Below are 72,089 nucleotides of genomic sequence, written 5' to 3' on the forward strand. Positions count from 1 at the left end.
AATCCAAATACTTTAATCGTTATGTGCAATGTTTAGATATTTCAAAATATATACAAAATTAACAAAATTAAGATGATATTTTTTTCCATATCAAATTTGAATTATAACCACACTTATAACTTTAAGATAACATAATATAAAATCTATACATTTGATCAAAAAAGTTTTTTATTTCCCGTGCTTGGCACGGGTCACTATACTAGTTGATATATTTATTTAAAAAAATTAATCATTAAAAATATCATGAGTGTAATTGGAAAATTCTAATATGCAATTTTACCTTTCTAAAATATTTATGAATTCATTGTCGTGTCTTATATTAACATATATTAAGTGATAATGAACTTATATGATTTTATTAGTGGTTGATCATTATCTCTTGTTGACAAATTTTTTTTAGAAATTGTAGTTTTCAAAGTATTAGGAATTTTCTCCCTCTCCACTCGATCACCAGTTTTTCTTCTCTATCTTATTTTTTCCCTCATCAATATTTCTTTTTCATTATTTCAATGGAAGGTGAAGATCCATTTGATTTGTTTTCTTCTAGTGAAAATATGTTTGGATGCAATAAAAAAAGTGTTATTTAGAAGTCAAGTCTAATTCACGTGATATTTGGATTTTTATAAGACGCACACTAAATATAGCCTCATGTGCTATCACTTAATGAATAATATGGCATATTTAGAGGCACTTCCGGAAAGAAAAAAAAATGTATCGTATTCAGAAACATACACAACAACTAATAACAATCCTTTGCTATAAACATACACAACAACTAATAACAATCACTTGAAATATTTTATTTCTCCCAAGTCTTTGGAAACAAATGTCGTGAATGAAAGGAAAAAATTAGATATCTTATTTAGAAAGTTCGTACCAAATAAATTTCATTCAAAATATTACAATGTTTATTTCAAATATTACAACGTGATCATTTATTTAAAAAGTTTGTACCAAATTAATTTCATTCAAAATATTGTTGATCCTTTGAGATATATGTCTCAAATAAAAAATAATAATGTGCAGAATTTCCATGATTTATAAACATAAAAATATAAACTCTTTAATTATTTTATCAAAGTTTCAATCCATGACAATCTTAAATTTTTCTCGAAAAAAAAAAGTTTCCTCTCTACTCTTATGTGAAAATGAATGAATGCGTGTAACTATATTAGTCAATCATTTATTTTTTATTAATTATCATTTACATCACAACAAATATGATGATGTAACGGATGAATTAATTATCTCAATCAAGATTATTGCTATTGATTACTGTCGAGTAAATAATTTCCATAGTTTTCTCCTCAACTTTAGATTGAAAAATCATTTTTTAAACAAACTATTGAATATAAAATCATAACAAACACTAAAATTTGGAAGCAAGAAATGAATATAAAATTTACTGAAGAAAATAGGACGGGATTGCTCGTTTGGGATTGAAATTTAGGTGTTGTCATTTGATAGTGTTTGTGTGTGTTTGATGTTTATTTGTTATTTCGACTAAACTGACATAAAGAAATGGAGAAAATGATGAACTCAATTATGAAATAATTGTAGTAAAAAGCATGAAAATGAGAATTAAGTTGCATATTAACTAATATCATTATAATACTTCTTTGTTCCATTTTTTTAGTCCATTACATATAAATCGTAACAGAAAACTATACAATCATTCTTTATATAAAAGACATAAAAGAGGGACTCATCCTAGTAGAAAATTAGTCTAGATTCTCTACTAAAACCGACTAATTCTTTTCGGAATCTCAAAGTTTGTCATAATGTCATATTTTTTTTCTTTCCTTTTAAAAAAAAATTTATTTTGTTTTATCTATGCTCTCATGTGAAGAATGTGTGTGTCTTGAACTCGACCATCATTTAATCGGTTTCTATATAAAATATTTTTTTTCCATATTCTTATTTTTTGTGCTTGTTCCTGATATCTCAATTCAATGCACCTATATGCATAGAAACCACAAAAGTAAAAAAAAAAATAAACATATATAGTCTTCATCTTTGAATCATCCATAAATTTAAACAGAATAATAAAGAAAACAAAAGAGCATAAACAATGTCATCAAAGCATAAAGAAGAATAAAATAAGTCATAGGGAAATATTAAAAGAGAGATGAAGACAAAATTTATAGAAGAGTTGAAGAACCTGTTTATTTGTGTGAACATTTGATTCATCAAAATCACATACATAAAGGAAATATAACTACTGGAGCATTGATATCAATGAAAAAAATACGAAGAACAAATAATAAAAAACTGAACAATAACATTTGATTCATCAAAATCGCAACATAAAAGAAATATAACTCTTCGAGCATTGACAATAACGACAAAAAAATACAAAGACCAAAGAATAAAAATTGAAACAATAAAAAAGAAGGGTGATATGAGTTGTGATGTGAAATTATGTTAACCCATATGTCTAATTTATAGACTTGTTTCACACGGTAATTTAGTAAAATAACCATTATTTTTTTAACATTCTGAAAAAATCATTGTTCTATTAAGGGCAATGTGGTTATGAAATTATTTGGTCATGAAGAAATATTAATTGCCATAAATTATTTTAATAACCATTAAAAGCATATCATAAAAAAAGTCTCCTATTCTAAGTTTTATTTTTTGAGAAAATATTGTATGCTAAGTTAGTGGTAGTGTAATTTTAACACAAATATGTAACAGAATCGCTAAGAAGTATCATAAAAAATAGAGCTTTTTTTTTTTTTCTGATTATATAATATGTAATGATTCAAACATAAACAATAAAAAAAAAACTCTTTGGCAAAAAAACATTACAATACTCATTTGTGTAAAAGTAATTTTTTGTTGTTGTTAATATATTGTAATAGAAAATAGATTATTCTTATTAACAATAAAAAAATTAGTATTGTAACCGTACTCATTTTTGGGTATTGATTACATCTTATTAACAAAAAAAATATATTTTTATCACTATTGATATCATTATTATTTATAATAAAATTATTATTATTACTACTACTACTACTACGAAACCAAACATGAAAATCAGTCTTGGTCTCATCCTCGTTGAGGAAACAAAAAAAAATATTTCGAAACTTAGTTACCTAAAAAATATTATTTGAAAAATTAGTCACTAAATCACAAATATTCAATTCCATTTTTTTATCGTCATTGGCAAACAAAATATATTTCTACCATTATCGATATCATTAACCTTTGTAACAAAACTATTTTTTTAGCAAACAAAACTATTATTATTATTATTATTACCTAAAATAAAATCTCAAAATGAATTAAGATATTTTTTGTATCCATATTTGCTTGGTAAGCATTAAAAGCAAAAATATTACAATTGCATCACATTATTGTTATGAAATTAAAAAACAAAACAAATGACATCTCATTAATTACCAAACTCACCAAATTGCTTGGTTTGGTTTAAGGTGCCACATGTCAATTGAGTAAAAGACTTTCATATATATTGTTGAGAGTGCCACATGTCATAAGAATAGATTGAGAAAAACACTTCCATATATAGACTTGAAATGGGTCTTAAATTTATATAATATAGATTGCCACTAAAAGCATGTCCTTTATGCTAATTTTATTGTTCCATCATTTTCTCACACACCCAGAATTTCTTTCTCTCTTTGTTCCATCATTATTCACGCGGCTGGGTGCCTGGCTTGTTTGTGTTGAAATGGAAGGTGAACAGAATACCATGGAAGCCAATGCTACATGGTTGTTTGTAATACATGGCTGGCTAGTTTGTGTTAAATCGGAAGGTGATAAACCATGGAAACCGATAGAGATGATGATCCATCCTAAAAACTAAAAAACATATCTTTATACTCTTTAGTCAAAGCAACTTGGTCAGTTGACGGCATCGTTCTGTACTATCTTTCCACAACGTAATTCAGTCCAGGAATTTGAAGTCGTCCCTGCACCGTTGGTGTCACAAACAGAGGCGCGTGGGGAGGATTTTCTTTTTTGAGAAAGAGAGAGAAACTGAAGATGGAATGGCAGGAATGAGATGGGGTGAGTGATAAAATTACCATAAAGGAGTGATAAAATTACCATAAAGGACATGCTTTTAGTGGCAATTAAAAAAAGAGAGAAGGGGTATTTTTGTATAAAGCATGTAGGTGTAGAATGCTAATGCACACCTTCTAAAAATTAAAGTAGGTGTGTATTAGCATTACCCATATAAAATAATATAACCATATATAAATGGAAAATGCTAATAAGTATTTCTTCATTGTGACATATTCGGTTCCTTATGGCAGAATGTTAGGTCGTGGATTGGTGTCTCAGGTGTCGAGCCTTATGAAATTTGCGATCACTTCTTTCAATTTATTCATTATACAGGTTATGGTAAGAAGCGTACATCTTTTCTTGAGCTCATTTGGTTACTTTGTGTTTGGATTGTTTGGGTTGAACGTAACAACATAATATTTAATAATATCCAAACCACCATAAATCAACTTTTAGAGAAAGTTAAATTTCATTCGTTTTGGTGGCTTAAAACTAATAATGCCACATTTGTGTACGGATCTCAGAGATGGTGGTCGGACCCTTTGTTATGTCTGGGCATCGACTGACCTTTGGTTTGTAAATATTGTATGACTGTGATTTTCTAGGGGTGGCTCTTTGGTACACCTTGTGCTGAAGTGGCTCAATGCCGGTGTTAATATATTCCATTTTTATGTCTTCAGAAAAAAGATACCTTTCAAAAAAAATGAAAATTTTATGTTGAGAATTTTGTATTCAACACATTGAAACATTAAAAAATTAATTTTTTTACATAAAATTTATCATTCATTTTTTTTTTTTAATCCTTACGAATGTCATGTAAGTGCTCGACCTTAAATAAAAAGAGATATTTTTTTTACTTAGCACGAGATCTCAATTCTCAAGAATACAATGACAATGAAAAGACTAAAGAAAACAATTGTACAATGTTCATTTGATTAGATTGCCAGTTCAATTTACGTTATATGTTATTAACTTGGATGTTATGAATTTATTTGCAAATATCCCGTTGAATTTGTGTTTGTTTCTATATTCTCTAAAAAATTGAACGAATTGATAACATGATCAAAGAGATTAAGGAAAGTTTGCCCGCCTATTTGGGTCTCACAAGACTCAAGGAACTAGTCTCTGCAGTTGTACACGCAGAGGACAACCGATTTACACCCAAAAAGAGATGAAAATCCATATGAGAAATTAGAAATAAGCTTGAGACTTTAGAGCTTGATACAAAGGAAAAATCTTTAAATTATTTGATCAAAAATGGTAAATGAATACATGAAATGCTCTATATAGGGCCTGTGAGAGACCAGCCAACTAATTTTACGTTGAAGAACTCTAACTATTTTCTTTATTAACAAACTCTTAACTAACTATCTTATTTTCGAAAATATATTTTCTTTTGGTAAAAAAAAAATTGTATCAATTACTTTTTTTAGGAAATTTATCAGTTACTTATTTACGTTAAAGAACTCTAACTATTTTCTTTATTAACAAACTCTTAACTAACTATCTTATTTTCGAAAATATATTTTCTTTTGGTAAAAAAAAAATTGTATCAATTACTTTTTTTAGGAAATTTATCAGTTACTTATTGAGTCAAGATGTGTCTTTTTGATTCAAAGATGTGACTTTTTGATTCAAAGTAACAATTGGGGAAGAATTGATCTTCAATATTGAGTCAAGATATGACTTTTGATTCGAAGTAACAGTTGGGGAAGAATTGATCTTCAATACTTATTTATATTTTGGACGCCCAAACGGGATTTCTAAACAGTGAGACAACCAAACATGCGTTTCTAACCAAATCTGCCGTGGAAATAGGAAGCTGGAAAACCAAGCTTCCACGTTATCAGGATCTCTAGACGCAATTTTGAAAAAGGCAACGCCACCCCAATTCCAAACACATACTAAGGCTTTCTCTTTCTCACCCTTTTGAAATTTAGGAAAAAAAAACCCAATATAAAAAACATTGATGTAAACTCGATGGATGTCAGGGATCAATACACCAATATAGATGTAATATTCTTACTTTTTCTGTTTTCATGTAGAGATGTTTGTAGTTTTTCTTCTATTTAGGCTTTAGCATCCCCTTAAAAAAACTGGGCAAAAACTAACATAAAATACATTGATGTAAACTCCATCATGCATGGCACGATTCAATACACTATTTTATTGCAAAGATGAAGCTTATGAAATGACACAACAAACTAATTTCACACTCAGTCAGCATTAGCAACAACTCCAATCCCAATCCCAGAACCCTTTAGAAGCCATTTGAGTATTATTCTAAAATTTGTGAGCAAGTAGTGATAGCCATTTAGAAAAAGCAAAGTTTATTTAACCTTTATTTGTCACATCTCCACCAAGGAAACCCCACCTTTGTAATACTGTAAGAGCAGGCGTGGATGTCACTTCTCAACCAACCAAACCATCACAGCATTTATCACATTTCAAAAGTGCATAGCATATAATAATTGACTCATCAATAAATCAAAGATATTTCATGGGTTAGACGACTAATCTATGAAGATCACTCAAACTATAATGACATGTCGACATTGATAATAGTTGGAAAAAAACGAGTCAACTGAATAGAATCATGTGTCAACATCAGACACCAACATGTGCTAGAACTTATAGACATTGGACACACTTTTGATCAGAAGTGTCGATACTACATAGACGTTTATGATATAAGTGCTTGTGTTTAACCTATTTCATAACAAAAGATGACATAAAAATAAAATTATTTTCATTAGCTATCTTAAAGATCTTATGGAAATAAACGGAAAATAGGTTTATATATATGTCATACATTGTTTCCGTAAGCTCTATCAAACAAGCTTGCTAGTACTACCACTAAATAAACTCAAATAAGTTAATCCAAACACACCTGGAAATGGGTGCGGAAACTAATGGAGACTGGTGAATCAGATAATGATGCATACCTTCATCATTCTCTCAATCTAATACATGTTTTTAAAGCATTAGGAAATTGGTTTACTAGTCTCAAATAATCTTCTTTAAACCAGACTATAGACATGCCATTTTTAGATAAACGAATCAAATAAATTTAAATGCACAATACCATCTAATTTTCAGGAAAAACAATGAGAAACTGCCACAGCGAAATTTTCTGCTTTGATTAATGAGATCGAGTCAAACACAGACAGATAAGTAGATATATAGTACATCTCATTGTAACCATATAGAATGAGCAACTGTAAAAAATTAATTATATAGCTCTGTAGTATTTTTCAAATGTTTTAATAAATTTTAGTATCCATGAATCACCATCTTTAATCAGCAAGTTGAAACACAGAAATCTAAAAACAATGGAGAAAATTGCCAGAAACTTGACACAATTGTCAATAGTAGCTGTTTGATTCCATAGAAAACAGTAAACTATGGAGCAATTTCAAGTCTCGGCTCAAAGCAAAAACCAGTGAAAAGCTGTAGAGGAAACCTCTTTGTTACCGGACATTTATGTGACCATTTCCATTGTTTAATGTTCATGTCAAATGTGAGAAGTGCAGGAGAACCATAACTTTGAATATATATTAAATCATCAATGCCACTGCTAGCAAAAACATCATCAAACTCTCCAAAGCCTTGGAAGTATTTGTTAGGCATTCGGACGATCTCTTCCCACCTCTTATCATGAAGAACCCAGATACCGATTCCTTTGATTATGCCCGGTCGATCAGGTTTGCCGATTCCTCCAACCATTACAAGCTTCTCCTTCATATTCATTAGGCGGGCGCATGTCAGAGAACATGGTATATGAATAAAGCTCAAGCTAGCTTGAGAAAATCGGTTGGAGATATTATATGCGATTAACGCGTGACGGTTTTCTGGTGGAACACCCCCGGTATAGTAAACTACAAAGTACAGCACACCATTGCATATCACACTCTCATCACCACCTCTCCACCCCGTCAAAACCTCGGTTAGCGGCGTCACCCATGCCTCCTCCTTCGAATTGTATACATGAATTGAGATATCCCACTGAAAAAAGTTTCCCGGGACTTGCTTTGATTTCACAATTGCCACGGTATAACCATGTGATTCCTTGTCAACTGAAATTGCTAATGCACCGTAATCAGAATTCATCCCGGGAGGCTTTTGAAGCATCCAGCAACTTTTAGTAATAGGGTTGCACATGCATAGTTCAGTTCTGCTTTCATTGTCCATGAAGCTGCTGCCATTGTCCATGAAGCAAACTAAGCCATATGATGAAGAAATGAACCAATTAGAAGTTCCGATGAAGGGGAGATCAATGCAATACCATTTCCGAAGGTTAGGATCATAAGCATGACCAGATGGTTCATCAGAGCTGGTGAACATAAAATACCAAGGTTTCTGAGGTAGCAAATGTGAAGGGTTCGATAAAAACCTTTCAAAAATCGTGTGCCATCTTTTACACACGCAGCTTGCTCGGAAAATGCTTACAATGGGAAGATAGGACAGGATACGCTCCAATAAATCATCAGGCAAAATTATGTCCACAGAAACAGCACTCACATCTTTATCAATTTCCTCACCAAGTTCCAAATCAAAGTCCTCAGTCTCCTTTTGCATGACGTCATCATCATAGTGGCTGATCCATGCTATTTCTCCAGCCATAATAGAGTCGAAAGTAGAGGCCTAAGGAATATATTTAAGAACAATCAGCTAATTGTTAAAACAAAATAATAAAGAAAACCAAAGATTTTAGCACCCGGATATATACTAGACCATGGAATTTCACCTATACGGAGTGAAGAACCACTCGACACAATAAAAAGAACAATTTCAACCGCGCAACAAATAATACCATCAAAAGAACTTAAATAATACCAAATGCACACACAACAGAAAACTCTTCTGATCATGGTAAATGTACAAAGGGTGAATTGGACAAAATAAAGCAAGTGCCAAGGGCACACCCATCAGATTTTATCGTGATAAGTAGACTCATACAAAAAAAAAGTAATCTCCTCTTAAAATGAAAACTATACAAAATTTCAAAATCTGAACCTGACAAGGGGGCCACATAAAGGGATAATGGGAACTTATAGCGATCACATATCTTCCAGTGTTGTCAATCGTGGAATGACAAAATAGCAATTAGTTTAAATTCCACTATGCTACAAAAGCACTATAGCAACCATTTGACAACACTTTGAACTAAATAGTGACACAATCGTGATTTGTATAAAATTCTACTATGCTATGGCGCAATAGCGCCTATTTGACAACACTACTTTTATGTATCTTACAAGTCTAAATGTTAAGGAAAATAATACTATAGCTCTTACTAAATCAGGAAATTTGGTCTAGTCCTTGAGTTCCTACGTCAGATCACAAACTGATTTCGTATTAGCAATCAAAGACAAGTCCTACACGCGAAAGAACCTTAAAATGGTTTTGATGTTTTGAAACAAACATCGGTAGGTACTAGTAGTAGCTAGCACTAACAAAAAGCCAGGTAAAACAATACAGTGCGCATATACGAATTTCCAGTGAGTTTAGCAAAATCGCTGTAAACCACGACTCAAATACCCACCATACATAAACATACAATATTGAAAAACATAAAAACACAAATTTCACATTCATCATATGAAAGTATTTAACAAACAAAAGTTATTCTTACAGATTCACATGTGTATCACATTATTAAAAACCAGCACAACTCATAACACTACAATTGTCTGATTCATTTCAAGCAATTGGTATTAAAATCCCAATTTTAGAGTGAAAAAAAAAAACATTTTTCTCACAACAAATTGTAAAAATTTCCTCTTAAATTGATGAAATACCTACAAATCAAATATCAAATCTTGAGATTATTAATAATCAGCAGAAAAAACAATCTCTTACAGAAATCAAATTCCAAAAAAAAAAAAAATACAGATCAATGAACACAGAGGAACATCAACAAATCTTAAAAAAAAACATTTTTAGGATTGAAAGATGAAACCCATGATTAAAAAACAAGAACCTTAAAGAAAGTAGATACCTTTGTTTGAAAGAGTGAGAACAGTAGTGTCAGTGTGGAAAAGGATGTGAATTCATTGAAGAAGAATGAAACCCTAAAAGCTTAAACAATGAAATGGGTTGTTCTAGATTTAGTTGAGAAACGAGGAAAAGCAAACACACTAAATAGAGAGAGAAACAAAGACAGACTTGTTTTTTTATGCGACAAAAACGAGATGAAGTGAAGTGAAGTGCGGTTTTAGTTTAAGGGAATGTTTGGTTGTCCTTAATAAAAATTCATTTTGCATTAATTGATTTTGTAAAAAAGATTCCAATAAAAATGGGTTGAATATAAAGTGATTTGTATTTCAATATATTTATGTTATAGTGGGTGAAATAATAAATTTGAGTCTTAAAAATCAATTTTAGAATAAAAACTTTAATTTTTAACTTTAAGTAGAATCAATTTTGAAGAAAAAATCAATTATACTATAGCGCAATCAAACATGTCAAAATCAACTATACCTATTAAAAAAGCCATGTTTGTAGTTGGCGTAATCAAGTTTAACCCCCTCTAGAAATGAAACCAAACATACACCGTTTATTATGTGTATCTTTTGTTTTAATCGATAAAAATTGATTTTGAATGCATTGATTCTATAAAATTGGTTTTGAATAAATTGATTCTCAAAAATTGATTTTGGTTAAAAGTGAGTTGAATGTATATTGGTTTATGTTTAAGAGTAGTGACATTTGAACAATTATTTGAGACAACTTTGGTGACAATTTCCTTTCTCTCTTTTAATTGGTCAAAATATATATATATATATATATATATATATATATATATATATATATATATATATATAGAGAGAGAGAGAGAGAGAGAGAGAGAAACGATGAGAGAGAATAAGAACATAACGGAGTATGAGAAATAGTTGTCAACAAGTTGTTAGAAAGTGGTTGTACAAATTATATGTTTAAATACATTTATGTTGAACAACAAATTTGAGTGTTAAAATCAATTCAAGACCCATAAGTTACAATTTCAAGTTTCAAGTAGAATCAATTTTTTAGGCAAAATCTATTATACTCAAGAACAACTGACAAATTATAGAATCGGTTTTTGGTCTCTAAAGTGAAACCATATACACGTATGGAAAAAGAATAATGATATCTACACAACCATTTTACGACAACTTTTGGAACAATCTTCTTATTTTCTCTTCTTATTGGTCAAAAACAATAGAAACAGAGAAAATAAGAATATAACGAAAGTATGAGAAAGAGTTGTCTAAAAGTTATCACAAGATGATTGTACAAATATTATTTCTCATAAAAAAAACAAACATTTTTCAAAAAATTTGTGAACTTTATTGTTGACATTTTTGTTACGAACCAGAGGCCAAACCTAGTAAGTAGTCAATCAACCCTAGACCCCTAGTGTATAGTATTTCAAAGGTAAAGTGAATGAATCATGGTTAGCTAGAGATTTCTACACATAGGAGATGATTTAGGTTTTCTTCTTCATAATCTTCGACTGGGGATACTCCTCTGTCGCTACTATTGATGTGCTTTGATGTCTTTATAAATATTCTTACTTTCTAAGTTTTAATCTACCCCATTTGGTTGGTTTACCTTTATCTTTTATTTCATATCGTATGCTTATCTTCATTGGTAAGGACGAAAATTATTCTTTCTTGGCTAACCATATTGTCCTTACCACCGCTTCATGATCGTTTGGAGGACAGTATGTTGGGCAACAAAGGACCTTCATGATTATAATTTTGAGGACGTGTTATTGGAAAATATGCGACGTTATCGTGACGTGATCCTTATTAGTCTACAAGGATGTTGGGTGCAGTCTCTGACCATGACACTAGGAGTGTGAATGTAGAGCTGGACACCCATCATCTTGTATCCCTAAGGAGGAAACATCGGTTTGGATATATGGTTTCCATAACTGAGATACTAAAAAAAATTAACAAGTTAAGTTGCAATCCTTGAAGCACACCAATGGAAACTCTTAACAAGTAAATGGTAGGAAGCATCAAATATGCTTGCAATTCAATGTCATATATATGTCACAATGTATGTATGGTGAACATATTCATACAAAAACCAAAATTGCCAACATGTAAGCACTGAATAGAATCATGAGATACCTTAAAGGTGCAAGTTATAATAAGCTAATGATGTATATGCGGAGGTTGTTGTTTATGTTGTGAAAGTTAGTTGAATTACTTGTTGAGCAAGTACCCAACTAACTAAGTCACTTAGATGACTAACCACTACGGTTAGGTTTAGTTGAGTCAAATTAATGACTCTTGACATGTATAAGTACATGCACTTATAAGTTGTATATTCAAAAACCATAAATGTTTCCTCATACTCTCTTTCACTCCTTTACTCTACAATATGTGCAGTCCAACACTTCGTCCATCAACCTTTCTTCTTCCTACCTTCATTGAAAAACCTTAGAGAGTGTTGTATCATCCACATGTATACCGATTAACATATAGTGTCACATGCATCTATGTATGTCTTTGTGTCTTATCTATCATTTAGATTGGCCTCCTTTATCCATCATTCATATTTTAGATTTGTTTCACTTATTCGACGGAAAATTCCATGAGAATGAAAAAGGAGCGGATTCATGATTTACGATTAGAGAGAGCAATATTTTATACTATAAACATTATCTAAGAAATTATCAATGCGTAAATGATAATCTAATGATATAATAATTATCACTAATTAAAAAATTAAAGACTACAAAAACCATGTCATTTTATATCCCAAATATTGAAGACATGCAAATATTTGCTAATTATATTTTTTTTTTGAAGGAATTATATTTTTATATTTTGAAATTGTTGTATACTCCATTTTTATTTTTATTTTCAATACTATCAACTACATTTTTTTTTGAGGGAATACTATCAAATACATATTTTTCTAGGTATGTAGCCAAAAAATCATTCATCAATTTATCCATTATTTTACCATTGCGTATTTGATTTATCACAAAAAAATTGAATAATTTTTTTACCGGGCAACACTTGATTTTTATTGCGCCAAAGAAGTTATTTAATACTAACTTGTAGGAAAATGAATAAAAATTAGTGGCGAAGATGCTCTCAATCATATAAAAAAAGATTGCGTGTTTGCGCTCAGTTATTATTGATGCTCTCAATTATTCTTGATTCAATGTATTGTGCACTTCATAGTCTCCACGCCTCAAAAGAGAGTTGAGTTTTAGTTGTAGGATGCATATTAAAATATCATGTTTGATAACATTTTGTTTTTATTTGACCTAAGACGGTTGTCCATGTACTACAAGATTCTATGCAATATTTGTATAAACACACGATTGATATTTGAAAGTTCTTTAATAGAGGGAGGAAGACAGAAGAAGGAAAAAATAAATAAATATGAATTTTCAATTAGGACTAAAATGTCTCTTGTAATTAACCAAACAATTAGATTCAAGTGATTCATGAGCTTCACCAAAAGACTAATCGTTCAAAAGCACATACGTTGATTTTTGAATGGAACAAATTCTAGACCAAATTTTACTTATTTGTCGATCGAACTCCGAATTACAAATGCGTTTTTCCCTCAAAACTAAAGGGTTAAAAGCAAATGAATATCTCAATTTATTAGATGATAACGGAATCCTAAATGGTACTTGTAAATACACAAAAAACTAGTTTTTGTGTAAAGATTGAGGTATGGACTAAAGTATATCGATTTATTTTCTTGGAAACTAAAAATTGAATTTAGTTTTCATGATAAAATTGAGTCTCAATTTTTGTATGAAGGGGCCTGCATGGATGTACACTCTCATAAAGAAAAGATGTAGTGATGCACTCTCAAATGCAAGTAGTTCCAAATGCAGCCCATACACAACTTTATCGTATTTGTAACTGACCACACATTCCAAGGAGGGCACAAAATTTAATAGCGCCTCCTCTTATCTTTCATGTTGTTGTCTTTTTCTTGTCTGATTTCATCCCATTTTGCTCATAAACTCATCCATCCTTTTCAAATGTCCCATACCAATTCAGCTATATCTAATTTGCCAGAAGAAAACAAAAATGGGATGCTTAATTCTTTTTTAGATATATTTCTGTTGATAATTGTTTTATGGGTTAGGTTAACATATGTCACCGATGAATTACCATACTATTATTAAATGTAGTCTTATGATTCCACTATTTTTTATTGGTGAGGTGTGCATTGTCTACTGTAAGACGTGTCCGAATACTTTTGAGGAACATGCAATTAAGGGGTAGGGGCTTTTACGGTAGGACAAACAACCCCAAAAACCGCGTCAAAGAAAGTGGTCAAACACGAGAAAACGTGTTATATCAACATGTTTTTATACAATTTGTATTTGACACTTATGACTTTTTAGCACCAGTTGACATTCTACATAGAGTTCAAAGGATCATGCAAATCAATGTCATGCCTCCTAGTTCATAAATGTTGTGTTTACGATGATTATTTTGCTATCCAAAAAACTCTAGCAAAATAGATTGTTATCCACTTCTCTTTCATTCATGTGTAATTAATCCTTTATATATATAAAGAAAAGAAAAGTGAAATCAAATTGATCATTAACACAGATGATGTTTGGACATAAAAAAAATTGATATCAAATAAGGTGTCAAGTGTTTTTTGTTTGTATATTTCAAATGTGTAAAATATAGAAGATAAAAAGTAGAAGAGAGATCAAAATAAACAAATATGATGTCACTAAATGTGTTTGTATTTTGATATTCAAATAACACTATAGATCGGTTAATTAAATAGTCACTCAAAATAAACATTAATATAAGAAAGCATGTTATGACAATCAACATGTTTCCTAGCACCAGAGACTGTTGACCTTCTGGTGGCATTTAGGGTGGGAAGGAGAAAGAGTTTCCCACTATGGAAAAGTTTTCTTTTACCATCAGATTAAAGAGAAACACAGATTTTATGATGGTCAGTCTACACTATATTATACATCAACATTCTCTCTCCTCTCTTCCACCACCACCAAACTGTATTTTTCCTGATACAGCTCAATCTTCCCTCCTCTGTCAATCTTCTTATTGTAAAGACACAAAAATTCCAAACCCCCTCCAATTCTTTTGTTCAATTTGTTTTTGGCATAAGAACCCAACAACATATCTACTCCAGTCACATGAGCCACTTCAGATCTAGATTTGTCCATGCCATGTTCACAATGATTCAAAAGTCAAAATCTTTGAACAAAACTCTGAATTAACCTTAAACAAAACGGAGATTCGATTGGTAGTTTAGCAATACTCCTTAAATTCAATTACCTTCAACATTTTTTTTTATGGAAGCTTCAACTTTTTTCTCAAATAATTTCCCAAGTGTTAAAATGAAAGTGAGGGTGAAGTCAACGGCGTTTGCTGCTGGAACCTTTGCAACCAGCGAGAATCCCACAAATATTTTCATCACATAAGCCAATAATATTATCTTTGATCTTGATTTGAAGATTTGGAAAATGATAAATAACATCTCAGTTGAAGTAGAAAATAAAATTAAAGGACAAAAAATGTTAAAATATTGGTTTTAAATGGTTTCAATTATTGGTGGTGTTTTTGTGAAGGAGGTCATGGAGATTGATGATGGTTGCGGGGTGGGGAGCCAGAGGGAGATGGGCCGTAGAGTTAGGTGGGAGGAAGAGAAGAAAAGTTTGGAATGACAAACCATTAAAATCAGGTATGGAAGAACATTCTAAGATTTAATAGAAGGGCACAATCTAACCGTTGATCTTGTGTTTCCCATGGTGGGAAAATCTTTCTCATTCCCACCCTAAATGCCACCTGATCTTCTACATAGAGTTCAAAAGGTCATGCATAGCAATGTGTCTCCTAGGTCCATGAATGTTGTGTTTACGAGGATTGGTTTTGTCTTTCAAAAAGGTCTAGCAGCGCAGCTTGTTGCCCGCTTGTTTTCTATTCAAGTGTAAACAATGGTTATATAAAGGATAAATTAATATAAAATAAACGTTCATTGATATTCAAAAAAAGTTATCATCATAATTTTGTATTGTAGTATCCCCCATTTGTTCTATATAAATGTCTACCAAGTCCTAGTCTCAACTCATTCCATTTTCACTAACAATAGAGTAGTGCTATTGCAAAAATGGACCTCGGAACCTATGGTTTTCCCACACCAACAGCCAAGAAGATCATCTCTAACTACGATGCACCAGAAGGAGTTGAAGTTAGGGGAAGATATGATGCAGAGTTTGCAAAAATTCTAACTAAAGATGCTTTGAAATTTGTTGCTGATTTGCAACGTGAGTTCAGAAACCATATAAAGTATGCACTAGAGTGTAGAAAAGAAGCAAAGAGAAGGTACAATGAAGGAGCTCTACCAGGTTTTGATCCTGCAACTAGATACATAAGAGAAGGAGATTGGATGTGTGCACCTGTTCCACCAGCTGTTTCTGATAGGAAGGTTGAGATTACTGGCCCTGTTGAGAGAAAGATGATCATCAATGCTCTTAACTCTGGAGCTAAAGTCTTTATGGTTAGTATTAGTACTATAACATTTACACTCCTATGCAAGTGTTTACTTTTCTTTGTGATCAAGTAGCATAGTGGCTGGAAATTCACCTTTTTAAGATGGATAAGTGGGGTGTCCGAGGTTCAAACCTCGGCCCCTGCATATATTATGCAATATCGCTGCCAATTGAGCTAAGCTCACGAGACTCTTTTCTTTTTCTTTTATAAATACTAATAGTTTGAAATTTGAAGGCTGATTTTGAGGATGCACTTTCTCCAAGCTGGGAGAATCTTATGAAAGGTCAAGTGAACTTGAAGGATGCTGTGGCTGGGACCATAACATTCCATGATAAAGGTAGAAACAAAGTTTACAAGCTGAATGATGAGACAGCAAAGCTTTTTGTGCGACCAAGAGGTTGGCATTTACCTGAAGCTCATATTCTGATTGATGGCGAACCAGCAACCGGTTGTCTTGTTGATTTTGGTCTCTACTTCTACCACAATCACTCAACTTTCCGGCGTTCTCAAGGTGGTGGTTTCGGCCCTTTCTTCTACCTTCCCAAAATGGAGCATTCAAGGTAAAAAACAGAAATTCCTCTACAAAGTTCAATAGATGGCAGGCATAGAACAAAGCTATATTGGTTGACTATAGTTGAGATTCATGCTTTTAGCCAAGGAAAAAAAATCAGAAATTGGTCTAATAGCTATATTAGTTTAATGTTTCATTTTTTTTGGACAAATAGTTTAATTTTTCATTGTTAATACAAGAACCGTGTGATTTGATTAACAGGGAAGCAAAGATATGGAACAAAGTATTTGAGAAGGCAGAGAAGATGGCAGGCATTGAAAGAGGAAGCATAAGAGCCACAGTTCTGATTGAAACACTTCCTGCAGTGTTTCAAATGGACGAAATTCTGTATGAGCTCAGAGATCACTCTGTTGGTCTCAACTGTGGCCGTTGGGATTACATTTTCAGTTATGTTAAGACCTTCCATGCTCATCCAGATCGGTTGCTACCGGATCGTGTCCAAGTTGGCATGAGTCAACACTTCATGAAGAGCTACTCAGATCTTCTCATTAGGACTTGTCATAGGCGCGGCGTACATGCCATGGGAGGAATGGTATGTAATTTAAGTTATTTAACTAGCTTGTTTATCCAATGTATGTTTTTATCGAATTCAGTAAGTATGCATCGTTTTACATAGACACTCAACGACTATGATTCTACATGAGATAGTGGTGAATGTATGTATAAAACTCTTTTACTTTCGGTGCATACCAGAAGTTCTCTAACTTCTTAGAAAGGGGTATGTGTGTGTATCAAAGAATTAGAAGTTTTCAATAATTTAAAATGCTTAGCTTAAGGAGTAAATGGAACGGTTTGGGTTGTGCAGTCACAACTGCACGCAGCCTGCCACATATTTACCGTCTAATAAAAACCAGGTGGTCTAGATTTCAAGCTCGGTATTTTAGATTTTTTTTTTAAAAATTGCTTTGAAATTTGGACCCTCCGACCGGATGTGGTTGCTTGTGTGTAGTCATAGTGCAGATATCCAAATCCTAAATGAAAATATTATCAAATTAAGACATATATGTGTGTAGATTTTGTATAAAAGGCATCTTAATTCAAGGTATTTAACAGGCAGCTCAAATTCCAATAAGAGATGATCCGGTGGCAAATGAAGCCGCGCTAGAATTGGTTAGAAAAGACAAACTAAGAGAAGTGAAGGCAGGGCATGATGGAACATGGGCAGCACACCCTGGTCTAATTCCATCCTGTATGGAAATTTTCAACAACAACATGGGAAATGCTCCTAATCAAATAACCACAATGAAACGCGACGATGCTGCAAAATTAACCGAAGAAGACCTTCTGCAGATACCTAGAGGAGTCCGAACGATGGAAGGTTTAAGGTTAAATACAAGGGTTGGAATTCAGTATGTGGCAGCATGGCTCACTGGATCAGGTTCTGTGCCACTTTACAATCTCATGGAAGATGCTGCGACTGCCGAGATTAGTAGGGTTCAGAATTGGCAGTGGCTTAAGTATGGAGTTGAACTTGATGGTGATGGACTTGGAGTAAAAGTGACTAGAGAACTTTTTGGTAGAGTTGTTGAAGAAGAGATGGATAGAATTGAAAAAGAGGTTGGAAAAGATAAGTTCAAGAAGGGAATGTATAAGGATGCTTGCAAGATTTTCACTAGGCAATGCACTTCACCAACACTTCATGATTTTCTCACTCTTGATGCCTATAATTATATTGTCATAGTTCACCCTGTGGAACTGTCAAAGCTTTGAGTTTTAATTTGGTTCATACTTCATTGTGTGGTTGATGATAGTTTATTGTTTTAAATTATGTCATGTGTTACCTAAATTGTTGCTTAAATTTTATAGTTTATTTGGAAAGGCTTGGCTTCATATGTAATGCATAATTCAAGAGAATAAAGTATGTGCTTGTAGCTATTTTGAATGATACCACCTACACTTTATTATGTCTATTAGCAATGAATATAAAACTATAGAGTAATTTCAAGTTATCCTGCTACATACAGTAGAATGTCATGAATCATGATGCAACAATTTCTCAATAATGTAGTGTGTCATAATTTAGATCTTTCCATTAGAAACTCTTTTCTAATTTATCAAGAATTGCTTTTGGTTGTTTTAGAAATAGTTTTCTTTCTCTATAGTCTTGCTTCAAGTAGTTACTCAGACACTGTTGTTGACCATACAATTAACATTTCTTTCCTGTCATACTATACAAAGTATTACTATGTGTAGAGGATTGATCTTTTTCTTTCCTTTGTCTTATTAAAAACCTGCACAGTTAGTTAGTAGATAAATTGTTCCTTTATTATTATTAGTAGGGGCAAGGATGGTTCGATTTTTGAAGAAAACCGAACCGAACCGAACCAAACTGTTAAAATGGTTCGGGAAAACCAAACCAAACCATTTAAGGCTAAGAACTAACCGAACTGAACCGAACCGTTTAGGTTCGAGAATCATGTTCATCAATTTGGGAATAATGTTCATCGATTTAGGGTTCAGCTCTGGAATTTTCATTCGGTTCTCAAAACATGAGAGAGAAATATGAGGTGTTGTGTTATCAAAATTGCAAGAGATATGGTTAATGGTTCGGTTCGGATAAGTATAATTAAGTTTATTAACGGTTCAATTCGGTTAGTGAACTGTTATCAAAATAATGGTTCGGTTCGAGAATTAGTGAAATAGTACAATTAATTTTGGTCTGGTTCGGTTCAACGGTTCAATTCGGTTTTTGGTTATTTTTGGCCACCCATAATTATTAGTCTTGTTATCATAAAAACATTATCTAGAGACATTGTTTATTGAAAATGTTTAGGTATTGCAAAACGAATTTCTAGCTCAATAGAAGTGTTTGATCTTTCAATGTAAAGTATATGATAATGTATATCACTTGAGAATTTTTCTTTCTTTCTCTAACTTAGCAAATCTGTTGTTCTCTAAAACTGATGTGATTTTTTCTTCGTATGTATGTTTTCTAGCCAAGAATGATTTGAACATTGCAAAGTATTTTCCTTCACATAAGAGACATTGCATTGAATGAGTGGCGCATAATTTTTTACCACTTTACCTTGTGTACTACTACTATTTGCCGGTTGTCTTTATATTTGAAATTTTAACTTGGGAAAATTTTTGGAGGTTAGCACCGTTGATCTTTGTAACACTCCGACTTTTAACAACGGAAGTGAATTTTATTTGTAAAAACAACTCAAAACCTTGCACAAAAGGATTCGCGGTCGTTTTTATTCTAAAACCAGATAAACTATTTTATTTTTAAGGAGTTTTCCAAAATTAATGTTTTCAATTAAAGGTCACATTTTATTAATCATTTTCCTATAGTGAGTTATCTAATCAAATCATACTCTTTGTCAAGCATGAATACTGAATGAGCATTCACTCTCACATTTTATTAATCATTTTCCTATAGTGAGTTATCTTCCAAAATACTTTTAGTCCTCTAATGATTTTAAAGTCGACAAAAGTAACTATGAAGAAACCCATTTTCATCATAGCGACTTTTATTTCAAAAAGTTTGTTTGTACAAAATACTTTCTAACACTTGACCAAATATTTTAAACTTCACTAGTTCAAATATTTCCGAATAACTTAGACGACACTGAGTAAAACAAAAAAAAAAGGATCATTCAAAAAAACAAAAAAGGAGGGTGTCAAACCAAAATCTCCTTAGTAAGAAACAAATCTATAATTAGGCATTCCTAATTAGTTTTTTACATAATGTGCTCTATTACAATCAGGGTTCTCCATTCAGATGGCCAAGTGATTGGAAACCAAACTCATCCTAACCAATGCATCAACACACTGGTTCAATTCCCATCTCTATAAACACGTGAACCAAAGAAATTTATATTTCTTGCAACATTCAAACAATTCCTCCATCTGTTTCTTATCTTCCAAGGTACTAAGGAAGAATTCTTAAAAGCTTTTAAGACTAATTCTGAGCCAGTTTCAAGCCAAAGATGATAAAAAATATGGTGCATCTTGGCCAGCACAATTGCTCTCATAAATCAGCATGAAAGGTGGTACCATTTCCAGTGTTCTCAACAAAACAAAGGAGATATTCAGAATCTTTGTATCTAAAAATACCACCACAAGCAGACAAGTTATTAATGGAGGAGCCATCTGTGTTGCATTTTACCCAATGCATGATGAATAACACTACTAAAGAAGTAACTTATATAGCCTAAAACTGGTTTTGATACTTAAAATTCATATTGATTTAAGTATAAAGAAACTTGTTTTCTTTAATTCTTTATTAATAATTCTACTTGGAATGTACAATAGTTTTTTATAACTAATTCTATGAAAGTTTGTTGTTACATAACACATAAACAAGTACAAAACTGTAGAGCTATGTATTGAGAAAAGGCAAATGGAACATTATTTGAAATAAAATGTTTGTGTCTCTTATTTCAAAGAATATTTGAAAGGCGAATGAAACATTGTTTATGTCTCTTAAATATAATATTCGTAATGATTCAACAACATACTCTTCATATATAATGTTTGTGTTTTTTCATATGATGTTACAGAAATCACCTAAAAAAATAGAGAAACGATTGAAATAAACTTTGCTAGGAACAAAAACTATTTCGTTTTGCATTTCCTAGAGATTGTGATTTAATAGATTTCATAAGCATAGACAATGTATTGTCTAAGCTTTAAGGTGGAATCTTTAATTCAATCAAAATAATGGATTCATAAGGAATACACGACATGGTAAAAAATTCTTTTATGCTTCAAGATTATTCTCGTTTTCCTATGTCACCTTATGAAGGCATGAAGCATAGCTGAACAAAGTATTTTTCTTCATTTTGTTTAAATCATCTTCTTTAACCTAGAAATAAAAACAGTGATAAAATATTAAAGATAATAATTAATAACAACATCATCATTAAATACGAGTGGGACAAATCACCTGATTTTTTTCTTTTTGTTCTTTTTCTTTTTCATGCATGTATACTTCCTGATAGTGTTTCCAAAACATCAAAAAGAAAAAGAACAAAAAAAATAAGGTGAATTGTCTAACTTATATTTAATGATGATGTTGCTACTAATCATTATCTTGACTTAATATTTTATCACTATTTTTTATTTCTAGGTTAAAGAAAAAATTCAAACAAAATGAAGAAAAATACTCTTTTTTGTTCTTCTTCGTGTCTTGATAAGAATACTAAGGACAACGAGAACAATATTGAAACACCATTTTTTTATACCATATCACATTCCTGACGAGTCCCATTTTTTGCATTTAAGATTTCATCCTTCAAGATCAGACAATACATTTTCAATGCCTATAAAATTGTAAAATCATAATATTTAGGAAATGCAGAAGAAATTATGTTCCTAGATAAATTTATTTCAATTGTTTTTCTTTTTAAAGTGACTCATGTAACATCATATGAAACAATATAAATGAAGAGTATGTTGTTGAATTACTCTATTGTATTCATAATCCATTATGAATATTAAAAATTTAAACTTATGAATAAATGTATTTTCAACTCATTATGAATATTAAAAATGTTTTCAACCCATTATGAATACTAAATGTAATTAAAAATGTGCCATAAATTGAATAATAAAATTCTTACCAACTAAAAAGAAACAAATCACCCAAAAAAAAAACGTAATAAAATCATTTTATCAAAATAAAAATTTATGCTTGATATACATGATATGAAAGACTCAACAATGATGAATAATATGCATGACTCAATAATGATCTGGATAATCAACTTATACCAATGCGGAAACTTGCCACATAGTCCCGAAAAATGTCACACTTGTCACAATGACCTGAAAAGCACCAACTTGCAAGAAGACCATACAAACATGAGAACCATTTTTCTCAAAAATCAATCGTAGAAAATAGAAATCACTTTCTTTAAAATAGGACCATGATACAAATATATTAAACATTTATTTTCTTTCAAAACCATGCACTTATGTCATCTTAAACATTTATTTTCTTTCAAAACGTAATAAAACCATGCACTTATGCATTTATTTTCTTTCAAAACCATAACCACCCATCGCCACTACACACCCCGAAAAAAAACCCCTCTAAATCAAACCACCTGTTCGCATCATCAAAGCTGAGTCACACCTGAAAAGGTCCTATTCTAATACTCATTCAGCTTCCACTACTTCTCAACCTCCGGTCCACCGAAAGAACACCAAATTAACCCAAATCAAAACATGAATTGAAGAACTGACTCTCGATCTCGAATCAAAAGTGACCGGCCCACTAGATTTCAGATCCAAATCAGAAGGGTACCCCTAACCCCCGATCCACTAGAGAAACACCAAAACCAACCAAACAGGATTGCGACTAGATACCAATTCCCGATCTCGAAGTAAAAGTAACCGTCCCATCAGAATCCAGGACACAAAAATGGTAAGGCATTCGACATGATGTGGGGAGGTGCAAACATAATTCATATTAGAAAGGAAAAAGGCTCAGGTCAAAGGACCCACACACTCAAATCACCAAAACCACCCAAACACAATAAGAGCTAGCGACAGTAGATAAGGACCCAAAAACAGAGGCAACCTACAACTGAAACACCAAGAACTCACCACCCACAAAAAACACCACTAAGAATACCACCTCCTATACTAAACAACGTCTACCACCCCCTCTTAATCTGCTTCTATCCTCTAAGCGTTCCGACACCAAATCTGATTTTACTTTATCCACGACCACCCCATCCAACCACGCCATTAAACCCCACATAACGCCCAAATCCAAACTCAAAACCACCCATAACCACCACGAGCACCATCACCAAAATCCCTAACTTCAGCACCACCATTGTAACCACCACGAAACACCACTCCACAACCCAAGGCCCTCCCCCAAAGAGAACAAAACAACACCACAATCTCCTATGTATCACCACCGCTGTAAACCACCACCATCACCTCCTCTCACCGCCATCCTCGTGACCACGACCACAACATCAACACCATCACCTCTTCACACCACCAACATCGAGACCTACATCGCCACCAACACCGCCGTCACCTCCAAACACCACCAACATCGTGGCCTACATCACCGCTGTCACCTCCTCACACTACCAAAATCGTGGTCTACATCACCACCATCACCTCCTTTGGGACAAATCGGAACAAAAACAAAATGGATCCGGACTGAACACCGCGGACACGAACAAAGAACCACCAAGAGGATAACGCTACAAAGAACAGACACGTTTAGAATCAACATACCATGCCGCCGGCGCTACAGTGGCCATCGAAATCGAGTATCAACAACCGGACGCAAGAAACCGCCGTCAAGAGAACCGACACAGAAGGTGATGTGGATGGTTGGGCCATCTTCGCACCACCAAACTACCCTTTCTACATCTTGAAAGCTTGAGTTTGGATAAATGGGTTGAGCGGCGATGCAAATACAGAGAGAGGTCAGAGAGAGTAAGGTTACTATATATATATATCACACACACATTGTCTCTTCAATGAAATTTCACGAGTCTCTGGTACTCTCTCTGGACACATTTATAAGCAAAAAATTACTTTTTAGGTACAATAAATAATTAATGTATCTGACCTATAAATGTGACGAGATACATTAATCGGAGGGAGTATGTATTAACTATTCCTTGATCTACATTCGAGTTTTACCATAACTTTATGATTCCTACTTGCTTTTCTTCAATCTAAAACTTAGGAATTTGATATTGTAGTTTTCCAATTCTATATTAATCTTTCCGTCAATCAACTGGTTCCATTTATCTCAATCCTTCAATCAATTTCAATGGATTTGATCTATTAGAGATTTAATAGTTTCAATCTACAAATCTTGATTTTGAGAATGAAAGCACGGGAGAACAAAAGCTTGGGATACAAAAGGTTGTCGATGCAATACATTTGACAATATGTGCATGAAGAGTGAAGACTAACAAAGTGTATTTCCATGTTTTATTTCCTTAAATTGCATTAATTTGACAATTTCCATTGACAATAGATCTCTGTTGATGCACTACAAAATATTTGTATCTGTGTTTGTGTTGAGTTTGGTTAATTGACAATATAACAATGATTAAGTGGTTTTAAGAATACAAGTTAAGGGACTTTTTTTTCTTCATTGGGTTTCCACTTCCAAACATGAGAAATCAATGACTTTGATCAGCTTTTTTTTTTTTCTACTTGTGTTTAGCTAAAACAAATGTGTATGATTGATTAAGCCCTATTATATACACGATTTATTTACCAATTATAGTTTAACAAGTAAGAATTGGAAGTAAATAAAGACAATGTTCTAAAGATGGAAGTAAATAACTAAAGCAATGAAGAAGACATATGATGGATTAACTTTGGTAGAATGAATTTTCAAAGCGATACCACTAACACAATCAACATGTGATATATTACAAAGGTCATTTTCCATTCCATTGTTTGATATTATAAAGATTATTTTGAACCGACCAAAACTACATTGTGCATCGCGCCTAAATTTTTTGATTCAGGGTTCAAATTTTGACTACTAACATAAGATAATATGAGTTGCTTTCTACTAGTATTTTAGGAAGATTGCAATGGACTCTTTGAATATGATGTGTGCGGCTAAAATCTTGGATTAACGTTTGTGGAACACCAAAGCTTTACAATAAATTGAAAAAGATTACAATTCAGAAATCAAATTCTATCTAACGAAACTTCTAAATACTTCATAGTTTGAAGCTAAGGTTCTTACATGTACAGATTAGACTAATAGGCAGATTATAAAGGCCTCAGCCATTAACAATGTTCCACAATCCGTAAAGCACACACATTCACATCAATGATTGAGCTCCGCTTACTGGAAAGCAACTCACTCCATTTGATTGGCAGCAGCTTGCAATACTGTCTCGAGATCCATTCGGTACAGAGTTTTCTTCTAATTTTCTTATGTAACTCAGCAGAAGCCTTTGTTCTTGCTTTGTTATGTGTTCAAGCAATGCATGGTTATATCTTACATTAAATGCGATACATGGCTATATCCTACAATACACGCTAGTAGCATCACAATTCGAGACAAAACTGAACCCAGTTGATATGAATCTCTAGTATGTATCTATTTTAGACATGAATCTCATCAAGATAAAACTTTGCGGCACACTCAAGGTGCTGGCTTGGGTCCTTTCTTCTATATTCCCAAACTAGAGCATTCAAATTAATATACTAACTAGAAAGAGATTAATTTTGATATATTGTCGGTATAATAAGTTTTATACTGCCAACACATTACAACTAAGATTGTTCATGGTTAGATGGTAGAAAAACTGAACCATTATAAAATTTCTGTAAAACTGAATCAAACTGTTAAAGGTTCACCCCAAACGGAACTGAACTGGTGTGAAGGTTTGATGAACAGGTTCTGTGTTTCCAAACCAAACCAGAACTACTTTTACAGGAAAACGGAACTGTACATTTTCAAACTAAATTTTACCAAATTGCTATTATTAACTGATATTAGGGCTATTAAAAGAAAAAGAAAAAACTGAACCGAATATATGACTGTTGAAAAACCCAAAACCGAACTGAACCGTATCTAAAAAGAATCGAACTCTAAAGTTCCTGTCACAGTTTAGTTTTTTTCGGTGCGGTTTGGTTCCCTTTTTTTAAACACCACTCATTACAACCAATCATTTGTGTTACTTTAAAAGTAATTATGATTATGATTAAAGTTGAACTTTTTGATGATATGATGGTTATGATTGATTGAAAATGTAAACAAACTTTACACTACAAGCACTATGCAGTCATATGAGCCAAAGAACAAAGCTAAAATGTTTGACTATAGTTTAATAAGTTTCATGCTTTTTGCAATGTGATTTGATTGACAGGGATGCTAAGATATGGAATAAAATGTTTGATTGACTTATTTGAACTTATCTATTGACATAAACACTTGTTAAACGCCCATAGAAACAGCTTATGAGCCATAAGCTGCTTTCGTAAGCTACATTTGTGAGCTTACGGAAATGCAAACAACTTATCGATATGCCACTAGCTGTTTTTATAAGCTCTCCCAAACAATCTCACAAATGTTTATGTCAGTAGATAAGAGCAACTAAGTCAATCCAAACAGACCTTATAGGTTTCATGATTTTAATTGTTAATACAAGGACCAAGTAAAGCACTAAAAGAAGAAGCATAGAGCTACTGTTCTGATTGAAACACTTCTTGCAGTGTTTCAAATGGATGAAATTTTGTATGAGCTCACTTTATAACTATGTCGGCCTGAACTGGTTGCTACTAGGCAAAACACTTCGCTGACACTTGATGATTTTCTCACTCTTGATGCCTATATTATAATATTGTCATACTTCTCCCTGTGGAACTGTCAAAGCTTTGAATTTTGAATTGGTTCATACTTCATTATGGTTGATGATATAGTTTATTGTTTTGAATTCTGCCTTGTGTCACCTAACTTGTCTCTTATCTTTTCTTGATTTCATAGTTTAAATGTTATGCCTAATTGTTAAGATTAAGAATAAAGTCTGTGATTGTAGCTATTTTGAATGAACACTTATACTTTATGTCAACTAGTTACTTTAGGGTTTGTGTATTATATCTCACGAGTAGCAACAACACCGAGGCATATATCTTGTTGGTGTGTCAAGTGTGAATTAGAAATTGGATGGAAACGTAGATGTTGAACAACATATAAGTGAGGGAACCCATTTACCTAATGCCTTAACATTTTGGGTGAAGATATGGTGTCTAAGTCACTTGTATAGTTGTTTTTACCCCAACTGATCTTTGAAGGAAAGTGAGATCAAACATTTATTACAAATAATGGATACAACTCTGATCTTATTCAATACTAATAGAAAAAAGATTATTGTGTACAAGATGGTTTTACTAGAATTTGATGAAAGATCCTAGTGTAATAATTACCCATTGCAACTATTTCAAATTGCAAATTTTCCATTAGAAACGTATTTTCTAATTAATCAATAACTGCTCTTTCCACCTTTGGACCTACTTCTCTGTCTCTCTAGTCTTGCTTCAAGTAGTTTTGCCATCAATGTGTTTTCCTTTACTCCCTTTGGCAATTTGGTAGAAGACTCAGTTTTGTCAAAATCTGAAGCAATCAATGTTGATTTCCACAGTTTTATGTTGTCTTCTCCCATTTCACTTAATTTCTTCTTGACAAAGCAACTCTCATTATTATCATTACATGACATGTTCCTCTTCATGTTTTCTTGCAAGTGAAAGTCCTCAGTGATTTCCTTTGACAGAACCTCTTTCCTAATTGAACTTTTACTTCCTTTTTCTTGATGAAGCTCGGTAGCATTGTTTCTTTCCGTTTTGGAGCCAAGTTTCCGAAGTCCTTCAGTAGTAATCTCTTTAGGTTCAAAACCCTCATTATCAATGGAATCTTCTTGAGTCATATCTTGCAGTGGAAAGGAATCTATTGAATGCTGACAAGGATAAATTTGCCTGAGCTCTTTCGGCGAGGAGTAACCATATTTTTTAATATCAATGGAACGTTTTGCATGAAGAAATGTTTCTATATCAAAACCTAACTTGTCAACAATTGAGGTTCTATCTATGAAATCACTGCCAGATTGTGCTCTCTTCATTTGTGTGCGCTCATCAAGCCAACCTTCTGAAATATGAAGTATTAGCCGATCAACATTCTTCCCTTCAAGATAACCATTCTCAGAATTCTGCCTAAGACAATGAACTTTTTGTTCATAATTTTTTATTCCTTTGGCAAACTCGTCACACAAATTCTCCAAAAGTATTCGTGCTTTTCTCTCTTGTTCAAAGTTTCTCAAACAACTAGAGAATGAAGATTTTACTTCAGAAAGCTCACAAGCAAGCCTCTGTTGCAAGCTTTCAGAGTGCTTTCGTAGCCTTCTCTCGTCTTCTAGCTCTTCTTTAAGTGATTTTACAGCAGTTTGAATTCTATCATGTTCTTTAATCTTCCTAACAAGATTTTCCACTGTCATTTGCTTCATTAATTTCTCCATTTCCTGTCTGTTCATTTGTTTCTCTCGTATTAACTCCTTCATCCGTGTTTGAGAGCGATTTAGTTCCGTTTTTAAGGCTTTCACTGCTGATATATTTGATGCATGCTGTTCTTCTTGAGTCCATATTCGGTTAATTACATTAAGTAACTCCTTTGATGTCGTAAGGCTGTACCTTGACTCTTCAATTACACCTTTGAAATCTGTGGAGCTTGTAGAGGTTACTTCATGTTTATATGGTGCAACCTGTTTAAAGCAAATAACGTCTGCATCATTGTGTAACAGCTCCAAAGGATTACAAAACACTTTGAACATAAAAATTGTCTAGAAGGATCAGTGAACAAAAGAAATCCATGATGACTAAGGTTTTGTTTGACAATGCCAAACACTAGCTTATAGCGCATCACCTCGAATGAAATAAGGTACGAGCATGACTTTATAAGTGGGGGCAGTCATCACCTTAGAAGCCGGTTTTGTATGCGTTGAGTTAGGCTCAACCCAAATTCTAATAGTTTTGAACAAGGAGAATGTGATATAGAACATGTAAAAGTTTCACTGTACAAAAATATGCTTACTTCAACTGAGCTATTGTAACAAGGATATGCAGGTGGTAGAGCATAGGCTTTTCTACCAACTGATTTATAGCGCTGAACAAGTGATGCGACGACATGCCTTCTTATGGTACTAGCAGATGGTGACTGAAGTAATAAACAGTCAACATTTCAGAAGAAAAACATTAAAGCTTCAATACAATGAATCAGAGACATTATACAAATGTTTCTCCATTCAACAGTAGTATCCAAAAACGCAGACAACAAAATTAACTTTAGGAAATGAGCCATTCTAATGACAACATATAGGTCAGAATTGTTGGGATTTCCATTTGTAAGGCAATAGAAAAAGAAACAATAAATTAAATGGGAATAAATTTATCAAAGGAATAATTAAAAGTAAAAGTTTAAGGATATGCATGTGTGATGGAACTAAGTGGAACAGATGGGACACCCCTGACCACCAAATCATATCCCAAGTGAACAAGCTCTTGTTAGACCACAAAATGAGGTAAATGAAAAATCAACAAGTAAGGTAAGTCAAAAGGAGGAAATTCCTAGACACTTCTTTTGAACTAGCCCATAAACTATGAAGCACGGATATGGACACTAGACATGACACGGACACTGACACGTCGACACCCCTAATAATTTAAGAAAACCATATAATTCAATGTAATCATATGTGTCGGTGTCGGACCTGATGCATGTTCGACATCGGGACACATCTAATCCGATGAGTCTCCATGCTTCATAGCCCATGAATCACTATGAAATATGGACACAAGCACATGGAGGGACACCAGACAAAATGCTGACAATGATATACCTAGACACAAGTAATTGAATGTAACTACTCGAGACAAGTAATTGAGTGTAACTACGTGTAGGTGTTGTGTTAATGTTGAAACCCGACATGCCTTAAATATGAAGCGTCGGTGCTACATAACATAGAAGCTAATCACATATGAGTAGAGACAAGACAATATAGGTATGTCTCAAAGACAATATAGGTAACTAAGAAAAGAAGGAAAAAAAACAAGCAGTTAGTGTTTAATAGTGCAAAACAAACAATTAACACAGAGAAACATAAAAAAAACATAAAAAACAGCACGTAAACTAAGACTAAACCTGGTCAGAAGGGGTGCTTTGGTGGTGGAGACGGCGGCGGCGGCGGAGAGTGGTCCCACCATGTTTGTTCATTTTAGCAAATGGTGTATGTTGAATTTGCCAAAGGTTGGCACAAAGTTTTCTAGCAGAAATGGTTGAAGTTGAAACAATACTATTTTGTTGAGATGGAGGGTCAAATCTCCATGTGGTTGATGGAGTACTACAAATTCCTCCCTTTTTCCCTACCAAAACACCTTTCTTCCACTTTTCAACCATTACTATTCTCTTTTTGTCCCCTCTCTCACACACAAAACTCATTGTTTAAGTTTGAAAATCACAGACTTTACAATGTTTCTTGTCTTCTATGTTCTGCAGGTTCCATGAACAAGTTATGTGTTACCAAACTTATTTATAGCCACATCAGCAGTGCCAGTTACTTCTTCATATATAGATGGGTCCACTATCATTATTTCCTCCCCCAAAATCCCCTAATTTTAGATATCTTTGTCACCCACCAATGAAATTAGTTAATCATTCCTTTTCTTTTTTTTAATAAATTAGTTAGTTAATCATTATCTTCCTTAACATAAAACTCATTTATCCCATGCATAGGGTTAATTTAGCCGATAAAAGTAAGTTTATTAAGAGTTTAGCTAACACTACAACATATATTAGATCTAGTAATATTTGAAAAATGTTACTGAATCAAAAACAAATGTTACTATTTTGATTTAGTAACATTTGATAAATGTTACCTAAAGCCTAATACGCAACTTTCAATGAGAAGTACTTATTGAATACTTCTTATGTTCCAAATTATATGTCGCTTTGGAGAAAAAATTTGTCCCAAATTATGTGTCGCTTCACAATACAATGAAACATTAATGTTATTTTTCCTATTATATCTTTAACTATTTATTATTCTCTCTTCTTTCAATTTTTTCATTTATATTTATTAAGGATAATTTTGTAAAACAACTTATAATATCTTTCTCACACAAAATTAATTACATATCCTAATACATGTGAAATGTCTAAAACGTCATATAATTTAAAAGAGATGGAGTAATATCTTTATCGTACTCATTAATCAACATTTGTCGTGTTTTAAGGTTATATCTTACTCCCTCCGTCCCTATATATAAGCACACTTTGCCTCTAATAAAATGGTGCTTATATATATGGACGGAGGGAGTATTAGTTTTCTAAAATTGTCATTATGATTATTGACATTATTATTCTACCATCTTAGTTTACTATTAAGAACTTTTATATTTTCATCGTTGCGACTGCTTGTATGTGTGTAAACAGATTCTTGATAAAGTGAAGGGGAATCACATTTTAGTCTCATTATTACAATGATTGAAAAATTCATTTATTTGTTTGTGATTTTATATGACTACAAACTCTTTGTAAGTGCTGTCCTTTCTTGATTCTTACGGTTGCAAACAAACAGATAAATGTCATGATGCCAACAAGGACCTGAAAGAGAAAGGGGAAAAGAAAAGCCAAAAGTTACGATATGCAAATTTGAATTTGTCATTTTGCTTTCTTTCATGATTAAATAATCTAAGCTACTCTATAAAGGTCACAAGGGTCTTGAATTGGAGTTTTTCTATTTTTTGTATACAATTATGAAAAAAAATATCTTACAAGACAGTGCCATATGTCAGTTTCTGACAGTACCACCATCTGGAATGGCGGTATTAACCATTACAAGACAAAAAAAAATCTAAAAGTGTGTCATTTGTGTAAATAAATCTTAAAGGGGTTGGACATAGAATTTTTTTAGGGTTAGAAAAAAATCGTAATTTTAAGCAGATTTTTATCACTAAGAATGTGTATAATCAAGAATAAACTCTTCTTTTTTAAAGTATACTTTCAAATTGACTTTAAGGGAGAAAAAAGAAAATCTCTCATTTTGTGTTGTCTTGGTCAATACACCAATGTAGGGCTTAAGTTAGGGACTCATGAATCCATGGTCCACACATTAGACACACAACTTTGCAAATGGTCCAATGAGACCCTCATGATCATGAAGACATGGACAAAAAGGAACTTATGGTCAGCCTTCCCTATAATGTCATGCATTGGAGAATTTACTCCCTTGACAAGTATTTCTTTAACTTCTCAAGTTATTATTTTTATCATCATGAAAAGCCAATGCAATAGAGTACTATTCAAGGGTTTTGTGCCCTTGTGGGTAGATATTGTACAAACTTAACTCTCCCTTTTTTGTCTTTCGATCAACATCAATGGCTATATATATGACATTGAAAGAAGATTAATTGGACAATAAAATTGCCACCAAACCTACAGTTTGCCCAATAGGGAAAGTGCATAACAAGAGTGAGAGGACCACAATTATCCTTATTGGACCACTTCTTTTAGTAGAATAATCTTATCCTTTTTGAATTAATTGTGGTCCAAGACCTTGTTTTTAACTGACATCAACAAGTTTTTTTATATCCAACATAGGTAATGATTGTATGATGGTGTAAATATATTTACCATTTTCTATATCATGCAACTTCCCCTTTCACATAAATAACTGTATTGAAACTTTATTAGCTAGGAAGAGTCATCAACATTAATCATAATGAATCACTTTAGCAAAGTACACAACAACCAATTTCATACCCTAAAAATAGAAAGTACACCACGACCCATGTGAATTTACAAATGTAGAAGCCTATTTATCTCTTCCAAAAGATTAGCGGAACTCGAACCAAAACCTCTTGATTAAAACTTGTCTATTTTCCACATTTCTCTATTACACCACACCTAACTAGTTCACATCCTTTTTAACAACATATAAACAATGATTACTATGAAAAAAATATTAAAAAAATCAATTATTAACTTTATTATATTTCATAATATGTGTTTAAAAACTTTAAACAATACTTACTTTTAAACGGATGGAGTAACAATAATTCATAACTTTTGCGTGAAATAAAGTCAATTGTGCGTAAGACCCATAAAATACAGCATAATAACACATTAAGAGTGATTCTAGTTTCATCCTCAACACGAAACCACTTTTTCTAAAAGGCACTCTTAAAATATCAATACCAAGAAAAAAATTTGAGAGGAAAATATCATTACCAAGTTATTAGTATTTTGAAACCTCAAGATCACTCTATACGGGAAATGCAAGATGAATGTAGGTTCCTCTAAAGCAGGTGCACCATGAGCAAGATGAGCAAATTCACGGAGACAAATACATTCTATCATCGAGTCATTATCATCAATTCAATGTCCATTGGCGTAGTTAGCCATCTTTCTATGAGGGGGTCAAATATAAAGAAATAAGAGAAAAAAATATATTGAATGTTGTCTTGTTAACTTTTATTGTTTAAGATGTCAAAAATATCAAAATAAGACGAAATACGTTTAAGAAACAAGTGAGTATCTATTAACATTTTTTTTTTTGGTACAAATCTATTAACATTTTTATTTCTACAAGTTTTTGACAAATAAATTCATTTATAGTAGTTAAATATATATATTATCAGTGTGACTAATTATTAAATTTTCTAACCTATTCAGATAAGAAAATATTTTTTGGATAGCTATAGCTTCGTCCTGTCAATGTTGATCAAGTGATCATCATTGGCAAACAGCCTTCCATGCTTTGTCTTGACCTTGAGCACATTATCCTCAAATTTCAAGAATTCGATCACTGCAACATACTCCACCAATTCTATGAACATCTTCCTTGTAACAATTTTATCTACACAAGCATGGAGAACAATAATTATACAACTTGCAAAATATTTCATTTTATCAAAACAATATACTAATATAGTAAAAGGGACCACACGTTATTTATATATTCAAAGAAGATCATACGTCTTTATTATGGTTTTTTTTTTTAGGAAATCATACGTCTTTATTCTGTTGTTTTCCAGCAGAGCTTATTCAATATAGCACATTCCACTAAGAGTGTTTGGATGAGGCAATAAGAAATTATAGAGAAACTATAATATTCTAGGAGATAATCAATTCTTCAATTGAAATATCTTTCTTTAAAAAAAATATCTTCGGGATAGAGTATTAATGTTATTCATCCTTAAACTTTGTTGGACTACTTTTTTTATAAATATATAATGAAAAGTGATTTAAAATGAATATTCAAAAACTTTTGCCCAAGGGCTAATTCGCATAGTATGAAAAGATAGGGTTCAGTCTACAACTTTTTATAAAACTAGGGACAAATTTGCAAATTTTGGAAAAAAATTATAGGGACCAATCTGCAACTATTTTATGAATTATATGGACCAATTTGAAATATATAGGGATCAATCGGCGGAAACCAAAACGTTAATTTTTTAAAACTCGTTATCCAACACAAAGACCGACTAATCCGAAAGTTTTTTTTTTAAGAAACTAAATTAGCCCACCCAAAAAGTTAATATTTGAAATTTTCTAAATTTAACTTTCATAAAATACTTCATGAAATTCCTTCATTTTAAAAATTATACAAATTAATTAATGGTCCAAATATTGAAATTTATATTGGAAAATTTAAATTACCTTCTAAAATTGCAATACCCTAAAAATTTCTCTAGTCCCAAAGCTATAAAAGTGTATACATTCGTTTCTTGTAAGTTCAATTCAGTTTGTAGCTGTATAGACATTTGATGTGTTGGAGCGTAGGTTCGAACTCACGATTTTCACTTTTTTTACACTTAAAATGTGAGATTCTCGCCACATGAAGAAAATTATACATACATCCCTTTCACAAGGAAGATTTATTAATTTCTCTCATTTAATTTCCCTTCCCGAGTTGGAGTATATAAACCCACCTAAGGCAGGTTGTGATTTAGATCAAGTCATAACAAAATTATTCAAGGAAAAAAAATGTAAAACTCTTTCACAAGGAAAATTTATTCAAGGACTTTTGGGGTCTCTTCAAATGGGCATTTAATCTTCTTTTTTTCTCTCCTTATTAACGAATGTTTAATAGAATAACAAGAGAGAGGAGAATATGTGAGGACTATAAACATAGAAAGTTGAAGAGTTACTTGAAGCTTAAAAAACTAGACACAACAAGTCCAGCAATAATACCGTAAATGTCTCAACTATACATTGATCCATTTTTCAAAGTGATTGGGAGCATGAAAGGAGCAAATCACAAGTTCAAATGCATTTTGTCATACAAGACACAGTGTCTATTAAAGAAATTTTCTGCTGGAATAAGACATGTTCCAAGTTTTAAACCTATATTTAGTCACTATCAATCTCATTCACCATTTACCATTCAATTTTCACAATCCATATAAAACAAATTTTCAAAAGGGAATATAAATGTTCAAATCACAGCAAACATGGAAAACATATTTATTGATCCCCGACAAGGACACCAAAATTACTCAACAAAACAAAAGCTCGTTCTTTTTGTCACATACAACATTAGATTTTTGGCCTAGCTACAAGTAACATGTGCAGTGTTTGGAAAAACAGTACAAACTAAGAAAACACAAGGCAGAATAGTAAATAGAATCGTGAAACAGAAAAATGAAAGTAACCTCTAACTTTTCAGAATCTTAAAAAGGCAATTAGTACACTGGCTTCTCAAAAGAAAGCACTACCTAAGCCATAAGTGATACTCAACCAACATATATATAAGAATTGAATTGAAAATAGACCTATAGTTAAATTAATAACCTATTAGCCTATGAAAATTCACGAGATTCCCTTCTTAGCATATTAATATTATCAAGAGGAAAGAAATAAATACATCAATCACCCCAAAAGAATGGCATAGGGATCCAATGTATTCAATAATTAATATTCATCGAACCAGATCCAGAAGTTCCGTTCTTGACTCCTTCAAAATCCACTTTCTAGCATATCATGTTGGAAATTTAAATGTAAGTATTATGATAACACAAGAACGCTTAAATGAAGTGACACTAGCTGCAACAACATTAGGCATGCAACAACGTTAAACTTTTTAAGAAGAGTTTGTCGTCTTGAGTCTATCAAAATTTGAGGGATTAGTTTCCGCAGTTGTACGCGGATGATACTTAGTTTACAATAAAAAAAATAGTTATAATATAAGAGTTTAATTGTGTGTACGAAACTGTTTTGATTGGTTCTGTGTGCAAAACTGTTTTGGACCGTCAACCACTCAACCTACTACAATTAAACTCAATATAAATGTAAAATGTTTGTATACATTGACGGTTTACAATAAACCTACTACAATAGAAGTTTGTTGACATATTAATTTCGGAAGTAATATAATAAAATGACACAATAATGTGTAATATAATAATTAAATAAAAGTGCAAATGTCTCGTGTGCCTAACTCATTGCAAGAGTCGGTGTTTTTGTTTTTTAATAATTAAATAAAAGAGCTGATGTTTGAATTTGAGATTCCTTGCTTACTCATTTTAACAAGTAAATTATTTGACAAAAAAACAAAAAGATAAAAGGAAAAATGAGTTTGTTTGTGAACTATTTGGACTCTATACATTGCAAGCTCATACAAATTTATTTGATTAATTAAATTAAAAAAAATCAAGATTAAGATCAAACTCGATTATCATTATTAAATTAGCAAAGTTCAAAATTAACAAATTTAAGATTAAGATCAAACTCGACTTGTGAATAGTCCGTTTTTATATAATTCTATCATTTCATAGTGAGTGACATATTTGATATTAAAATGTTTATTTAATATTAAACAAATTAACTTATAGGAATTATTTGGATATATATATTCATGGTTATATCACTTTTTTTTTAGCAAGGTTTATATCACATATGCTCATGCATGTTTGTTTGAAGAATAAATAATATGAAATATAATAACTAAGATGAAGAGAAAAATGTAATCATGAAAAACAACATTTGTCTTAAAACACGTATTTGCACTTAAAAACATAGAAACTATTGTACTAAAAAGATATACTTTGTAAAAATACATAAAAACTAACAACATAAATATTTGTAGAAATGTTTTAAGAATTAATATAGCAACATAACATCATGGTGCTTTGTCAAAACAAAAACATAACATGTCCACGTGAGCTTAGCTCAGTTGGTATGGACAATGCATACTATATGCCAGATCCGGGGTTCGAACCCCGACCACCACAAAAAAACAAAAACATAACATCATGCATATGGTGAGATATAATTTGGTGCATGTTTAAAAAAAATTATACCTGGAATTGTTATGAAATTCAAATTTATTTTCAGAATAAGTTTAGATAATTTATTCATCATATGGAGTTATAGTTAAAAATTAAAATTAAGTTGTTTTTGGTTCAATCTTTGTCGACAAAATCCTATCAAAGTAGTCCCATGGCTATCCTGAATGGGCTTCTCTTGGGCTTTATGGTAGACCTGATTATCTTTTGGAAATCACTGTTTAGGCCTTCCCCCCCCCCCCCCCCCCCCAAACTCCAAAAATACCCATGTATAATCATTGAAAGTTGTGTTCCAATGCTCTCAGAAGTTACGTTCTCATACTATTGGAAGTTATCTTCCGTTCAAATATGGTAATAAAATCACAAAAAAATAAATAAATATCACTCTAACTTTCGAAGTGAAAAATTAACCGAACGAACTTTTTCGAGGGGTTGAAAAGAAAGGAAGAAGTGAGAGTGCAATGAGAAAATGAGGGAGAAGGGAGAAAACTCAAAAATTCTTTGAGTTTTGGTGTGAGTTCGAATGAGACCCTTGCACCCTTTATATATTGTGAAGACTAAAAGGGAAATAAATAGGGACGACTTAGATTGCATGATCGTTGGGAAACGAACGGTCCAATGAAAGCGACAATTAAAGTCGGCGCTAAAGTGTTAGATAGTAGAGGGCGTGTGCGGGAGTGTTTGACACGGGTTGGTGCATGTAAAATGGTGACGTGTATCAAAACCAAAAGGGTAAAATATGCTTTTCGTCCCTGCAATTATAGGCCATTTGAATTTTCGTCCTTGAGCTTACTAATCCTCCCATTTCGTCCCTGTAAAAGTTAATCACTTGAAATTTCGTCCCTCTCCCCTTTTAATCACTGCCACGTCAGCAAATTACCAAAATGGCATGGGAATTGACGAAAATACCCCTGTCTTATTTATTTTTTTTTTTCCTTCAAAAAATTTTTTCCCAAATTTTTTTTTACGATTTTTTCTCCGAAAAATTTCAGTTTTTTCAGTTTTAATTTTAACGTTTTTTTTTTCCAAAATTTTTTATGATTTTTAATTATTTTTTCAGATTTTTTTAATTTAAAAAAAGAATTTTCAAAATTTTGAAATTTTTTTTAAGGAAAAAAAATAAGCCAGGGGTATTTTCGTCAATTCCCCATGCCATTTTGGTAATTTGCTGACGTGGCAGTGATTAAAAGGGGAGAGGGACGAAATTTCAAGTGATTAACTTTTACAGGGACGAAATGGGAGGATTAGTAAGCTCAGGGACGAAAATTCAAATGGCCTATAATTGCAGGGACGAAAAACATATTTTACCCAAACCAAAAATTCCAAAAAAATAATTATTAATCTAAGGTTTTTTGTTCTTAAAAAAATACACCACATATACCAAACTAGATCATATGAAAAGTGTCTCAATGACCGATTGAAGAATACGATCTAGGCATCGAGGAATGATGATTGATTCTACATAAAGGTGATCAACCGGTTACAACTAAATAGAAGCTTTCCAATAAATGGAAACACATTTGGAAAATAATCCCTTTGAAGATAGAGACCCGTTTTCTTACATTATAAACGTTACAGCATACAAAAATAAATAATTGTAAGTTGCAACTGTTAATGTTGAGAATCACATAATAGGAAGACAGTTTTGAAATGTTGCCTCAGTCCAAAAAATTATGAGTATAAAAATTATAAAGTATATTTGATGCCGCATATTTGATTTTTATCCCATCATCTATGTCAATGTCGCTAGAATCAATGTCGAAGAATAGTGTTCCAATTACATGGTCACTAATCACTATCACGAAGTATCAGGGAAAGAATTACTTAAATAATAATAGATTATTGTTAAATAGTTGGCCATAGCCACTAATTTGATACTACAACTAGTCGTTTACTACTATCAAATATAAAATATTAGGTGTTATGTTAGAGGGTTCAACTAATTAGAGTTAAAATTTGAAGAAGTTTAAAAACAATGTCACGATTCAAACCTAGTGAATGAGAAAATACTAACACACATAATTATCAATATTTACCTAGAAAGAAATTAATTACAAAATATTATTGATTAAATTAAAATTTTATAGAATTGATATTAGTATTAAATTTATTAATAATGAAGATTATTGTTTAAAGTTTAACTTTCATATTATTTACCACTTACTTTTATATGAATAAAATGTTGCTTATTTGATTTTTATCAAAGAAGCTGAAATGAAATTATATATACCAAACAACTTTACTCTCCCTACATAAGGAGTGCTAGAGATAAATAAAAATGGAGTAACAATTACATCGAAATAGGTTTAAAACAAAACAAAACACGTCAAATACATAAAAGAGGATTAAACCATCACATGTGGTAATTAAAAGCAAAATTGACGCGATTTGCCTTCAACCACCAATAAAATTGAAGTTTGATGATGTTGATAAGGTGGTGAATAGCATCCTCCCTTTGCTGAAAAAATTGATTGTTCTGCTCTCTTCAAATAACTCAAACTGTAGAAAACCAAATAAATTGAAAGATATGACAAGTATTTTTAGAATAGACTCCAAAAACAGCAAACTGAATTAGATGATCCAAAATCTGATACAGGTTGACCACGATGAAGTTTGGCCAATTATAAACAGCGCATGGGTTGCTTACTTATTTGTTATAAATTATTAATTTAAAAAATTAAAACATTTAAATGAAAGAAAATTATCGATACAGTTCGAATTTGAAAGAATAAAATAAAAATGTGTATTTAGGAATAGAGGTAATACACCACTATTTTGAGCTAAAATGTGTAAGAAAATGTTGCATGATATTGTACGCAAAGTATGAGTTTGTGCATCAGTAAATCAGTTTGATGCAAGGGTGGATGAGCAACAAATGTGTCTAGATTGTCAACCTTAAGATGAGGCAGCCGACGGGGTGACACAAGGGTGGTCAAGATAGATTCAGGTTAGGGTAGGGAGAGAGAAGGATGCAAAAGGGGGAGATGATGTCGTGGAAAGGCTGCATAGACGATGTCTTTGTTTGAAAGTTTATAGCAAGAGAAAAAAGATCAAGGATAAATGGATGAGGAAAGGGAAATGACGGGGCAATCCCGTTTTTGAGTGAATGTGCACTTTTCTTAATTCGGTTAAAACCGTGTAATATGGTGAAACTCAAAATGCATTCAAGAATGACTTCAACGAATTTCGAATAGATTGTCGAATTCATCCCATCCCTTTATATGATACTCACAAACCAAATAAAATATTGATCATAAAATTTCAATCTCATCATTAAAAAAAAAAAAACACTCTTATATGAATAATAATTTATCACCTTTGCTTCCCTCCTCTCCAAAATTCTTCCCTTCTTTTTCCTCTAACTCTCAAACAAAACCTAAAGCTGCCACAACAACAAAAATGAGGTGTTTGATTGCATTGTGTACCCTTAATTACTTTACATAAAGTATTAATGAACATAGTTTTTTCAAATACAGTGAAATCCACATAATTAAGGTATTATTACTTAATTATAATTGGTTGTGACTCATTTGTCTTAGAGTGAAGTGTATGAATGACACAAAGACAAACTAATTTCACACTCAGTCAGCATTGGCAACAACTCCCATCCTAATCCCCAGGCTCTTTGAGAAGCCGTTTGAATATTCTAAAATTGTGAGCTAAGTAGTGATAGCCATTTAGAAAAGCAAAGTTTATTGAACCTTTATTTGTCACATCTCCACCAAGGAAAAAAAACCTACCTTTGCTATATACAAGAGCAGGCGTGGACCTCACTTCTCCACCAACCAAACCATCACAGAGCTTATTTTACATTTGAAAAAGTTTTTCAAAAATTTAATTTAATTAAAATAATGTTTTGTACGGACGACATACCTACTACACTCAATCATATATGACACATTACACATGCAGAACATAATGTGATCTGAGCATATAACATTATAATTGGCTCATCAATAAATCAAAGAGATTGCATGTGTTTGACAACTAAAAAAATAAAGGTACATAAAGTCCATTCAATATAATCAAGGAGCCGTACAGCTAACAAAAATATACTCATCAGAAATTTCACATATTTGAATTGCGACGCAATCAACCACATCTAAACCGTCCTGTTAAAACCAAACAGTCCAAATTTCGACATATGTTTTGATTTCTAAAGGATATCTACAATAGTAGCTGAAAATCTAGACCATCCGATCTTGGTTATAAGGTCTATATGTGACTGAGTGCATCCAGTCACATATTCACATGCCTTAGCACCTGTTTGGTTTCGCTGTCCCAAACGTGCATCTCAAAGAGTAACTTCCATGGAAATAGAGAAGCTAGGAAACCAAGCTTCCATGTTGAAATGGTTTCTTGCCGCAATTTTCAAAAACTAAACAGCGTTTCAAACATAGACTTATGATGTGTTTGGAATAGCGGGGGACAGCCACCAAACACACGTCCAGACTAAAGCTAGAATTTCCAACTTCGTAAAAATCATGTTAAAGTGGCATTGGGACGCGAGCATTGTGATTTAAACGCCAAACCAAAGAGAAACTTAATCATTCTGAATCTAATCTAATACAAGTTCTTAAAAGTAGTGCAAGTACACCTGATTGTTACACATTCTAAAAGGACACTGCCACTGCAAAACATAAGGATAGTGGTCCACTTGCAACTTGTCCAACCGAACATGTGATTGAAAAAAAACTGAAATTTCTCAAATAAACTTTGTAAACCAAAACTTTGGAAAGGTGTTTTTTTGCCAAATAAATTTAGATTCACCATAAAATATATGGGTATGCGACAGTGAAATGTTCTGCTATGATTAATATATGTGCCAGTAAGAAGTGGCAGATAAGTTCATATAATGCACAATGTACATCTCATTGAAATGCAACATAAAATTGATACAATGAAAAACTGTAAATAAAATATAGCTCTGTTGTATTTTCAAATGTTATAATAATATTCCAGAATCCATGAATAACCATAATTTATCGGCAAGTACACTTTGTATAAACTGTTGAAACATGAAACAGAGAAATCATATAAAATTTCAATTTAAGAACAATGGAGTAAATAGCCAAAAAACTTGGCACAATTGTCAATAAGGTTGATTTCTATGAATCACAAACTATGGAGCAATTTTAAGCCTAGGCTCAAAGCAAAAACCAGAAAAAAGCTGTAGAGGGAACCTCTTTGATACCGGGCATTTCTGTGACCATTTCCAGTGTTTAACGTTCATGTCAAATGTGAGAAGTGCGGGAGATCCATAACTTTGAATATATATTAGATCATCTATGCCACTGCTAGCGAAAACCTCATCAAACTCTCCAAAGCCTTGGAAGTATTTGTGCGGCATTCGGACAATCTCTTCCCACTTCTTATCACGAAGAACCCAGATACCAATTCCTTTGATTATGTCCGTTCGATCAGGTTTGCCAATACCTCCCACCATTACAAGTTTCTCCTTCATATTCATTAGACGGCCACATGTTAGAGAACAAGGCACCGGAATAAAGCTCCTTCTCAAGCTAGTTTGAGAAGATCGGCCGGAAATATTATACGCAACTACTGCATGTCGATTTTCCGGTGGAACAACTCCAGTAGAGTAAACTAGAAAATACAGCACACCATTGCAGATCACACTCTCATCTCCACCTCTCCACCCCACCAAAACCTCGGTTAGCGGCGTTGCCCAGGTCTCCTCCTCTGATTGGTAAATATGAATCGAAATATCCCACTGGACAAAGTTCTCAGGAACTTGTTTTGACTTCACAATCGCCACAGTATAACCGTGGGATTCCCTGTCGACTGACATTGCTAATGCGCCGTAATCAGAAAATCTCGACCCTGGAGGCTCCTGAAGCTTCCTGCAGATTTTGGTCATAGGATTGCACACGCATAATTCGCTTCTACTGTCATTATCCATGAAGCAAACTAAGCCATATGAAGAAGAAACCAACCAATTAGAAGTTCCAATGAAGGGAAGTTCAATGCAATACCATTTCCGAAGATTCGGATCATAAGCACAACCAGTTGGTTCATCAGAGCTAGTAAACATAAAGTACCAAGGCTTCTGTGGTGGCGAATTGGAAGGGTTCCACAGAAACCTTTCAGAAGTAACAATCTCATACCATCTTTTACACACACTGCTTGCTCTGAAAACGCTAGCAACCGGGAGATAGGCTAGCATACGCTCCAATAACTCGTCAGGCATTACATCCAGGGAAATAACAGTCCCTTCTTTGTCAACTTCATCGCCTGGTTCTGCTAACGAATCGATGTCCTTTGTCTCCTTTATTGTTTCAACATCATAGTGGCTGATCCATGCTGTATCTCCAGCCATGATAGAATCAAAAGTAAAGGCCTGATGAACACATATAAAGAAGAATCAGCTAACTATTGAAACAAAATACTAACACAATATTAAAGAAAATCAAAGATTGCATCACAGAGAGATATACTAGATCATAGCAAGTAAGCTAAACAAAGTAAAGCACCAAAACACAATGAAAAAAACAATTTCAAGTTAAATCATAAACCTACAATACCATCGGAAGGACATAAAGATCAGATTGATCAAAAATACCCCAGTTCAAACCCTGGCTGAAACAATCCTTAGTCAAGTTTTACTTATCTTCCGACCAAACTATGGATTACCAGTGTCACTTCACCCCCTATAAACTTGAGGGCTAAGACCATGAAGAAAATCAAATGCACAAATGCAGAAACAACAAAAAAAATTCCAACACATAATAAATATACAAATGATGAAATGGATACAATACAGCAAGGACACAACCATTGGATTTTACCAAGATAAGAACATTCTGTACATACAAATTTATCTCTATTTAAAAACAAACAATACAAAATCTGAACATGACAAAAGGACCAATATTAGGTAAAAAGGGATATTATAGACATAACCTATATCCTCCTTTTAGGTATTTTACAGGTCAAAATGTTAAGGCAAAGATGTATAGCTATTAAAAAAATTAAAAATGTATATATAACTTGTGTTACTAGTTAAAAGATCATGAACTGATTTGGTTTTTAGCAATCAAATCAAACCACATAAAAGTAAAGATCCTTAAAAAAGTTTGGTATTTTGAAACAAAACTTAATAATATTTTCCTTTAGCACTAGCAGGGATAACAGGACATGAATGAAATCCACACATAATACAAAGGAGTAGATTTTCATCAAACACAAGCAACCATTTTTTCATGTAAGAATGATTAAAAAGCCTAAAACTTGAGCAAATACTGCAAATTTCTGAATCCTTTAAAAAGGGTATTAAAAGCCAACATTTTTACAGCATCACCAATGTTGTAAAACTTTTTTACACATGCGTCAAATCAAATCACTCTATAATGCCGTTTTTAAGACAAATTCTTAAAATATCTCCACAAATATTTATGTGGCATGATTTGATTAGATGAATACATAAAACTGTAAAAAAAGAGTTTTACATATAAGAATCCAACAAAAAAAACATTTTTCCCAAACAAATTCTGTTTTCTGCACAGAGAATCAACATTTAGAACATCAACAATAACAATTTAAATAAAAAGGATCATTAATCCAAAAAATGAAAAACATTAATCAAATCAAATCAAATGATTATATACCCACAAAGCAAATATCCACCCTCCTTGATCCTGGATCAAAAATCAACACACGAAGCAATCTCAACATACATCAAATTCCAAAAACATTACAGATCAATAAACACAGATAAATATACATAAAATAAAATTTTAAAAAAATACCAACAAAAAAAAAACAACTTTTTGAGGATTGAAAGATGAAACAAATTTCATAGAGTGATACCTTATGTGAAAGAGCGAATCCAATAGTGTGGCTATGGAAAAGGGTATGAATTCATATTAAGCGAGTTTGTGAGAATATATAAATAGTGAAAAAATAAGGAAAAAAAAAAGTATGTATGGGTGGTGATGAAATTAGGAGTGAATGGGAATTAAGAGGAACCACAAAAGCATTGAAGTTTATAGTGAAAACAGAATAAGGGACGTATGAAATTTTCCTTAAAATGGAAGAACAACGAAATGGGTTGCTCTAGATTTGGTTGATAAACAAGGCCAAGCAAACACACTAAATAGAGAGAGAAAGAAAGAGAGTCTTTAGTGCTTTGCTTTTTTTGAGGGGAAGAGGGAAAAGGAGTGAGCTTAGTTTTTCTTTTTTATACTACTTTAGAAAGGAAAAAAAAACATTATTTTTATTTTTTAAGACATTATCTAGTGTTTTTGTACTTGTGTAACTCAAAATAATCATGGGTGTATAATCATGGGTTAGTTCAACTTACCCACGACGGTAACAAAGTTAAATCTCTTGATGAAATGTTTCGTTGTCTATTGTAGTGACTTCAAATTTGAATGATTATGTTCAACGATTGTATGCGAATGATATCTGAAATACACAAAACATTATTGTATAAAAGGATATTAGACCTTTAAAAAAATGGATATTGATTCAACGGTTGATCAATAGATTCAAATTATACATATCAAAACTTGGGACATGGTTAATTACTAAAACAACAAAGAATATTGCATGCATGCATCCATGTTTGTTAACTTTATTCTAGAAGGAAAAAAAGGCCCGATTTAAAATTATACATCCTTGAACATATTTGTCAGAATTAATGTGCAAGAGGCCTAATATCATCTTCATGCCAAATATCCTCAAAACCCCCAAATGATCCCCTTATTAATGTGCAAGGGGACCATATGGGATTTTTGAAGATATTTAGCGTGAAGATGAGATTAGGTCTCTTGCACACTGATTCTGACGAATATGTTCAAGGATGAATAATTTTAAATCAGTCATTTTCTTTTGTTTCTGGAATAAAGTTGAAAAACATTGATGCATACATGCAATTTTCTTTGTTGTTATAGTAATGAACGATGTTCGAAGTTTTGATGGGTATAATTGGTTAGTTCTTAATTCAACTGATTGAATTGATAGGTATAATTTGATTTTAAAATATTGGGTTGAACAATATGAATCCATATCTTGATTGCTACAAAAGAGAAAGAAATCGAAACATCATAAAAAATAGATATAAAGTAATTTGTAGAAAAACAAGAACAAGAAGAAAGCCCATTAAAGTACAATAAAAGACATTTACCTAGAAATTATCATTGCAACTAGATCTCATTTTGGCCAAAAACTTTATAGGTAAGTTCTTCTTTCAGATATGATGAAACCACTTACAATTTGGTCTATGATGGAATATTTTGGAACTCGGGTGGCAATGTATCGAGATCAAGATCTGCTCCTAGATCTGATACTGGCTTGTATCTGCTCCTAGATCTGATAGTGGTTTGTTACCTTTGCTTGGAGAAGCATAATAGAGGGGGATTTATAGCCAAGATTTATGTGATTAGCGGCTAGGGTTTCCTAGTCTCTTGTTATACTCGGAGTATATTCGACCCGTTTTGTTTTGAGTGTTTTTTTAACTCGAGGGCTCTAATATGAGTCCTAAGGTCCAATGTATGTGATATGTAATGTGGCCCATTTCATTCATCGTTCTTTTGGGCTTGTTTAATGTACATCAAATAGTGTTTTCTAAATTACACTCTCTTAATTTTTAGTGGTATAAATTAGTAAGTTGCACCTTAAGGTGTATTTCACAATTTTTTAGTTATAACATATCTTCCATGCATGTATTAAGAAAAATTGTACAACATAACATAGTAGTTTAGACATGTCTTTGTTGTCGGTTTAGTACATACTCCCTCCGGTCCTATTTATAAGAGAAATTTGGGTCAACAAAAGCGAATGTATCTGGTCCAATTTTTTAACCAGATACATTAACTTTTATTGACCAAAATTTCTTTTATAAATAGGACCGGAGGAAGTATTATATTTCACATAAAATCTTTATCAATTGGATGTCTTTTTCTTCTCTTATATTTTACTTTTTCTTCAACGTTTATCATAACATTTAAACGAATGAGCTCACAAGAACAATATGTTGTGTTTAATAACATACAAAACATGAGAAGTTTACAAGGTGCGACGAACTAAATGGGTAACATTCTCATCACAATTGTATTTTGTCTTCAACACATTCTCATCACAATTGTATCTTGTCTTCAACACATTCTCTTAGGTTCATTATTATTAACCAACAATTGACAATCCAATTTGTGCATGAAATTTGATTGATTAAGCTTAAATTTCTGAACAATGGGCCCCTTAGCTCTTTGGTTATGAAATTGTTGTATGTGTGACCATATTGTACAACAATATAAAGAGTAACGTCCTTCTTATTATATAATAAAAAAGAGCTTTTTAGTATATAAAAAGGAGCCTTCTATAAAACATCAAATTCAAGAGTAAAATCCCCACATAACATTTCTACCACATCACATATAAACATATTTATCAAGTTGACTACGTCTCACATCACACGAGAGTCTCAAAATAGACAAATGAGTAAACATAACCCAACAACAAAAGAAACGGGTTAGGTTTTTCAATATTAAAGTTTTTATACAACTTTCTGATGGTATTGGTGACACAAGAAAATGAGCTTTATCAAAGATTTCTCATTCCCTAAAAATGTTTGATTAAAGGATAAGGAATAAAAGACATAACAAACAGACTACTGATAGTACAAACATATTATGTTTTCTATACATTTAATAAACATTGTTTTGGAGGCTTGACTCGTATTGGATTGAAGGCTTCATTCTTGGATATTCAGAGGCACGACTTTTACTTGTTTAAAGGTTTCATTCCAAGACACAACTGAGATTCTTTGATCTTAAGGCACGGCTTGGCTTTGACTTCATGACCGGATGCTTCGTTCGAGATGCACGGATTTGCTTGATTGTATCAAATGTTGCAGTTATCTTCATTTTTCCATTGAGCCTGAGGTAGAGGTGTGGAAGATCATTTGTTTTATCTTTATTTTTCATATTTCCTTGATTCCATTCCATACCTAGTTCAATGGAAATGAGCATCAACCAAAGTCTAATTAAGTACCAATTTTCTCTGGAGTTTTTTAATTTGTTCTTCATTGAATAAATCCAACAATCATGCTTGGAAGCTTCCTTAGAGGTCTGTTACTCATAGGTGTGCAAAATAGACTAAATTAAGTAATTTTGATTGAGATCATATGACCAAAATTAATTAGGTAATTTTGCTTGAAATAAGAGGTCCCTCACAAAATCGAGAATATTCGTGTGCTTCCTCTCAACTTTTCTATTTTGTTGGGAGTCTCAACACAATATGATGGTGCTTTTGGCCAATTGATTCAACAACAAAGTTCATAAACTAGCCATGAGTTAACAAGCGTGATGCATCAATTCCAAGCTTTGTAACTTGGATCAAACCGGGTGGGAGATTGAATGATTCCGTCAACAGAATGGAATTTGTTTTTGCAATCAAGGTGTGATGCATGGATAGTGCCCAATTATGATAGTTGGAATTGGTGAGGATTGAAGTGACTGTGACAAAAGAAGACCCTTCACTAAGGTGAGCATTAGGGTTGAGAATAGGCCGCCGGACCGAGTCGTGCTTTACTTAAATAGGGCAGACCTAGTTGAAAAAAACTAAAGTCTAAGTTTGGCCTATTAGCATGTTAAAGGCTTTATACTAACTATGGTCTGGCCTTCTTAAAAGTTCCGTCTAACCTATTAGGCTGTCTAAAAATCTAATTTGTACTAACAATTTTAAATAAAACATCTGATCTATTTATAAAAAGGATAATAAGCATACTTTTGATTGGTTACGAACCATGATAGGATAAAAGATCACAGCTTAAGGCACATGATACCATGTTGAGAGAATTGAAAAAATTATTCTTTAAATAAATTATTCTTTAATTGAAAAAATTATTCTAGAGAATATAAATAAACTAGCAAATAGCAATGGAAGAATGAATTAGATTCTTCTTACTCTTTTAACTAATGCAACACAAATTTTTTATAAAAGTAAAGAGGATTCAACGAATACTAAAATAAAACCTAGTACATCCAAACCGATGCTCCTGGTTGATTACAGTTTGGACGAAATTCTATTTGAGCTTAATTTTGTTACTAATGTATGCCAGCTTGGCAATCCAAGTTTTTTTTTTTCTTTTTGCACGAATTTAACGAGATCCTTTATTCTCTAGCAACTAATTCAACACATAAAAAATATGTTTGTAAGACGAGGACTACTCGTCCATTATAAATACAAGGTCAAATATCATCTTTGGTCTTTTTAGTTTGACAGAATTCCCTAGTTAGTCCTTTAAATTTCGAAAGTTTCAGTTATGTCATTTTAGTTTGACAGAATTTCCAAGTTAGTCCTTTAAGTTTCAAAAGTTTCAAATAGATCGTTTTAGTTGATAAACAATTTCACTGTTACCCCTGCTGTCAGTTAATAATTAACTGATGCTGATGTAGCCGTTGTTGACTTGGATCAAAACGCTGCCTTTTAAAAGCTCCAGGGTGTCAAAACGTTACGTTTAATCGTCACAAATGATCATTCTAGCACTATAAATGTCGTTTAATAGTGATAGAAAGACATTTGTTGTTGTAAATAGTTGTCTTTCTAGCACTATAAATGATCATTTATCACCATTAAACGTAACGTTTTGACACCCTCGAGTTTTTAAAAGACAACATTTTGATCTAAGTCAACAACTTAACGGCTACATTAACATCAGTTAAACGGAGACTGACAACAGGGGTAACGGTTAAATAGTTTATCAACTAAAAGGGCTTATTTGAAACTTTTGAAACTTTAAGGACTAACTTGAGAATTCTGTCAAACTAAAAGGACCTAAATGAAACTTTCGAAACTTAAAGAACTAACTTGAGAATTCTGTCAAACTAAAAGGACCAAAAGTTGTATTTGACCTAAATACAATTTCAAACTTTATCTCATCAAATATGAAACTCTCATCAAACCCAAATTCTAACTTATCACAAGCCTGTTTAGCTCTAAGGATAATGCTAATAATTTTTTTGGAGGATAATGATGTTATGCAAAGGTATACCTCTATTTAGAATAAAACTACTTCGCATTGAAGTTATTATTATCTTAAGGACCACTTTTTCTTAGCAGTTAGAAATCACTTTGGCGATAGCCTTTTATATCACGTTGCAAAGTTAAATTAGAAGCATCCATATGGGATCATCACTATGTCTTCATATCAAATGAACCTGCCCTAAAAAGGGACAAGATACTTCGACAAAAACCACATGCCTCCACCATAACAATGCACACCATCAAAGCAATTGAGTAGTTGCAAATTTGGTCTATTATTGTGCGATACTATCAATATATATCTATTGCTACGTAGTCCCTACATTATAGAAGGACCCTTTGAATTAGGTGCAACAATATTAATAATCTAAACGGCAACTAAATAACAAACTCATGAGTCATTGTTTTGTTCTATATAAATGATAAATGATGATACATTGTCAATTCCATTTGCTACAATAAATAAGTATTGATACCAAAATAAAAACAAAGATGACCAATATTTTAATTAAGTGTATGTTTCGTATCACAGTGATTCATCGTAATCTATGAAAATTTACTGTGATGTTAAAACATGCACAATATAATACATAAAATGTATCAACCCATTATTGTCAAGCCATATGTTGACTTCACAAGGAATATAGAACATGTTTTTTTTTTTTTTTGTGATGGCCGGGTTTGAACCCGGACATTATTAGACAATATAGAACATGTTTAGATTAAAGTGGAAACACTCTAATTGAGAGACCGTAAATCAAATTAGATAAAATCTTATGCTCTTGACATGTTATCATTGATTGATCTCAAAATCATGTTCTCATTTTTAGGTCAATTTCAGTTGGTGCATTGGCCTTAAATCTTATGCTCTTGACATGTTATCATTGATTGATCTCAAAATCTTATGCCTTAAATTTCTTGACATGTTATCATTATACCTAAGATGCGATTGAATAGTTTAAAGAAATTTTCATTTTTTATGTTGATTGTATATTTGTGAATTCTCTCCCTCTCTCTAAATTGTTTGTTTATTTTGTTGTCTCTCATCCTTTATCGACAGAGGAAGCTCCAAATGCAAAACAAGAACAGGTGATATGCCCACCTCATGTAACAAAAGAACCCCGTAATGAAAATTGGTCATAAAGAAAATCCAATTTTTTATAGGGAAAAAAAAAGTTTTATAAGTAAAAAGTGGAAAATGATTTTCCCCGCATGATATTAGGCAAATTGATTTTTTTTTTACAAGATATTAGGCAAATTGATAATGAGTTCTTTTTTATTATAACAAAAAAAAATCAATTAATTAATTCCGTTATATTTGATTTTAATTATAAGTAAATTAAATATTAATTTTTATTTGAAATTAATTCAAACTGAGGAATAAATTAGAGAATAAAATCCGTATGTTAAAAGGAAAAAAGTTATAAAGTGTGTGAGTCCAAGGTTCAAACTCGAACATATTTTTGAATTTTATCTTGACAGTTTTTATTGTTAGCAAACCGTTAAAGAGATCGAAAATATCAAAGACGGAACAAATTTATCATAACTTTTTGACTTATTTTTTCTAATAATTTTTTACAATTAAACTTATTTGAGCTAATTATAACAAAATATATATTATCGGATACCTAAATATAAAATATATTAACTTATTCAAATAAAACAATATTTTTGGAGGTAGTCAAAGCTACCTCATCAATGTTCCTAGCCTCGTCTCTGGTTGCAGAGATGTTGATATGTAGCGGTCAAAGTTCGAATTTAAGATTCCTTACTTCTTTATATTTAATATATGAGCCTAGTCGTTAAGCTACTTGACCAGAATATATATTTTACGTGTCTCGTAAGAAAAGCTTAAATGTAGCTCCAAAGACATTTGATATCATAACACACATATTTAACTCCCTAATTTTCCAATCATACTTAGTGTGTGTGCATGTGCGTTTACTCGCTATATATGTTTTTAAACTACAAATTCTATCTAACTTTACTTCCAGGAAAATGTTAACCAAAAGAGAAAAAGAATAATAATTAAGAAATTAAAGAATAAAGGATGACTGAAAATGCATGCCAAGAATCAAATGTTGGATGTACCAAACTACCTCCTAACCTACCTCTTACGTGTAGTGTAGTATAGGATTTATGATCTTCATTTACTAGATAGTAGATACTATAGATGAAGAGAAATAGATATAGATATGTAGAATAAACTAACAATTTGGACACACTCATATGAAGTGAATAAAATTAAACCAAATAATTTAATCTTTTTTTTAAGCAAAAAAAGATCAAATAAAATAAGAAGGAAGTACAAGATTGGGGGACATAAACCTGACCCAGAAAACCACAAATCAAACCCTAACGGGTGATACATCAGATCAGTGCACAAGTGGTAAAATAAAATCAATTCTAAACAACCCTTCCACGGACAATCCAGCGCACCCACATATGGCTACGAAACCGAATTGCAAAAAAGATGTAGAGTGAATGTTCAGAGTATCAAGTAGGTGTATGAATCGTCTGCCAGCACAGAACCGATCCATGATCCAGCAGCTCCCTAACGAAATAACAAGCAAACGCCCTTTCGGGCCAAACATCCAATTGTAGTCCAAAGCTAGTGAACATACTTTGGATCACAGCGAAACCAAATAATTTAATCACATCAATTAACATCATTTAATTTTATTTTATTTTTTAAAAAAAAAGTTTTGTATAAATGCCCAAATAAGGCTTATGTCCAAGTAAATATTACTCTAAATTAACAATCTTTTTATTGTTTTAGTTTTTGTTTTAGGGATATTGATTTACACACAAATTTGGTACTAATATTTTAAACATATTATTGTTATTATTTTATATGATTATTTCTTCCAAAATAGAAGTGTTTATTAACTCACGCTCACAGTAGTGACTTTGGACACAAGGAAGGTGTGCACACAGTGTAGTACCAGAATGCTGATAAAGGAGTCGGTAGTGGCAACACCACTATAGCATGAGACTTTTTCCAGCCACCTTGCGCACAATAAATAACTCAGGCCTCTCACTCACTAGTCACTTCTACTAGTTTATTGAAAAATCTCCTTCCCAATATCAGTTTCAACGCTGTGATTGATTTGTCTTGTTTTGTGTGTTGAATTTTGTAGAGGAAACCCACTAAAATAGACTTTGCACAAAGAGGAAAATGTGACGGGGATTTGATGAAAGATTGTGACCAAATTTTGATAGCGATGTTTCTTACTAGCAACACCTTTCTTAATTTATTTGTACTGTAGTATGTATGTAGTAGAACTTTCTTTAAAGAGTATTGTAAACGTAGATATGTTGATAGAGACGATGCATTGCAATATTGTATGTAGTAGAACTTCCTTTAAAGAGTATTGTAAACGTAGTTAAGTTGATAGAGACGATGCATTGTAATATACAAGATTGAGGTTCGAATATCCCTTTTTTTTTTTGAAAGAATGCTATTTATTTATTTAAAAGGTGACTTCTAACCATTAAATTACTTGAAAAAAACAGGCTTCCTATTGGTAGGTTCATAGATAAATTAAGTTTGTTTTGACTAAATCATAGTTGAGCTGGGTAAATAATACTCCTTCCGTCCCATTTTAAGTGAATCTTTTGCTCATTTCATACATCTTAAGAAAAAATGTATGTGAGAGAGAGAGAGAGAGAGAGAGAGAGAGAGAGAGAGAGAGAGAGAGAGAGAGAGAGAGAGAGAGAGAGAGAGAGAGAGAGTCTTGTCAAGTATTGATGCATTCTTTCATATCATAAATGCAAAGTAGAATATACTGGATTGAGAGTGATTAAAGTAGTATTAATTAGAGTTATAATTGAAAAAGTAAATTTTTTTGTCAAGAAAAAAAAAGTAATTTTAATTAAAAAAAAAGTAATTATTATTGTATTGAAAAGTGAAATGGATCAATTTTTTTAGAACAATAATTTTTGCAAATGACTCACTTATTATCGGATGGAGGAAGTATTATTTTTTCTACCTAGAATTTTGAAGATGAGAAAATGGTGATCCAATCCAATTATTTATATTTAAATATCTTTGAAAAATACTAACGGAACTCAAACTCAAAACTTCTAAATTGTAACAAACAAACGAAAGAAACCTTTAGAAGTGTAAATAATATCCTTTGATTTTTATCTTAATTTGTATGTAATGTGTTAAAGTGAAATATAATTATGTAACCCAAAAAAAAAGTGAAATATAATTAAGCTTTTCTTAATTTCCTTACTTTACTCGATCAATTTTTTTAATTTTTTCAATTTACTCAAATATTTAAGGTAGTAGTAATTTTCGTCACACTTTCTGAATAATTTTCTGTCTATGCTGATTTGTTAAACTGTTCTAATGTAAAAGGTAACATGCTTCAAAGCAAACCAGGTGAAAACAACAGGATATCTTGATTGAGGATTTTATTACGGGTAGTACTTGTCTACTTGATTAACCTAGTTGACTTTATTTAAACTTTTTACTTTTTCAGGTTGAGCACGAGTATTTCAATTTCTATAACAGCTAATGAATGACAGGAATTAGTACCATCTTGAAAGAACGGTGTTAATGGAAGTGAAAAGTCGTAAAAAATAGACAGTTCAACACTGTTCAATGTCTTAATAAAGGGTAACCCATTATAATTCTGGCTGGCCTAACAGGTTAAGGACCAAGCAAAAGGAACTAACGTACTTGAGGTTCCTTTGAAAAACTATTGACAAACCTTTTGACCTAATGGACATTGGCTACTGACTTTCAAAGAAATGTTATGGGCGGGAAAGATAAAGAGATTTAGCAGAAGAGAAATAGAAAATAACTAGACTTTTGACTTGTGTGTCGCACGGGTTTTCTCGACTATAATAAAGACCAATAAATAATCTTTAACTCGTAAGATCAATGATATGGTAGAAAATATTTTCTTCAAAAAAAAAGGCAAGCGAATAGGAATGAAATTGGTGTGCAATGCATTTTTTTAGATGAAATTTGTTAGGTTAAATAATTGCAAACCTAATAAAGCAAATGAATGGGAAAAAATTAGGTTAAGTTGCTGCAGACGTAACAAAATTAATAAATAAGGATGTCAACAAAAAACGGCATGAATAAAAAAAATCCAAAAAAAAAAGTGTAAAATTCTTGACCAAAAAAAAAGTATAAAATAGAAGGATCAAACGTGATCATTGATATGGTAGAAAATATTTTCTTCAAAAAAAAGGCAAGCGGATAGGAATGAAATTGGTGTGCAATGCATTTTTTAAGATGGAATTTGTTAGGTTAAATAATTGCAAACCTAATAAAGCAAATGAGCGGGAAAAAATTAGGTTAAGTTGCTGCAGACGTAACAAAATTAATAAATAAGGATCTCCTGTCTATTTTATTAAAGGGTTTTGTTCACGAGTGTCTTAAGAATATTGTTTAAGAAACTCGTAAAAAAAATGTTTATTTTGAAAATACAAGTCAAAACATATGCAAAAATCATAACTACACAATTTTTAACGCAAAAGTTACTAATTGTGAATGCTTAAACAATGTCTTAAAGTTTGGTAAAAAAAAAACAATATTTTAAATACACGTGTTAGCATTTTTCATTATTAAATAATTTCTTTAAACGAAGTATGAAAATATATCTTATAAACAAAAATAACCACACACATCCCCCTTTTAATTTTTGATTTTTCGTATGTTAACTTTTTAGAAAGACTATTTTAATTCTAATTAAAGACATTTTAACCCTTTATAAAAGCTATTTTTCATACTTTGAGAAATATTTATTTATAAAGTGGTGATAAAATATGAAGAATTCAAAATTATAAAAGTATGTTTTATTTTAAAAGAACTATTTTTAGACTTAACGTCAAAAAAAACTATTTTTAGACTTTGACCAAATTACAAGGACAATTTCGCCATTATAATAAAAAATTAATGGAAAATTGGTTATAAACGGATCTTTTACTTGTGTAACTAAAAAGAGATCAAAGTAGTATTAATGTCTGTTTGAAGTGGCGTTTGAGGAAGCAAAAACACTTCTGCACACTATTTGATGTAAATCTGTCGTGATTTTAAGAAGTTTAGAATTGGAACTTCTATATTAAAGTGATTTTTTGCCATGATTTCATGCAAAACGTGATTCGTAGCTGCCCATCCAAACATGCACTTAGACTATTAGCAATATTGATGAAGCATGGTAGAGAAAATCCAAAAGTTGCTTAAATGAATTTCATGATGACAATGGTTAGGTAGATTTAGGTGTTGATCCGTGACTTAATTAAGGTAGTGGTGTACATTAGTACATCCTTAATTAAAGAACCTTTTCAATTATTATTTTTTTTAACTTGAAACTTTATTATAAAAAGGGAGAAAAGTATAAAAATACTTAACCCATAATTCAAAAGAAATACAAAGGATATTCGACCCATAAAGAACATAGAGTTTGATTGGAAGAGACTCTAGATGTTATCCAATCCCATGTTTGAATTAACATGATTCTTAATATAAGTTGATCTAGTACGTGAACATAAGCAATAAATATATCAAAAAAATCCGAGTTACTAGATTGGAGGTCTTCTTCCACAGGACTGGATCCTCTAAAGGAAAAGGAGAGGTCAAGTGTAATGGTAGCCGTTCAAAATAGAGGATGGAAGAAAATTTAATGTTAAAAATAAGAGAGTGGAGATATTTAAGGGTGTAGATTTCATTGGAGAGTCCAGTGACCGTAGAGAATCTACTATCTTCTTCCACTCCGAGCTTCATCAGAAGTCTTTTCTTAAACAATTTTTATAGGACACTTGGTAAAAATATAAACTCCAATAGTAACCACTTATTTCAAAGATTACTTAGACATTTGTTGAGCTTCCAACATGCATATAACCATATTCGTGATTTTTTGTTCTTCCTTTCAACAACTCCATTTTTTTGAAGATGTAGGCGTGAGTAATTTTTGTAGCATTAGAGATGGTGGAGGCGTGAATAATAACATGTGCTTCTCGGATGGTGTGGTACATAAGGTGGGTACTGGAGAAAATACTTCCTTTTGGAAGGATCTTTGGTTAGATGGTGTTCTTTTATGTACTCGATCTGGTCGTCCTTTTGACTTATTCGAGGAATAATAGTATTACATTATCTTAGATGAGAAGGTTTGGATAGGAGGGGGTGTTAAGTGTCAAGAGTGGAGGTGGATGATGATACTTTTTGCTTGGGAGAAAGAGTAGGTTGAAGCTTGTATTGCTTTGTTTGATAACTTTGTTTTTCAGGATAATGTTGCGGATAAATGGATCGGGAAATATGACCCAGGGTATGACTATTCGGTAAAAGGAGTTTATCACTTATTGACTTAATCAGAGTATCCCATTCGTCCCCCCTTCTCATATATTAATTGGAACAAAGTTGCATCTCTTAAAGTTTAGTTATTTGCGTGGAGATTATGGAACAAGAAGATTCCAACAAAAGACAACCTAGTGCGTCTTGGAGTTCCCTCTTTAGGCTCATTAGCATGTTTAGGAGGCCGGAAGTGGGATGAAGGAATCTATTAATCCCCTTTTCTTGAAATGTGCTTTTTTTGGTAGCATTTGGCTTCGTGTTTTGTAATGGTTGGGAATTTGTAGTGTGTTACCTTATGATGTTTGTATGCATGTTTTTCAATTTGGTGGTTCACATTTATTTTGGAAGGACATTCGTTATTGCTTCCACGTGATCTAGTTGACGTATATTTGAGTTATTTGAAAAGAGCGTAATTCTCAGATATTTTGCAACAATCAAATGTCTCAGGAGCATTTACTTGACCGTGTCATATTTTTTCCTTTTGTGATGGGTGAAGGCTCGGAAACCTAATTTCTTTTTTATTTTAGTTTTTTGTGGTCTAGCTTGTTCGTTTGTATTGACTTTTCCACTTTGTAATGTCACTATTTCCATCTTTGTTCTTTACTTTTCTTTGTGTATTTTTGGACCTCTTTTTAGTCCCTCCTGAGCACACATTGTGCTTGATTGGGTCTTATTTTTAATATAATAATTGCTGTTGTACAAGGATGCGGAGGGAGAAGAGTGAGGAGGAGAGAATGTAAGAAATGGTGAAGTTTGAAAGGATATTTATAGGTGGTTTAGGGTAACATAGGTTTTAACTACACTTAATAAGGTCAAAAAACGTGTAAAAACTTATTAAAAAATGTGTAAAATCAATTTTATTTCATTGACCACCGTCCAAAAAAACGTGTTTTTTGTTCATAACCACCGGCCAACCTGCGTGTGTTAACTCACGCCACCGACCAAAGGTCCGTGAGTTAACCTATGTTGCATGCATGGGGTACATGAGTTAACTCACGTAGCCAGGCATGAATGCACTCTATCATAATTGGGGTCAGCTGACCCCACTCCATCTATTTTTCTATAACCAAAAGTATGATATTTTCATTTGTTTACCCCATTTAAATTTTTGTCTTGACCCCACATGACCACTTAATACATAAAAAGTAAAAACACAAATGAAATGAATGCATTTAACAGAGAAGGATGAATTGAGTTACAATAAAAACTGGGCTATGTGTTTTACTTTTTAAAATAAAAAGAAAATGCTCCAATAAAAAAAATTAAAGTGACAAGTAAATGAAAAGTTTAGCGTCAATATATGAGGAAAGAAAATCATACAACAGAGAGAGCAATTATGATTCTATTTAAAATGGTATATTTTTTGTTATCTCCAATTTTTTGTTTTTTTTTTGGTTACAATGCAAAAACAAAAGGGAACAGCGACAAAAAAAACAAGAAGAAGAAAAGAAAAACAGAAAGAACTACTCTCTAGAGTAGAGGGTTTCAACTGCGTCCATCCTTATAAGATGCAAAAGATCATCCAGAGGAGAGGCATGGTAGAGTAGCTCAGTATCCGAATTAGCTCCAAGTTTAGCATAGTAGTCCGCACATTGATTTCCCTCCCTAAGAGTATGACAAACAATGACATTACTTTGCCCAATTAAATCCTTAATATCTTGGATCAAGACAGCATAAACATGGTATCTCATTGGTGGTCCCTTGAGGAGGTTGATACAAAGCAAAGAGTCGGTGTAGCAAACAAGCTCAATAATATTCAAGCTTTTTGCCAAAATAAGACCCTGGTAGATAGCGAAAAGCTCCACATACAAGATGTCAGAAGAAGTATTGATGCAGCCAGAAAAACCTGATAAATAATAGCCTGCACTATTACGGATAATTCCACCAAAACCAGCTCGTATGGGTGTACCCATGCAACTACCATCGACATTAAGAATGTCACACGAATAATTTTCATTATTCCATCTAATGTATCTATCAACCTGATCAATTTGAGAATTATTTTTGAAACAAAGATTGAAAGAATCTACCATACTGTGAATGTTGTAGGAGAGGCGGCTGATAGCCCAATTCTCCAATTTTTTGTTTAAGGATACTAATGTCATAACTTATTTTAAGGTTAAATATAGTCGATAAAATTACAAATTTTTTAAGTTTAGTCTTTCCAAAAAAATTATTCAGTTCGAGTCTTTATCTGCATATATGTACGGACTAAAAATATTCATTTTTATATATAATTCAAAATATGAATTATTCTACAAATCACAATACTATGGAGGACTAAATTTTCTCTACCAAGAAATTATCATAAAATTGAAATAAGAATAGACTTGAAAACTCATAATTTTGTAGACACTGAAAACATGTTTAATTCGTCACTTTTTCAGTTTTGAATTTATATATTTTTATATAAATATTATGATAAATGATATTGACCCCATATGTTGAGATTTCTGGATCCGTCCCTGCACGTAGCGTGAATTAACTCACACGGGAGCATTATAATCATTTCAGTTGGGAATGAGCGATTTCTATTAGGCAAATAGTAGAATTCTTGTATCTGTGTTATCTACACAAAGATTGCAGTTTCGATTTATGGGCTTTCTCTACTTTTTTTATGTGACAACTTCATATGTCTCATGGTTCTTTAGGCTCTGTTTGGTAAATATAGCGGATAGCTGATAAGCTAGCTTATAGCTTATAGCTGATAACTAATGACTGATAGTTTATAGCTGATAGCTGATAGCTTATAAGTTAATTAAAGTGTTTGGTAAAAATAGCGGTTGAACTAGCTGATAAATGTAAAATTACATAAAAGGACATTATTAATTCATATAAAATTTATACTACTATAAATTAATATTTAAGATATTTGATAATTTAAATATTTTAAATTTAATAAATGTTTATATATTATTAAATTATTATTTTTCGGTAAAAATTTATTTTCAATTTATTTCGATTCAGTTTCCGGTTATTATACATTAATAAAAAAACTAAAGTTTACAAATTTATTTTAAGAATAAAATAAAAAATAATCAATTCATAAGATTAAAAAAATTTGTTAAAAAGAACGAAGGATAAAACAAAAAAAAAAATACGTATAAATGGAGATAGGAAAAACAAATTACACACATGGAGAAAATTATCATACGTAACAATTTATACGTTATGAATTCATTGTGCTACTGCTATGTGCACAATTGAAAATAAAAATTACATTGCACAATTAAAAGGACAACAACAATAGGAAAAAAAATTGTATGTGTCTTATACTGAACAATGGTTTCGTGGTAGAGATTCAGCCATTGTAAGCTTAATCGTGTGTACATGCAGATGTAGCATCGTTTTTGTTTTGTTTTAAATTATAATAAACTAATTATTAAGGGTAAACATGGGTTTTAGTTAAAGTGGTAAGGGTATAAATGGAATAAAACATGATAAGCTATAAGCTATAAGCTCAAATGCTACTTGGAATAGCTTCTGAAAAATAGCTTATAAGCTCGTGAAATAAGCTATAAGCTCGTTGTAAAAAATCGTTACCAAACAGAGCTTTTTTTGTCAGACGAGCTTATAAGCTATAAGCTCTTTTTTGGGTCTTACCAAACAGACCCTCAGAGATTTTTTATTTTATATTTTGCTATACTCTATTCCTTGATGAATATGTGATAGTGCTAACCAGTTCCTCCGACTTCGTGAACTCGTTGTAAATCGGGTTCCACATAGCTCTAAATATTGTGAGCTATGTGTTGTCATCATGGAGTTCATAGTAACTAAAATCTAATTTCAGGTTTAATTTGGAACCACACCAACAAATATGATAAGTGTATGTCATATTTCTCTCATAATATACTCTCAATAATTTTTTACACAGTGAAATAAAATTGTTCCTCACACACTCAACATTTTTAACATTCGTTTGTGGAACCTAATCCGCTGGGATACCAATTAAATGCCAATGAGACATATATATTTAACTCAAACTCACACACAAAAACAGAAAGGAAATTAATTGTTTTCAACAATATATTTCATTCAATACAATTGGTTAATATACTAAGGCTATATTAATGGCCAGCAAACTTGGTTCCCAAGTAAACACAACCACAAGACAAGTGGTTTATAGTTAAGGGATTTACCTTGAGGAAGGGATTAATAACGGTGGCAACAGCAAAATATAGGTGGGGCTTACTACTTTATTTTGGCCCAATAATAAATTTTCTCAATGATAAAAGAATTCTGCTCTTTTGCCCAACATTTTTTGCTCATTCTCAACTGAAATGACAATTTTACCCCTACGTGAGTTAACTCGCGCCAGTGTAAAATTTTGTGTGACTTAACTCACGCAATTTCTGTGCTCAGTACCAAAACAGACAATAGTGCCTTGTTCCCTAATTTCCTTCATTTCTTCATTCATACATAGGTATAAGCATTCATCCATTCAACCAAAACTCACAATTTAGAAAACATTCATTCAACAATTCGTTAAATCATGCATTCATTCATTCATAATTTAGATACGCAATATTAATGAAAAATAACTAAAATGTCATAAATAAGCGCAAACGCGCAAATGTAAATATATTACAACCAAAATGTCATAAAAATACTACAAATAAAAAAAAGTCATAAAATAAGACTCTACTGCTGCTCCCGCGGACTCCTACTCCTCCTCCGTGGAGCCGACACCTCGTCGAACACGGTATAATCGGACCGGAGGCCTTCCAAAATGCTGAAAAAAGTGGATTTGAAACCACCTCAGGAATCTCCAATGCATGCTCCACTCTGGCTCTCATGCTGCCAATGACCTGCAATGGATCATAAGGATGTCTTACCCACTCCTGCTCAACAATAATCTTCTGGTAGACAGGTTTGGCAGCTATGTACTCAGGAACGGGAGCAGGACCGGCGATAATAGGATGGGATACACGGTAGAACCATTTAATGTACCCATCTGAATGCTTCCATCCCTCGTCCTCCGGGACCGGCTCACCCCTTTCCTGCTGGCTAAGGACATGGACAACAAACTCCAAGAAGGCAGTAGCCACCTCTGCTGGGTCAAGCTGCCCAATCGACGTTGGAGGTCCGGGAATGGTCTGAACATAGTCGTACTGCCTCAGAACCCGCTCTGACAAGTGATGCACCATCTTTTGTTTGTCGACCATGATCCATCCGGAGTACCAGCACACGTCCTGAAAAGGCGTCACGTCTCGTCGGTGCTCGTACGACCTCCAGATGACATAAAAATGCTCCATCGAATCCATTAAGCCTCTGAAGTGTCCAACATCAGCTAACCCCTGGGAGGTTTCCATCTACCCACATACGGGTTCTCCCGTTCATAATCTTCATATTTGTTCCTCGGAACGACATGTCTGAAGTGAGCTATAACCCATCCCTGCAAACACAAAGAGACAAATTTATATCAGCACACATGTATGATACAAAAAACTACATTTACGATTAACTTAAAAAATAAGAAAAAAAATTACCACAAGCTAGCTCATGTAACCACCGCAGGCGCCAACATGTGACCTGGAGGTAAGAGAAGCTGCTCATATAAGAAAGCAAGTCCCATCCCAGCCCATGATCACTCGCCTAACTCATCCATATTCCGAATCGCAAGCAGCCACAACAGATTAATGGTTTTACTGTTCTTGTCGACAAAAAGGGTGTAACCAAGCAAGAGCAACAAAAACACCTTAACACACGTCTCTTTGAGGGCTGTGTAAGTGACATGGGCACCAAAATTATTACTCACCTGCTCCATTGCATCCTCCATCGTAACCAGTAGCTCATTCTCCATCAGCTATACACCTTGGTCATGATCTAAGTCATCCTCCTCAATGAGCCTTCCAGCGATGGGGATGTCTAGAAGACACGTCACATCATCTAGTGTGAAGGTCATCTCCCCAATATTCAGATGGAAGCTGCTGGTCTCCTCATGCCATCTCTCAATCAAAGCAGAAACTAGCCCGTGAGAGATGCTTTTGTACCCAATCAAAAGGAGGGGCCTTAGACCGGATGTATCCATCGGGTCCCAGAACCAATGGTTATCATCTACTGGCAACGGAAGTGACAAGGTAGAAAGCTTAAGTTTCTTCTTGTGTGAGACGCCGGTCATTTTATGCTCCACTTGCAACTGAAATAATTTTTTTTAAATAAGTAAAATAAACATGAAATATTCTAAGTAATTAATAAATGTCATGTATTCTAACAAACACCGTTAAAAAAATTAAATAAGTAAAATAAACATGAAATATTCTAAGTTAAAATTAAATATCACGTATTCTAACAAACACCGTTAAAAAAAAATAATACGTAAAATAATTAGTAACATATCATTAAATTAAATAAAGCAATTATACTTACTACTTTATCTCTCCAAAGCTTGCATGCCACGTGTTTACGGAAGTTCGGTAAAAGAGACAACTCATAAGGCCCCCCCTGAAAAGCCCCCATCCTCATCCTCCATACCAAGCTCAGCGTGCTGCTGAGGTGGCTGCTCATACTACTGCTGAGGAGGCTGCTCACACTGATACGCCTCCTGATATTGCGGCTGATACCCCTCGTGATACTGAGGCTGATACCCCTCCTGATATTGAAGTTGATACGCCTCCTCCTGATAATATTGATAATGATGATGCTGCTCATGCTGATACTGTGTCGGGTCCACCGTCTGGGATGGATCCGTCTGTGACGATGATCCCTCCGCAACATCAACCCTACCAAGTCTCGTGCCCCCCTTCTCCCTCGACATCGACTAGCCAAAGGAGGGCGTAGTGCTTGCTTCTCCCTCCGTGCACTACTAGTAGAGGACTGCTGCCTCCCTAACCTAAATCTGTCAGGCTTCTAAGACATATCCCTCTGAGACATACATGCACAACATTTCAACAAGCAAAAAATCAATGAGACATTTTCATACGGACAATTCAACAACAACACTTATATTTCGGAAGTGTCATTTCATTTCAATCTATAAACTACCACATTGCAGTCAAACTAACTATAATCAACATTAACAAACATATTTCTAACTATAGTGCAACTTTCAATCAACTTAAAATCAAACAATTTCAAATACCTAAAACTACCACATTTCACTTTAAACAACATCTAAAATACAATTCTTAACTTAATTCATCACTAACAATCATAAAAACTAGGGTTAATGGTGCTTTACCCCCTGTAATATAGGTCATTTTCGGTTTTACACCCTGTAAAATATATTTTTTTAATTTACCCCCTGTAAAATATTTTTGTTTTGATTTACCCCCCTAATAGGTCATTCAAAAACCAGAATTTCTGAAGAAAAAAGTAAAAAAATTGGTTTATGAATGACCTATTAGGGGGTAAATCAAAACAAAAATATTTTACAGGGGGTAAATTAAAAAAATATTTTACAGGGTGTAAAACCGGAAGTGACCTATATTGCAGGGGGGCAAAACACTATTAACCCTAAAAACTAACATGCGAGCCAAATTTATAAAAACCTAAAAATGTTAAATTTCTTCAAAAAATTTAAAATTTCAACCAAAAAAATGCAATGAGGTAGGATAAGCAATGCTTACTTGATACAGTGGGAGAAATTGAGTTTGAATGACGCAAGAATGAAGAAAATCAGATTTGGAGGGGGAAAAAATCGTATTTAGAGAAATTTGAAAATATGGGTGTTTTGTTTCTGTTCTGCTGTATATACACTTAAGTCACGCAGAGAACACAACTAGCGTGAGTTAACTCACGTAGGGACAATTTCGGTATTTCAGTTGAGAGCGAGCAATTTTTGTTGGGTAAAGAGCAGAATTCATGATAAAAATGGTAGCAACTCAATCTTCTATATTACTAGTCTAGCCATTTCTTGATTTAATTTCTAACAATTGATGCTTGTGAGCCACATGCCATGGCCAAATCCATCCAATGTTTGTGTTTTTGAAGGAAAATAGTTTGCCACATGATTTTGCTCCCCCAATTTCTGGCTACACATCAATATGACCTGAGGCATTTCTATTATTAGTCGTAACTTCTAATATGTACAAATTTGCCCCAGACATGAAAAACAAATAAAGTGCCACTTGTTTTTCATGAGTTGCGTTGCATGGTTAGCAAGTTCCAACGGAACATGGTGGGAGCAGATTTGATTGCACAATAACAAAAATGGTTGATATTTATAAATTATAAGTATTTGGACGTATTGTGTTGGGACAAAATTTCTTTGTGGGATATATGTTTGAGTTCCATTTCATGTGATTGGCAATCAATTGTTTTAAAAAAAATAAACGATATATGGATGCATATCTAGCATGTCAGCAAACATTCAGTTTTTGGTTGTATAGACGGTCATGAAAACGACCCACAAATATTGAATTGTGTTACATAATATTTTTAAATATTTTCTCTTAAAATTCATAGGAGAAGAGAGTCTTATTAACAGCTTCGCAGCAGCACCGTGAAAACAAATAAAGTAATCTTGTCAAAAAAAAAAAAAAACAAATAAAGTAAAGTTTAATCAATAATTATTTTATTAAAAAATCGAGCTTGATTTCTTTTAAACGATTCGTCTTTAGGTTAAACTTATTAATCATTTTGGTCCAATCAATTGATTATGAATTATTGCATTATATAATAATAAAGCACATGAGTATAATATACTTAATTTGATTATATATTGTCGTGCACTAATATATTAGATAGAAGTTTACAACCACAAATGGAGAATAAAGGAGCAAATCAATATAAAAAATACAGTGCACTTATAAGTTTTATTCTCTGATCAGTTGCACTTAGGTTAGTTAATTGTTAAACAAATTATTTGGTGGTTGAAGAAAGAACAAAAGGAAAGGGAGAATTTTTGTCCAAAGAAAAAATAATTTAAAATTTGCAAACTTTGCTATCAAATCATATTTTTTATAATATACGTACAAAATCAGCCAAAAGCTTTTGTGACCAACTTGTTTAATCTTTCCGAGTCTCTTCAATTTGACATTTATGTACTCAATTGAGTTATACATTGCATGTATCAATCAAGTTTTGTCTATATTTGAGTCGGAATCAGAATGTCTTTATATTTAATTTAAGTTTAATAGCAGTTTTGGCCCCTAAGTATTAAGAAATTGCAATTTTGGCTCCCTAATAAAATAAAATACAATGCAGTTCCCTAAGTACTGCTCCTTTTGCAGTTTTGACTCCCAGGCTAATTTTGACAAAGTCAATGCAGATGTGAATGCCACATGTGTATTTTTTTTATTTTTTAATTATTAAAAAAATAAAAAAATATTTAAAAAAATAAAAAAATTACACACGTCGCGTCCACGTCAGCATTGACTTGGTCAAAATTTGCCTGAGGGGCCAAAACTGCAAAAGGTGCAATACTTAGGGGGTGGATTGTATTTTATTTTGTTAGGGGGCCAAAATCGCAACTTCCTGATACATAGGGGGCCAAAACTGCTATTAAGCCTTTAATTTATACACAAGATGGACCCATCTACAACTCAACGGGGAGATATACGCCCCGCCAAGTTTTCAAGAGTCTATAAGTGAAGAAATGATACATGTACAGTTATTTTAGGACAATTCTTTATCTCATATTCTTTATCCCATTTTTGCACTTTTTGCAGCGCTGGCGCTGCAAGTGGGGCGCTAGGTGCCCAGTTACAAAGAGCCAACGCTTAGGCATGGCCACTTTGATGCCACACGTCCTTGAAAGTGCATGGAATTCCTTGCATTTTGTTTTAGGTGCTTGGGGGATGGTTTGGCCTGCTCCTAGGTGTTCTTTTGATTATGTATTTTTGTTGTCTTAATGAATGAATGATAGTTAACCAAAGCTTGTTTAAGAATGAATTGGTTATGTTAATTTTGAGACGAAATGGAATGAAACTTGAAACATGAAAATGACTTATAATGAAATAGAGATTTCCAAGTGAAACGTGGTTGTTATGCTCGCACTACTGTGATTATAAAAATAGAGATAACATGTAAGGAAAATAAGGAATGTATGTAAGCATGTAACTTGGTTTTGGTGAAATATGTGAAAATAGACGAACTTTGGAAAATTGACAGACTTTGTGAAATGACGAATTATGACATGTTGACTTGTAATTGGCTATATGATAATGATAAGGTGATGAATAAAGGTTGGATTGGTTAATGATATGTGCATGAATATTGATTATCTAAGTGCAAGTGGTGAATCGTCTAATATGCTAATTGGCTAAATGAAGAGATGTTGTTTATTGTTGTGCTTGTGATAACATGATGATGTTGATGTGATAAACATGATGATGAGATAATAATGTGAATATATATATATATATATATATATATATATATATATTATGATATATGATTGCTTGGTGATGATGAATTGTTGATGTATAGATGTATTGATTTGACGATGCAATGATGTGTTGGTGTGGTGATATATTATATAATGGTGTGAATTATATAGTGATGAGTTTATGGTGTTGGGCGTTGTCGAGTCTATATACTTGAAGTCCATGCATTCATAGTTTTGTAATCACAAAGATGAAGGATTAATCCGGTAACATAACTCCGAAATAAAAAACGGCACCACATGCATGTAGAGTCGTATAGAGCATTGCATGCATACAAGTCTATGCGAGAGTCATGTACTTGATTATGTGACTCTATGAGAAGTTATGTATGTGGCTATGAGTATCTGTGTGATAATCGTGTAATTGTAATTGATGGTGATGAAGTGTGAATTGTGTATATTCGCCCTTGTGATGAAATGACGATGTGAATATTTGTTATACCTTGTGATGATGTCTTGGAAAGTTGTTGAATTTATTTATTTGATTAAATGAGATAACATGTGATTATAGTATTTCAGGAAATGAATATGTGTATATATGTATATGATGTTTGATTCATAAATATTATGCTTGAGTTCATATATTTTTAATGTTGAACGTATATCTTACCCTCCAGTGACTTTTTTGTCGCCTGCATCCTTGTGGTGTAGGCGTGCAGGTTGAGGACGCTTGATCAACGTGAGTACTTGAGGACGACTTGATGCCTATCCTTCTTTTTATGCTTTTGCTTTTGGAGTCTTATTGACATTGCTATGATTAGGTGCCGGGGATTTATTTTTATTTTGTCTTTGGATTTTTGTTTTGAGGAACCTATGAGTACTCATTGTTTATGTATCTGAAATTTGAGATATTGCTTTTATGATGTCTGATGTAACGCCCCAAATTTTTGATCCAAGACATTACGTAAATATAATTTATTCTTTAGAAAATATGTGTTTACTAAAATTTTCTTTTTAATAAAACAACTTAAACAAGATTCTTGAAAATAAAATAAAATCGAAAGGTAGAGACAATTCATTCATTTCTTAATAGAGTACATATCAACTTCATAATAAAATTTAAGAAAAATATTTTAAATTACAAATACAATTAAACCCAAATTTGTCCCCGCGCGCGCTTTCATCACACATAAACTTCATGTTTCATTCTTTGGTACCTACAACATTTTATTAATGTAAGGGTCAATTTCCTTATCCAAATTGGTTCATACTCAAAGCACAAGAACAATGTCACAAAGTAGATAGCATCAAAACTTCTCGATTAAAAGGAAATAAAAATACATTCAAGCCATATTTTAAGAAAAGAACTCAAATGCAACTATGCATAAGATGCATGCTCTTACTTACTACATGATCCGGATATAAACGAGCCACAAAGGCTAAAACGAGCCACAAAGGCTAAACAAGCCACAAAGGCTAACGAGCCACAAAGGCTAAACAAGCCACAAAGGCTATGCAAATGTCATGATAATGAAACAAGCCACAAAGGCTATGCAAATGCCATGCCATGATGATTAATTTTCAAAAATATATAATCTAGCCACTTAGGCAAAAGCAAAATAGAACTCAGCCACTAAGGCAACCACACTACTAAATCATAAACAAATTACATCTTTTTATTCTCAAACATCACAAAGCAAATTGATAGACTTTTAGCAAGTGTACTAAAACTATCGAAGTAATAAAATTTATAAGTTCGTATCCACAGGGACTGTGTTAATCTCAATTTGGCAATAAGGTTAATATCTAGGATGTGTAAATTATTTTAGTGCTCGAGGCAGTAGTTTTGATTGCATAAAATTAAATAAACAGAAAATAAAGATAGTTTTTGGAAAAGATAAGGAAAGAGAGATGAGATCAGGTCTTTCGAATCATCTATGTTCCCCTAATTGGTATACTGCACCTATTCTTATGAATGATTTTCTAGTTCCACGATAGTTAACAAAATAGTCCTAATCAATCCCTTGAGTTAGGACCCTCTTCTCAAACTACAACCCCTAATCCCTTAGGTGGTCTAATAATCTTTGAAGGTTTAAAGCACGTTAACCTAATATCACTAACAAACGATTATCCATTCCTAGACTAACCATGTTTATTAGAACAATTCAATTAGGTCTAAGTCGAAAGCTATGGTCAGTAGTCATTCGTTCTCACAAAATCATGTTTATATGGTGTCAATATATAAAAAGCATTAAGAACAATTGAATTGAATAAAAACTAGATTGTCATTCACAATAAATAGAGTTTCACAGCAACATGGTTCAATTAGGGTTACAAAGAATCATCTCAGACCTAATCTCTAAGAGATTTAGCTACTCATAATTGAATTTACAAATAGCATAATCAATGAAAGAATTAAATCATACATAAACTGGTAAAGAATGGAGGAAATCGCCCCGTTCTTCAGTCTCCAGGTCTGCAAATCGCACTTTCTCTCTCCAGAATTCGTAACCCCTGTCTTCAGAATAGGTTTCAGCTTAAATAGGCTCAGAAATTCGCCCAAAATCGTGTCACGTTTTAAGTAAATCGTGACACGTTTTTACAAACAGCTGAAGAAATCGTGTCACGTTTTTGCAATCGTGACACGTTTTGTCCCAATGTCGAAAGCATGCTTTTATGATCTGGTAAAATCGTGTCACGTTTTGGCAAATCGTGACACGTTTTTAGCGTTTTTCCAGCATCTTCAACTTTTCCTGTTTTTCGCACTTTATCATGCTCAAAATAACTGTGAACTCCAATATTCTTCAGAAAATTACTTTCTTCAAAATCTTCAACTTTTCATGCCTTTCTTGCTGCTTAAGCTTGCTTGTGAACTCCAAAATGTGATGAAAATGACACTAAAAATAGCGAATAATTAACTGTCATCACAGCCCCAAACTTGAACCATTCCTTGTCCTCAAGGAATCTACTTGCAATATTGACAATTGACAGTAAAATAACAATTACCTGATCAAGCGATAGTACTCAAAAGTTCAACACCTCACTAGCTAAAGATGAGCTAGTTTGACTTGTACGCATCCACCAATTCACAACTCCACACAAAAATATGAAAGGGTTCACACACAGTCGACATGCAATCTACATATTACCATACGCTTGAAAAGTTTCTAAACGTCAATCAAAATCCATGTCAATGCACACTTTGAGGTCTTTAAGGGTTATAACGGGGCTTAGGTGAAGGTGGGATAATATTTGGATAAGTAGGCTACACAAAATTTGAGTTAGGCATTCCTACGGAAGTCAAGCACAAAATTCAATCCATCATTCATTCACCTTATGGAACAACAATTCTTGCAAAGGTACTAGAGAACGCTTGTAACTATTGGGACAATCGAGTTTAAAGTTACTCGGATTTTCAATGTTTTGTCCCTTTTTCATTATATTCTTTTCTTCCTTTTTTTTTTTGATACACCATTTTTGTGTGTATTTTTCATGATAATGTTCCTTGTTCTCTAGTACCCCCAGCCCCAAACTTAGTTGGTTGCAAATTCCAATAGCAACCCCAAACTTAATTATTTAGCAACATTCTACAATGCCTAACTCAGA

At 32.6% G+C, this 72,089-nt stretch overlaps 3 protein-coding genes, 1 long non-coding RNA gene and 1 pseudogene across 8 annotated transcripts; 1 reads left to right on the forward strand and 4 right to left on the reverse strand.

Moving 5' to 3' along the window:
• Nucleotides 1-7,243: 7,243 nt before the first annotated feature.
• LOC146897621 (F-box/kelch-repeat protein At3g61590 pseudogene) lies at nucleotides 7,244-10,148 on the reverse strand (annotated as a pseudogene). The gene is made up of 2 exons (XR_015022027.1): nucleotides 10,034-10,148; nucleotides 7,244-8,676 (listed from the first exon to the last, which is right to left on the reverse strand). The product of XR_015022027.1 is annotated as an F-box/kelch-repeat protein At3g61590 pseudogene (transcript).
• A 5,970-nt stretch (nucleotides 10,149-16,118) lies between these two features.
• Nucleotides 16,119-18,987, forward strand: MLS (malate synthase). Its single transcript, XM_085738325.1, has 4 exons — nucleotides 16,119-16,548; nucleotides 16,776-17,101; nucleotides 17,314-17,644; nucleotides 18,166-18,987. The coding sequence occupies exons 1-4, from the start codon at nucleotides 16,159-16,161 to the stop codon at nucleotides 18,820-18,822; spliced, it is 1,704 nt and encodes a 567-aa protein (XP_085594451.1). The 5' UTR covers nucleotides 16,119-16,158; the 3' UTR covers nucleotides 18,823-18,987.
• Nucleotides 18,988-27,857: 8,870 nt separating this feature from the next.
• LOC146897623 (uncharacterized protein At5g41620-like) lies at nucleotides 27,858-31,118 on the reverse strand. Of its 2 annotated transcripts, XM_085734016.1 has the most exons (3): nucleotides 30,758-31,118; nucleotides 29,651-29,773; nucleotides 27,858-29,321 (listed from the first exon to the last, which is right to left on the reverse strand). In XM_085734016.1, the coding sequence occupies exons 1-3, from the start codon at nucleotides 31,052-31,054 to the stop codon at nucleotides 28,053-28,055; spliced, it is 1,689 nt and encodes a 562-aa protein (XP_085590142.1). In that variant the 5' UTR covers nucleotides 31,055-31,118; the 3' UTR covers nucleotides 27,858-28,052. The 2 variants fall into 2 exon arrangements, with proteins under 2 accessions (XP_085590142.1, XP_085590144.1); XM_085734018.1 differs by lacking the exon at nucleotides 29,651-29,773.
• An 11,693-nt stretch (nucleotides 31,119-42,811) lies between these two features.
• Nucleotides 42,812-46,087, reverse strand: LOC146897624 (F-box/kelch-repeat protein At3g61590-like). 3 transcript variants are annotated; one of them, XM_085733234.1, is made up of 3 exons: nucleotides 45,730-46,073; nucleotides 45,532-45,557; nucleotides 42,812-44,260 (listed from the first exon to the last, which is right to left on the reverse strand). In XM_085733234.1, exon 3 carries the CDS (start codon nucleotides 44,237-44,239, stop codon nucleotides 43,025-43,027), a length of 1,215 nt encoding a protein of 404 aa, XP_085589360.1. In that variant the 5' UTR covers nucleotides 44,240-44,260; nucleotides 45,532-45,557; nucleotides 45,730-46,073; the 3' UTR covers nucleotides 42,812-43,024. The 3 variants fall into 3 exon arrangements, with proteins under 3 accessions (XP_085589360.1, XP_085589359.1, XP_085589358.1); XM_085733233.1 differs by having other exon boundaries at nucleotides 45,528-45,557; XM_085733232.1 differs by lacking the exon at nucleotides 45,532-45,557 and having other exon boundaries at nucleotides 45,730-46,087.
• A 15,784-nt stretch (nucleotides 46,088-61,871) lies between these two features.
• Nucleotides 61,872-65,240, reverse strand: LOC146897625 (uncharacterized). The gene is made up of 3 exons (XR_015022108.1): nucleotides 64,586-65,240; nucleotides 63,706-64,355; nucleotides 61,872-63,611 (listed from the first exon to the last, which is right to left on the reverse strand). It is a non-coding gene; the product is annotated as an uncharacterized LOC146897625 (long non-coding RNA).
• Nucleotides 65,241-72,089: the final 6,849 nt, after the last annotated feature.

Source organism: Medicago sativa, chromosome 8 (genome assembly GCF_051527215.1).
Source record: "Medicago sativa cultivar Bolivia chromosome 8, Bolivia_mono, whole genome shotgun sequence".
Taxonomy (NCBI): Eukaryota; Viridiplantae; Streptophyta; class Magnoliopsida; order Fabales; family Fabaceae; genus Medicago; species Medicago sativa.

What these genes read in the sequence shown, in the direction of transcription:
- MLS (XM_085738325.1), top strand. Translation starts at nt 16,159, where the DNA reads ATGGACCTCGGAACCTATGGTTTTCCCACACCAACAGCCAAGAAGATC. An exon ending in CCCAAAATGGAGCATTCAAG is followed by an intron (nt 17,102 to 17,313) that starts GTAAAAAACAGA and finishes TTTGATTAACAG; the next exon opens with GGAAGCAAAGATATGGAACA. An exon ending in TACATGCCATGGGAGGAATG is followed by an intron (nt 17,645 to 18,165) that starts GTATGTAATTTA and finishes GGTATTTAACAG; the next exon opens with GCAGCTCAAATTCCAATAAG.
- LOC146897623 (XM_085734016.1), bottom strand. Translation starts at nt 31,054, where the DNA reads ATGAGTTTTGTGTGTGAGAGAGGGGACAAAAAGAGAATAGTAATGGTT. An exon ending in AAAGCACCCCTTCTGACCAG is followed by an intron (nt 29,774 to 30,757) that starts GTTTAGTCTTAG and finishes TTATTACTTCAG; the next exon opens with TCACCATCTGCTAGTACCAT. An exon ending in GTTACAATAGCTCAGTTGAA is followed by an intron (nt 29,322 to 29,650) that starts GTAAGCATATTT and finishes TGCTTTAAACAG; the next exon opens with GTTGCACCATATAAACATGA.
- LOC146897624 (XM_085733232.1), bottom strand. Translation starts at nt 44,239, where the DNA reads ATGGCTGGAGATACAGCATGGATCAGCCACTATGATGTTGAAACAATA.